Source organism: Ambystoma mexicanum, chromosome 1q (assembly GCF_040938575.1).
Source record: "Ambystoma mexicanum isolate Mex_15411 chromosome 1q, UKY_AmexF1_1, whole genome shotgun sequence".
Lineage (NCBI taxonomy): Eukaryota > Metazoa > Chordata > Amphibia > Caudata > Ambystomatidae > Ambystoma > Ambystoma mexicanum.
In genome coordinates this window covers 980,099,074-980,171,162 of record NC_090922.1, presented here as the reverse complement: position 1 = coordinate 980,171,162, position 72,089 = coordinate 980,099,074, and positions in this window count along the sequence as shown.

Genomic DNA, 72,089 nt, shown 5'->3' with positions numbered 1-72,089 from the left:
GTGCAACATTGTTTTGTACTGAGTAAAGTTTATATCGGCGATAGTGCTTTTATTTGCTTTGAAAGCGTCTTCATAGGAGTCATAGTTTTCTAGTATCTCTTCTTCTTTTCTCCATGGTTTAGAAAGTTGTAGCAGGGACATTTATTATAGTTCTTTATGTTGAGGAGTTTTTAATGACAATTTAATATGATTAATTAAGCTTTGTTTGGTAAGTTTCACTAAGCTCCCTTCACAATCTGTCACTCTATATCTACCTTTTTATTTTTCCTCAGGTTTTATATTATTATTGTATGTGAAGTTTTGGGCTATGTGGTATAGACACATGGTTTCCAAAGTGGTACTCCTGTTTGGGTAGTATGTGTCTAGTAAATTGTTTTTCAAAATGTCTTGGCTGTTGGGATCATTTTTGGCTATTGTTTCTATCTCGTCATATGATTTGAAAACTCTTTTTCTTGATTTAGCAGGACCAAGACTTAGCCATACTATATTTTCAGATTTTTCATACAAAGCAGTACCGGTTAAACGATCTGCAGCTTCATAGGACCCATATGCTCTATGAGAGAGCATTTTTATGCCTAAGCTGTACAATTTCTGAGATAGTGTTTTGTCCGATGATAGGTCATTCCAGAGGTCTTGAAGCTCTGTTTTTTCTGCTTTTGTTAAGTAGGCTGTAACATATTGTGCAACTGCAGTGGAATTGTCTGCAATGTACTGCACATCTATGTTCGCATTTCATAAGCGAGCAATGTTTGCATTGTAATCATTGACATATTTTGCTTCTAATGTTCTTTTTATGTAATACGTGTTCTTAGGTGATTTACGTTTAACACTATGTCTAACTGAAGATATGAAGTTGTCCACTTCACCTGTTTCTGTAACTGGTCTAGGGAAACCAAAGCGGCATTTGGTGTAGTATTTCCCTTTGTTTTTGTATTTGCAACAACAACATTTGCCACATCTGTTACTTTAAAATTGTACAATTTGTGCATGAAGATCACTATTTATTGTTTCCGATAGAATTTCACAAGTGACATATTTTTCGATAAACTTTAAAACAGTGGCATCACTGTCTTGACCAAATTTAGGAGCATCTTTAATCCATAAAAGCATGTGGATATGTGGTGCTCCTCTGGCTTGGTATTTATTTCTCCAAAAGAAGTGTTGCACTTCTCTGAGGGGAGGAACAGTTTTATTACAAATAAAGTGTAGCATAGCAATGGAACGATGATGGAAATATCTTGAAACATTAACAGGATCTAGAGAGCAAAGTTGTCCAGGTGTTAGTAAATCTATGTTTGTTTTGTTTTTGTTTGATATGCGTAGGAAATCATGTAAATCTTCTCATGCATATTCTGTTCAACTTAATGTAACAAACTAAGTGGGTGGGCCAAGGTTTCTTATCATACAACGTACATCTCTGTGACGTCGGACCCAGTACTCTTTCGTACCACACATGTTTGCTAACAGATTTGTAATGCTTGATTGTAAAACCTCATCTTTTTCTTGCACTTTTTGTATTAATTGCGTAGCTGACACATTTTGAAAGTGGTTTCCTGATTTTAATGTGTGTGCAACTCCGTTACATAGAGTTGCTACTTCACTTTCAAAGAGTAGGTGGAATATGTATTCCACATTTTGTCTAAATTTGGGATCTTCCGAATACATTCGTAACGAGCGGTATTCTGATGCTGTTATCTGAGTGGGTCTATCATCGTACCTTCCTCCTTTGCCAGTAGGAAAGAGTAGAGGAAAAGTACATACTTCTATACTTTTTTCCCATATGCTGATTGGTGATCCTTAGGTTTGTCGCATTTGGTATGTTTCTAGTGCATCATCTATGGTGTCATTAGAGTGTAATGGATGAATTGTATAATGGTCTAAAATATTGGATACTGTAGCAGGATCTAGAAGTTCAAATTGACCAGTTTCTGGTGACTCTTGAATTATTTCAGTTGTTTCCCTTAAGTTTTCTTCAATATTTATTTCTTTGTAGTATTTATTATTATCTTTTAGATATTGCAAGGCTTGTCTAACTTTAAGTAAGTCTACGAGTTGATGCCAATTTTGTTTGTCTTTTGTAGGTACACCATTTACTGAGACAATTAAAGATTGCTCTATTGGACGTTGCACTCCCAGAGTGTGCACATTTTCTTTCAGATCTAAAGGTAAATAAACTACTTTGCCACAAATCCCTTTCACCAATTCAGAGGGAGGTAATTTTTCTGCTTTTGGTTGAAGGTTTATTATTGCTTGAAATGGGTGCACTGTTTGAATTATGATGCTCACATATAAATTGAGTTGTTGCAGGGATTTTGGTAGTGGGAATAATTCCAAGTTATTTGTGATAGCACGTGAAGGAGTTTGGTTGTTGTCAAGTTTTGTAGTGCAGTAACTGGAAAGTATTAAGGGGTCAGTTATTTCGTATTTGTTTTCTGCTATAAGGTAGAGAGCTCAGTCAAACCATTTGGAATCTTCATTGTCTTCTATTTTGTATGTTACTTCTACGGTTTTTGTGTTACTTTTATAAAAAGTTCTGTGGCCAACACACACACACATGGTTTGTTACTTCAGCTGATGTACTTTTAAATTTTATTATTTCTTTTTTGTATGTGTGTAGTAGAAGGTTGCCATGCGTAGAATTGTTGCTAGTCTGTTGTAAAGCTATTGCATTTTGTAAGTGGCTTTCACTTCCAAAATATTTTCTCTGGATATCGTGGATTTCTTCGAGTAGGTCTTTGGGGGTACCAAGTAGAAGATTGATATTTAAATTGGCGAGTGCTAATGCGGGACTTTTAGCATAGTACAGTTTATAGACCAGATTTCTTATAGTTGATTGATGTGTTGATATCATTTTGATATGATGGAAGGTGCTTTTGCAAATAGGTCCTGAAATGCAGGCTAATGAATGTCCTTGTAGTCCTGTGTATTTGCACACTGGACAGGTATCCATATTTTGCAGCACTTTCATTTTGATTTTGTCTTTGCCTTTCACATACTGATTGAGGAACTGGCGTAAAGATTTGAAAGATTTTTTGGGAATGTTACACATGGACGTGCATGGCCATTTGTATATTGGACGTTCTGGTTCAGTCGAATGGAGAGGTAATTCTGAGCTTTCTGGGGATGTTTTTGTAAGCAGTATTTCTTGTTCCATTATGGTATTATTATTGTTTTCATAACCTTGTCCACTGATAAATATGGCTATTGTGTTTGTTTGGTTTTGTTTGTATGCTCCTTCATTAAAATATGGTTCTGTGCTCGTGGTGTGACTCCATTCACCTCCACAGATATTTAAGAAGTTATTTTTGTTGGCATTCCGTTTAGTGAGAAGTTTTTTTTGGAATTTAGTAGTTAGTTTTGTTAGTGCTTTCAATCTGCTTAACACTAAAATTAATAACTTTCTTTTGAGAAGGATTGCACTGTCTATCAAAGCTTCTAAGATTAATTTTCTACGGTAGGTTTGATGGGTTGTGCATGATTTGTCTCCTGTTTTTATAAGATTCTGAAGGACTCTGTGACGGAACATTTTTGCTAAAATACTTTTTTTGGTATGGTTACTTGCTAGTATATCAAGATTTATAGGAGCAGTTTTATCAGTAGTGGTAGCCAAATTAATTCTTGTAAATCATTTTCTGTTTCGTTTTACATTTTGATAGAGGCAAAGTTTCTGTACTGGAAGCTTGTTTTGTTTCGCTAAATGACTGTATTAGCTGTTTTGTTTTAACATTTTTTACAAACTTTGGTAGAGATGGATGCTTATTTTGGACACTTTTATTTTCATTTGCTCTATTTCTGTGTTGCCTTCTACGGACTTGCTTTTTGCTAGGCATTCCTTGGGGTCTGTTGAAAAAAAAAAGTTATGGTTTGGGCCGTTCTGCAATGTATGTGTGCTGTGTGCATGAGTGTCTGAGTATGATGGGAAAGATGTATGTGGTGGTGTGTGATTGTGCATTGGGCAGCTACAATTAGTTGGGAAGGCTATTCTTCTATGTGTGTGTTACTAAACTGTGGTTCAGATAAGAGTAGAAAGTGAGCTAGTGCTGAGGAGAAGCATTAATAGTAAACCTAATGGTATAACATTAAAACAGTTTTGTTTTGTAATACTAACATTCTAGGGGTTGAGTATGTTATTTCTGTTACAAACAAAATGGGGATTTATGTGCCATTCTGCCTGCTAATCCCTGTTTAATAAATGGGGATTTGTGGGTAGAATGGTTCAGAAATCTCTGGGTTTTTTGGTGCGCAAATTACATGAATGAACCACACAGTGTGTTTGAGGAACAGTACGAATATTGTACTTACTCTTTTTGTGTGGAATGAGCAGGTTTCTTCGGATATGTTGTTTGTAGTTCAGATGCTGTTGCTTTTCTGGAGAGTGGTCTTCACTGCAATTGTAAAAAAAAGAACTTAGTAATTTTGTGTGTTTATAGAACTGATGTTAATTTAGACATTGATTTTTATGTTTGTGTAGTAGTATTCTTATTTGATATCTGAACATAGTGTGTGCATGCATTTCATTTGACTATGTGCAGCCTTTATATTTTATTTACAATATGTTAGTTCAACATGCTTTGCAAACGAGTAGAATTTTAAGTGTATGAAATTCACTTGTTTATTTAAAGCTGCGTTGTGGATAGCAGACAGGTGTGGAATTGACAGTTGACTATAGTAGATGGGAAACATTTCAATAAGTTCATTTTATAGGCAGACATGCCAAAAATCGGGAGCCCCTGAGAGGGAGATTTCACCACAGCAATCAAGAACATTTATTTTTCCAATAGGATTGCATTGTGATTAGCATTAATTTAGTCGGGAGACAGTAAAACATAGTGTGATTTTTCAATGAAAAATCGCGAGTCTTGCACCTAAATCGGGAGGGTTGGCATGTATGTATAAGTTATGCAGATTTAGTGGCATTACTCTGTTTATATGAATTCATAAGAGTTGTACATGTACTGTGAATAAAATATGCATACCTGTAGTTTGTTTTCATGCATGTGGATATGCATGCAGCTGTAAATAGAAATCTTGGAGATTTGTAGAGTAGTTTTTGTAGTAGGTGCTTTCCAATGATTTGAGACTGGTACTCAGAGTGATCAACAGCACATTTGAAGTGCGGAACTCTGATGATGGAGTTAGATGTAGCGGTCTTGGATGTGATTGGTGGATGGTTATGTGACTGCTTAGCTGTATCCAACGAGGGAATGGCACCGAGAGTGATGTGGAAAGGGTAGAAGGGCCGGCTAAGAGTTACGCACTGTGCGGGCACTGCGGCTGTCCACGGATAGAGCGTGCCACATCTGGGGTTTTCCAGCAAATCCAGCATGGAAAGGGGACTGTAGGGATCAGCCAATCAGATGTTGATGTTGTGGATTTGTGTAGAAAGAGATGTGTGTAGTGAAAATGACAGAGGTGGAGAAAGTCAGGGTGTTGGTGCTCGGAGATATGTTTGTGCATGCTTTACAGCAGTATGCTCAATGCAGGCATGTGGCAAACAATTTCGATGTTAAAGGAGTGGAGGTGGTGTGGAGCGTTGTGCCTGATTGCAATGTACAGCGAATTCTACAAGTTTGTGAAGATATTGGCAGGATTAACAGTCCCCATCTGGGAGTTTTGCACTATGGTGCTTTCCATGTTGGCTACGTCAGTGCCCCTACTTAGTAATGAACATCCTTCCAAATGCGAAAGTAATGTTTTCTGGATTACTACCTAGGGCAATAGGGGACAATAGTTCTGTTTTTCTGTCCTCAGCAAAACATTGCTAGGGGTGCAATCAACCGAAGCATGTGTTCTTTCATGCTTAGAGCTGGTATGTTTTTCTATAATAATTAGAATTTTGATTCAAGTAATGCTGTTTATTTTGGAGAAAATGGCATTTCCTTATCTTTTTTGGGAAATGCCAGGCTGTTTTGGAATGTAAGGGGTGCTTTGGAGAAGGTTATGTGAAGATTTTAGTAGTAAAGTAAGAAGAAAAACCCCGCCAAAAAATACAAAAAACAGGTGTTTGTCAGGCATCTGCAAAAACCCCCCCCCAAAAAACAGCTCTTTTCAGACCCAACCTCAAAGGGGAAATGGGGCACACTATTTAAATTTACAATCACCACGCTCAGGTTTCGATATGTCCGCGGACATGGCAGTAGTCCGCACATATTACATACAGGGATTCTGGGGTGGAGAGACATGCAAATGAGAATGAGCAGAGTTAGGGATTGGTTAGTAAAGTTTACTGGGTGTGTTGTGTAAGGAGAGATTTTGTCAGATCGTCTTTTTCCTGAGAGAAGAACAGATAGCTATGGCTGTGTGTTTCCGAAAACTGATTATCTGGATTTTGGGAGACTCATGGATACATTGGTTGCATTTGTGATGTCATCTTTGATGTCCTGAGTGTTAGTCTTAGCAGTGCACGGTGGTGGCGCGAGTTATGGTTGCTTAGCTTACCATAACTGCCGAATTTCAGGGGTTTTTCAGTTTTACTTGGAACCATAACGTCCCTTTAACAAAGTTTTTTTTCTGAATATATATTTATATATACATGTAGCGTGCTGACAAACACAGAGACCAACATACCAGCTAAACAAAAGATGATGTCATGTATTTATGCTTTGCCGCATGCAGGCAACTCATCACACCATTTCATCAGGTATGATGCTACAAATGCCAAACAGCAGAGAAGAATTGGCAAGAAGCAGCAAGCTACAATGGCAAAACACATTAGTTGGAGACACCACACATGCCACACATGGCAGTGACATCAGTGCAGACCCAGCTACCACTGATAAACCACACTAATGGCACAGTGAGCTTTGGTAGCAGTACCGGTAACACTCAACCAACCTAAGCAGCCCGACCCAGATTGCATTTACCATGTCACAGGTGGGGTCAGGGGGAAGAAGTGCCAACAGAAGACCTTGTAGACTAGGAGCCTATGCATGAGGGAGAGGTGAAAACATACATATAGAAATGCAATCCTTTTCAGAAGGCCAGGCAAACGATTGGTCCACCACTCCATCACAGACGTCAACCCCCAGCACACACTGACTGCACATGAAGATGTTGAGATACAGGATCAGGATCAGACAACCCATCTAGCAGTTGGCCAATGTGACCTTGGCAACGAAGCCAGATGGCAGTTTAATGCATCAAAACAATAGCTACACATACAGGACAGGATCCTCCAAAATCTCAAGGCCAAATGAAATCTGGTCATACCTGAAGGAATCCTAAACAAGCACGCATCAGCTATCTTGAGCCCTCATGAAAATGCAATGGTGGCACAATTGCAGTCCATTAAAAGCAGGAGGAACCTGCAGAAAAGCAATATCGGACTAGCAAAAATCAAACAGTGGATTTTAACCCATGCTGTATAAAATGTCTGGATCTTGCATTGTTGCATGTATCTGACCACCAACAGGTGCAGCAGTGTCTGGCATGTGTGGTCGGCCGGCCAGTCACTGCAATAGTCCCTTCACAAGCTTCAGCAGGCACAGTTATCCATGTCTCATGTGTCCAGTATGATAGCCAATGCAGTAGATCCACCCTCAAAGAAATGTTGCAAAAAGTGAACTGACCAAGGGGAATTTCATTAGGGTTCCCCGGTGTGTACTTTATAGACACATTCCTATTGTACACATGTGAGGGAACGTGTGTGCTCCATGAACCCGGAGCCCCAGTTTGGCCAAATTAACACCAGGCCATTATGCTGCATGTGAGGGAATGTGTGTGGTCCATGGACCCATAGTTCCAGTTGGGCCTTAATGACACCAGATCAGGATACTGTGAGGGAATGTGTATGCTCCATGAACCCATGGCCCTAATTAGGACACATTGACAGCAGGTGAGGATGCTACACGTAAGAGAATTTGTGTAGGGTGCTGTCAACCTCACGCTATTGGATATGATTAAATGTGATTCCTGGAGTAGAAAATGCGACTTCAAGAGGTATGTTTTCATACTTTGGACCATAATCCACTAACCTTCTGATTTCTCACATGCACAGCTAACAATAGGTGCATCTATGTACACATTACTACCTACTGGGCAGGGATGTGTGGCAGTTTGTCCCCCGCTCGTGTGCTAACATATTCCTTATGCAGATATTCATGAATGTGATTTGTTGGATGGAGAAGCCCCTGGTATGTGCTACATTCTGTGTTGCTTCATGCACCCCTAGAAGTAATCATGGAACAATGCCTGTCATCTGGATGTGTAGTTTACCCTCCTCTGAAGGGTCCTCTTTGTTGTCTCCTTCATCTTCACTGTTAGTGTCTAAGTCCTCTGATAATGGCACACCCTTCACATTGAAATATTGGGTAGTATGCAGCACAGCAAATGATGCTGCACATCTGCCCTATCAGAGGCATAGAGTGGGCATCCTTTACAGTGCAGGTAGCCCAATTGGTTCTTTAGCACTGCAAATGCCTGTTCAATCACATTGCATGTGCTCATGAGTGATACATTTGAGCATTGGTCAGCCACTGTTTTTGTTAATTGTGCACAGGTGTCAGGATCAATGGTCTGCATGGATAGGCAGAATCAACTGTTGGAAAAGAGTGCCACACATTTGCATGGTCATGTGGCATGCACACAAACAATACAATAAAAAATGTTGTGCTTATGTCTTTCAACTATTACCATCAGCCATGTTCTCCTGTTAGTTATACTACATACCAACGGTGTGCAGACAACTGTTCTGCATTGCCACAGTGTCATGTGTGGATCCCAGGAACTTTGCACATATATGAGTTAATATCATGTTTGCATTGTGCAAAGCCTGCATGTTGATGCAATGGAACCCTGTATGATGCAGATGCATGTGTCCATGTGTCTCAAAATGTCGTTGGCCAGGCACACTGCAGAATTCAGTCCTACTGGTCTTCATGTTGGGGACATTTGTTGGGAATATGAGGTACTCCCCCACACGTGCGATTATAATGTCCAGCACCTGTATGAGAAGGCAACTGAATGCGGACTCTGAGATGCCAGCTACGCGTTCCACAGAGCTTGGGAAATACATACTTGCACAGAAATACAAGGTACCTATCAGCTTCAGGCTTAGAGGAATGGCTGTGACAGTCTTGATCTGTGCTTCTAGGTCTGCAGCTATTCTATCTGACAGGTCCATAAAGGTCCTTTGGCTGAGCCTGTAGATGTTGAGTGTGTGCTCTGCTGGCATTTCCTGGAGACGTGCACTTGACAGACAGATATGTGGTCTTCACCGCCATCTGTGATGCCCTTTAGGATGCACAATTTTGAATGTTAATATACAGTGTGCGTATTTCAGTGCATTTCATAGTCTTCATGAACATCCCATTTTTAAAGGGTACACACACATGTCATATTCGCCCTTGGAACAGAGCAGATTCGTTGGTGGAGCACATGGATGAGTGTATTTTTGTAAGACTGTTTCCATGTCCTTTCTGACAAATTGGCCCCCACATTTCCTTTGCTCCACTCACCAGGCATGTTGTGCTGGAGCGCCATCTCATTCTGCTCTATCTTCAGATGTGCTGGCATTCCCACTGCTCGGGTGGATAGGCAGGCATTTGTAGGACATTTAGCCATATCTGTTGTGGTGGTTGTTTCCGGCATTAAACACAATGATTTCATAGTGTCCTGGCCACTCCTTATTAGTGGGTTCATGTACGCTGATGAAGTGCTCTTCCGTAAGTGGTCTGCCACTGTTCCGTCGGTGCTGTGGCTGTGGGAATGGTGTCAGTTAGATCGATGTATGGTTCACCGACTTCAACAAATTCATGATCAGCAGTAACATGGCGGTTTCGCTTCCGCCTTTTTACTGAATTAAATGTGGTGGATAAATGGCATCATTTCCTTTTATGCCACACTCTAAATGAGCACCCATATGTGCTGTACTTGTCAAGAGTTATATTGCGACATTGGTGTTTTGGTCCCTGTGTGTAGTTCTGAACTGCTCTATTTGCAGCCACTAAGTAAGAGGTATTTGCATTCCAATCATCTGGCAGACATCAATCAGCAGCTCTTCCATTGCTGGCAACTTTCCAGTAGCCACCCCACACCTGCTATTATGTTAATGAGATAGTCAATATGTTCAATAGTTCTGCATGCATTTCTGCGCAAGTGCCCTCTGACGATGTACAGGATGGCACATCCTTGGGAACTGTGCAGTTATTCAACAAGACATTTTTTGTTGTGTATATTTTTTTGAAAGCGAGAACCTCTGGTGCTTTTAACAGCTAAAATAAATCTAATTATATCTTTGATTTTGTTGTTCTTCAGATGCATTACTTGGCTTATTGGTAACAGTATGTTTCATATGAAAATAATTGTAATCGCATTTGCAGCACGGTTGCATAGGCACACGGGCTATCCTCTAGGAGAATGCAATATTAGGTTTGAAATTGGAAAGTTGTAAAGTAAGATTCTATTGTGCTCATTTCTGAGCATGCTAACTTTTCTGGAGTGGGGAAGCAAATACGACTTTGGGTGTCAAAGAAGATCAAGCAGCGTGAATTCTCAACATAGAAAATAAGCAGGGAAAATAAAACTATTACTTGTCAACATTATGTGTAGTGTGAACATTTGACGGTTTCATCCTCGGTTAATTGTGGATTGCAAGGCAGTCAGCATAGTGTGTCGAAATAAAAATGGAAAAGAAAAGTACATCATAAGTTATATTCATCTTAAGGATACAATTGGCAGTGTTCAAGCTGCAGTTCTTGGTCCTGTCATGCAGTGATGGTCTTTGCACCATCTGCACAGCAGCGCTTTTTTAAGGCAACCAATGATTGTAGACAGCAGAGTCAGGTTACTATTTGTTCCTGGCACACGAAGGCAGGACTTTGTCAAAAACTGTAAATAAAATATGTTGTACAATATGGAATGTGGCCATGCTCTTTAATTTACATAGAATACGCTTTTCTGCCACGATATAGGGATACAATAGGCCGGCCGTTCCTTTTCTATTGATCTTTAATATAATAATGGAATATGATTGAATCAACACCCTTTTCATTGTATATATTAGTAATAATGATTTGCCCCATTTCTGATTGCTCTTCAGAAAAGTATGTTTATGAAATAAGTGAAGTATTACCAAATAAAAACTGAGCAAGGGGATTTGATAGATGTAGATAACAAAACAAATGTCGTGTAACACTTAAAGGTTGTAATTGGAAAAAACACATTTAATATTGAGAAATGTATTAATACCATTTCATTAATTTACATCTGTTGTAGGCAAATTCATGATCTAATTTTATTACAGACTAGCAAAAAAAGGACTTGTTATCCTAACAGGTTCTGTAAATATACATGATAACACTCTCATCAATTGTTGAAAATCAATGATCCTGTCGGTCGCTGTTCTGATTCGCTTAACACTTGATGTGCTTTGCACCCTGAAGTAAACTGCACTTAGAATGAGCGTGTGTATATGGCTGACATACCCGAGAGCAGGCGTTGGGCGGAGCCTAGAGTTGTTGTGCTGCTGCATACTGGGACATTCTGTGCTCTCAACCCAACTGTCGCCTCAACCTGGCATGGTGGAGTTCATTGTGGTGCATTGTGGTGCAAATAACTCATAAACCATGCATCCTAAGGTCCTGAAACGTGGTTTTAGAAGTCCCACAGGGACCTCGAGTTTTGTTCCTCATGTGGAGACCAGTCCTTCTATGATCACAGTGATGTTTTGCAGATGTGTGAAGCTGCTGAAATCCTGGGAAAGGGGTGGGCTGTCCAAATGTCATGTAACCAGTAATGTCCGGAGGGTTCTATTAGGGAATTAAGCCAAGTTTGGTGCAGATTGGTGAAAAGGTGTGGAACTGTATAAGGAACAAGTTAAACAAGTTGTGCCACTATCCATTGCACTTATCTCAATTGATACAATTCCAATATTTTTCCTGGACAGTGAAGACATTTTCAATTTTTAATTGTTGAAGGTATGAACCAAACAAAAAATTGGTCATCAGTGATGTCATCAATCATATTTCTGATGTCATCTTTGATGTCATGGGTGTTATTCTTATCAGTACACAGTGGTGGCACGAGTTATGGTTGCTTAGCTTACCATAACTGGGGAATTTCAGGGGTTTTTCGGTTTTACTTGTAACCATAACGTCCCTTTAACAAAGTTTTTTCACTGAATTTGATAGGTTTTTAGTAGCGCAACTTAACCATAAAGTCCCCTTAACAAAGTTTTTTCATTGAATTTCAGAGGTTTTTATTAGTGCAAATTAACCATAATGTACCCTTAACAAAGTTTTTTCATTGAATTTCAAAGGTTTTTATTAGTGCAACTTAACCATAATGTTCCCTTAACAAAGTGTTTTCATTGCATTTCATAGGTTTTTATTAGTGCAACTTAACCATAACGTCTATGAACATCTGACTTCATTGCGGACCTTCCGGACAGTGCCACATGACCATATGCTGGCGCGCGCCATGATGTCTGAGAACCCGTCCACACTTCACGAGGAGATCCGTGCTTCGTAGACAGTTCGGAACTGCATTTTCTACTGATCTAGGAACTGTCAACTTCAAAATTTCCCTTGCACAGCTCCAACACCTATTCCTACTCATCCAATAACTATCTCATACACAGTACATACTTCTAGCAAAACTGCTATTTATCTTAAAATGGAATCAGCTAATGCCATCCCTCCTCCCCAAGAGACACCACCACTGCTGTAAACAAAGCGCATGAGAAACACTGCCCCCTACCTTAGAAATATAACACGCGCAACATTTTCCCCTGTCCACCTGAACCTCCATATTAGTGTTTGGTGCCTCTTCCGTAATTTCCCTCCCCACGTTTCGTTCTAAGCTCTCCTGGCAAACAAAAAAAAAATCATCCAAAAACAATAAAAGAAATGTTCCTTTAGGAACCACCTTTCACAGTTAAAAAATAGAACTAAAAAAAAAAAGTATAGACTCCATCTACTTTATATTTCTCAGTAAGGTACATAGACTCAATAAGATTATCCAACATTTACACTTGCATTTTGTGCTATGCTAATGGCAATATTATGGTGTTTATCCTCCGTTCTAGGGATGGAATGGTGGATACAGGCCTGGCAGCCCAAGTTATCAGGCCAAGCTAAGCGAGGGTGGATAACAAGTTCTCTGGACCATTATCCCCCCATTCCAGCCCCTGTGATGGGGGATGAAGGCTATTAGCACCGTACGTTCCCAAAGCGGTCCTTTTCCAAGATGGCCACCATGGAAAGGGAAGGCAGGGGTCAAGAGCTGTGCAAGGGAAATTATGAAGTTGAAAGTTCCTAGATCAGTAGAAAATGCAGTTCCAAATAGTCCGCAAAGCATGTGTCTTATTGTGAAGTGCAAACGGGTTCTCGGACGCATCATCATGCCACATGTCAGCATATGGTCATTTGGCACTGTCTGGAAGGTCTGCAATGAAGTCAGATGTTCGTAGACACTATGGTTAAGTTGCACTAATAAAAACCTATGACATTCAATGAAAATACTTTGTTAAGGGGACGTTATGGTTAAGTTGCACTAATAAAAACCTATGAAAATCAATGAAAAATCTTTGTTAAGGGAACGTTAGGGTTAAGTTGCACTAATACAAACCTATGACATTCAGTGGAAAAACTTTGGTAAAGGGACGTTATGGTTAAGTTGCGCTACTAAAAACCTATCAAATTCAGTGAAAAAACGTTGTTAAAGGGACGTTATGGTTACAAGTAAAACCAAAAAACCCCAGAAATTCACCAGTTATGGTAAGCTAAGCAATCATAACTTGCGCCACCATGGTACTGGATTTTAAAAAGAATTCTATTCATATGTGAGTTTATGTTTGTTTGAAGTGTGCTGTACTGATGGGGAAATGTTTAAAAGTGCACAGATAAGTGTATTTGTTGTTACAGGCAGTGTTGCAGTAAGAAGAATTGTGATGCTGTACTTGAACTGAAGTGTAATGAAGGTATTTTTGAAGTAGTTAGATACCTTTTGGCGTATTCTAACTATTTTTCTATTGAAAAGTAGTATTGTAGAATTATGGATGTAGTAAGATATCAGTTGGCGTATTCTGACTGTTGATAGTTTACAGGTTATTGACTAAATTTAGGTTTAAGGAATATTAAGTAAGTGTTTAGGGGTGCCAAACTCCTGCACACCCCCTCAGACTGAGTACAGATAACATGATATGGAGATCAATGGTTCCAGTACTGCAGAAATCAGAATTATAGTGCTTTTGAAGATAAAAGTGCATGTGGAGCGGCACATATTTTGGGTCAGAATGACCCAAGAAGTGAAGGGTGCCTGAAGTATGACACACGTATCATGAATATGTGAAAATATATTCTGAAAAAAGGATAGAAAATGAGAAATGCTTAAAAGTAAATAATGACTCACCATATGGTAGCACAATTGTAGATTGCGATACATTTTGAAATGGATGCCAAACGCAAAATGGTGTCTTAAGGGCTGGTGTGGAAAATACCTGACTCATGCTGATACAGTAGAAGGTCTTTGGCAGCATCTCGCTGTAAGATAAGCACGCCTGGGAAGTTATATTTGTGAGACTCTGACTAACAATTGGCAGAAACTCAGAGAGTAGATAAGAACTGACTTTTGGCAGGAGTTGAAGGATGTCTAATTGTTTTCAGCTGGGTCTAAAATATGCTTATCAGTCTATGTGTCAATCAGCAAGTGTTTGCCTAGAGTGAGCTAATGTGGGCCTGGTGAGCGGCATATACGCCACCCAATCAGAAGTTAGGGGGGCTTTTCTCTGGCTAAAAGGCCCTATCAGAGAGGTGCTCTGACAAGGGAGATTTATTCATGAGAGTATTGCATCATTCAAAAAAGACCTATGTAAGGAGGGGAAGACAGAATGACTGTTTGTGCTTTCCAGTGTGTCCTATAACCTCAAAATAAAGATGGTTGTGAAAACCCACCTGGGAGTCCATTCATTTGTTCCTGTCTCAGAGTCAGAATTCACAGATGCCAGAAAGCTTGATGAGATGTAAGAGAAGCACCCCCTGTTCATAAGAGTATTTTTGAAGTAGTTTGATACCTGTGGGCCTATTCTAACTATGTTGCTTTTCAAAAGTACCATTGTACTATTTTTCTTAAAGGTATTTTTGAAGTGCTTAGATACCTGTTGGCATTGAACTGGAGAACTTCCTACCTTTTAAGATGGGTCAGCAGTACATTTGAGAGGAATGGGGATGCAGAGGTTACTCAAACATCAATAAACAAAACTACCCAGGAAGTTGGCGAAAAGATAAATGTTTTAATATCAATTATCTAAAACAGGCAGTACAATGAACGTCATCAGACATATCATACAGAGTCTCAATGAACTTTATAAAGAGTGCACTTTTATATTAAAATCTCATCATAGGTGACATACAACCTGCGTACTACTAACGCCATCCTACATGGCAAACTACAAAAACCTACTAAAGCGAGTGATTGGGTCTAAGGGAACATCTAAGTATACAATCCATACTCTTCTAATGGGAGTAAGAAAGGTGATAGGTTTCTTAAGATCAGGTGGGACAACTAAGCTCTTCCCTCGAAACAGGTCACTAAGAACGTCACTAATTACATGACATCCTATTGGCTACGAAATTATAGTACCCCTTAACATGCGATCATCTATCATTGGTTGGCTTCTAACCTCTGTCAGCATCATTCAGCCCACACTAGCCGTATGCAGGCCAAGCGTCCAGGTGTTGGTGAGTTAGTCTTAAACATCAGCTTCCCACCAATTAGAACATCATCCATCATCACCTCAGTGGTCTGTTGTCAATTAAGGCATTTGAACTTGTCCTTGGGAGTGTTCTTTTGCTCTGTACGATACAGGGCAGATGATGCACGCTCTGCCCTTATGCATAGGTGTGACCATCCAGCTCGTCCAAATCTTTCTCCCACATAACTGAAGACCACGAAATTGAGCTTTCAGTGTATTAAAAATACTATTTTCCTAATAGACCTCTGACATCTTTTTTGTTCTCTCCAAGCTTCTGAATAGGAGGTTCATTCTTCCACAAGATTGTAACTAATTTCTGTTCTTCTCAGCCGAATGCATCCTTGACATCTTGGCTCATTGAACCATGCCTTTATCAAATCTGCTTGTAATTCAATTATTTTCTTACTGTGCCATGCTATAAAAATGTGGCCTTTCTCCTTTAGCCCAGCTCTGCTTTTAGTTCATACTGTGACCATCCATTCTTTACTCATTCCTATGTATCAATACATTGATGTTTGCCGCAATCTATTCAGTATAAAGCTTGTGTCATGAAAAATTCTGTCCACCTGCTTTACTTTGCATTTGTACACGTGTGAACAGGCTTAATATCTTCATCATTTCTGTAGCATAAGCCTCTTCATTTAGAGCCCAAGATGTTGCTTATGTTTGATACTTTCTTGATATCCGCATTCTCTTGTCTCATTCAGGCATCCAACTTCTTCAGGGATTTTATTTAACCAGCCATCATACTGTCTTGAATGCAGGTTCGGTTTTCTCAATGGGAAACTTGCTTCCAGGATTTCCTTTGGCATCTGTCATTTCAATTTGTTCTACATATGTCACATACTCTGGTTTCCAACATGTAGGGATTCTGGGTCAAGTGGTTCGGGGGGAACTTGGCTCCTACTCTACACCCCCCCCCTCTGGGCGATTCATCGACCACTCCTCCCTTCTCCTTCATATCCAAACATCCTCATCTGAAGAAATGCTTTTTGGGGACCCATATCTTCATGACCCCCTCATGCATCCAGCTGTCTTGACATGCTCATCCTTGTTCCAGGTCATAAGCATGCACTGTCCACTTGGACTGCCCTAGATCCATATTCCCACATACTTCTTATGGTCCTCTGGATACAGGAATTCCATTCCCTCAGGTGCATGAATACTGACCTTCACAAAGTCTCTGATTTCTTCATCTTTGAAGTCCTTGAATTTCCATCTGGATTCAACATCGATCATGATCTTCATCCCTATGGCTTTTTTTGCCGTCTTCCTGCATTGTGAGATTAATATCTTGATCACACAGAATCCTAGCAACACTAATAAGATCAGTGCTCAAAGAAACTTGAACAGATCTGCCATCCATTGTGGAATCCTAGAAAAGAGTGCTCCAAACCAGCTATCATGAGCAATATCTCCGATTTACTCTATCATCTGGCCATGCAGTTTTGTCAGCATATCTGTGGTCTCTGTAAAGGTGCCATTCTTGTCATCATGAGAAGGTATGCATGTGCAACATGATTCTCCAATTTTTGCACAAATACATCCATCCATAGCTGTAATCATATCCAGGATGTATCTGTTCTGAAAAGTCATCAGTCTTACAGCTCTAAACTCTTCCTTGGCCGAATTACAGGGGTCCGAATTGACCTACTGCAGAATTGACTGTATGTTCATTTTTATATATATTGGGTAATAATATAAGGGGATTGGGTGAGGGGTTGGGGTGGCTTGTTGAATTGGGTTGGGGCTGCAGGGGGTTTCCCCCGCATATATATCCTAAATGACCGTTTAAATTTGGTCAATTGTGCAGAACGTCAATTGTCATTCAGACAATTGTCATTCGAACAATTTGTATACAACCCAGTAGTTTTGCAAGTCTTGGCCATAATGGCTTACATCCATATTGCACAATGTCAATGACTGGTTTGTAACTACCAATGATTACCCAGGCTCTGCAAATAACCACTCCTTCTTTCCATCCATCTGGAGATAGTACTGATCCCAAAATCTGCATCTGCACTCTGTTCTTCCATCTACAAAGTTCTTCTGCAGATTTCCCTGACACCTCAAGATTCCTGTTTGCTTCTCGTCTGATTTCTGCTCCTTTCATTCCAGGTTTTTTGTATCTGATCACAAGGTTCTTTGTCTGCACCTGATTTCTTGTCTTTGTGTCTTGCACACAGTCATCTTCATCTGGATATGTCCACTCAGTTGCCCATTTGAGATAGGCTTCTCGGCCCATGAACAAGCGTCTTGTTCTGCAGAACGCTATGTGTGATGGATAATGAGCTGTCTGAACCTCTATTTCAATAGCTAAGAAGATCTTGGGCTTCCCAATACTATAGGGCAGGAGTGCACATACAAAGCATTCCCCCTTTGATGTTCTTTCTTCATACTTCCTTCATATGTTGATACCAAATGTTATTCCCCAAATGTGCTGCACTATCCTGGTAGTCATTCAGCTCATAATCATCCTTCTTAGCATTTCTTTTTGGTCTTGCTTTTTTCATATGGGCCTCTATTATTAAATCATGAAGTATTTCTGCATAACTCTTTCTTCGTGGACCAATCAATGGAGCATTTCTAAGTGAAGCGGGTGCATTCACAAGTGCTATTAGTGTAGGAGAATGCAAAATGCCTCTCCCTATCCTGCTGCTTTCGTCTGGCAGCAGCAAATGATGGCCACAAAACATCTGCAAAAACCTCTGTTTGTGTTCTTTCTACACTGGTAATTTAGGTTCAATTATCACAGGATCAGGCGCTCTCGTGGGTACCTTTAGAGTGGGAACAATCACATTAGGTTTCTGCTGCCTAGTAGTTGCTGCATTTGTATCCTCTCTTTCTATTACATGAGGATACACCGAAGTTTTTACCTCATTTGTCTCAACATAATATGCCATACGTACCACAAGTGACAGCAGTACCACTATGAATAAAACACATGTGTACATGAAACACATGTATGACAAATGACAACAACTTTTCACACATTGTGGACATCTCTCATGATCCTCCATGATAGATATGCTTCTAATGCTGCCCATTTTGCTCTACTAAGTAAGAAAAACACTTCTACTGGGGCAACATCATGCAACACGAACAAGACTCTACTGAATTGGCTCATAAAGTTCCTCAATCAGCTTCAGCTGGCTGAATTATTTCAAAAACGTACACTAGTTCCCAATGAACACCTCAAAACTCTCTAATATCAGACAACATGAAGATCTCTTTCAGCATGAAACAAAGTTCCATGATTAACAGACTATCAGCTCTTTTCCCGCGACAGGTTTCATTCAATACTCCTTGGTATCTCAGAATACACATTCACTTTGGTTATGATGTCTCTCAAGAATTGAAACAGTACTGTGTTGTTTCTCGAGTCTCTCAAGAATGTTCTGACATTGGCCCGTCTTCCAACAGCATATGCAAATTCCTCAATTATAAAGTGAAATAATTGAATTGTCAGTATAAGCGCTTTATCCGGCGGCAGGGGCATTTGTGTATTCTCACTAACTCAGGATGCCCCAGAATCTGTTCAGTTATTGCTGCAGCTATTTCAGATTTTCAACCATTTTCAGGACTCTGCAGAAATGTTTCAATTGCCAAAGTTCTTCTCTTTTTTAGTGAAAAGATGAGCGCACAAATCAAACAGAGACCCTTGCTCGAATGCTCCCTACAATGTTTTTATTGGGCACCACTATAGGCACTTCCAAAGAGAACTTCAGTGAAAAACGAATCAGGATACTGCTCCCGTTTCCAATTATCAAAACAGGAACTCCAAATCCTGCCTCCTTACCTTCGAGATCGAGACATAGGCATGTCTCAGTCCAATGTCAACAAGGTTCTGTGGCTCAAGATCCTACAACTTCCCTTTATTCTCTTATTTTACAGTGACTAACAGAGTGTCTCGAAACAAGCCGCCTTCCAATTAACTCTTTGCTTTTACTTGACTGTTTCTGCGTCCTTCTTCCTCATCTAGTCTACACGTGCAGAGGTTCTTCCCCGATGCTTGCTTCCGATCGTTTCTTTTGCTGGGGGAGGAGGGGTAGGGGATTCTTCAATGGATATATTTACGTCTTTACTGATGACTAGCCGTAATGTCCTATTATTTTGGTTGCTGTAGCATCTCCTTCTGTGTTCTGCGCTGTCCCACAACCCTATCGCTGGAGCTCATCTGAAATGACAAATATACTTGAAATTATACACATAAGGAACACATGTAGCTCCTTTCCTAACAATTCTATTGCTGCTTGGGCAACACTTCGAAGTCTAGATGGAGGAGCGAGAGAAGTCCTCATCCGCCTCCCTGTCACTTTCTCCTTGTGGAATAGGATGGAGGTCCATACCTGGCCAATTCCTTATCTCATAAAATGCCAGTGATAGACAATGCAACCCATCCTTTCTTTCATAGTCAATTCCTCTTTTGCTATTCTTTCCTTAAGCAGGCTGTCAAGTCTCTTTCAAACTCTGTCTGTCTGCTTGGGACATGCCAATGAAACCTTGCTTTATACTGAACAACAAGCTTATTCATCCAAAGGCTTTATTTAATGAAAACCAAGGGCCATTATCTTGCTTCATTACTTTACATTATTCTCATCTATAAATACAGTTCAAACCTCTAATTTCACTACACAGGTGGCGTCAGGCTTTGCATACATGATCCATCTTGAATCCACCCAGAAAAGGACATACTTCTATTAACCACATACCCAGGTTTATCTAGCACTTTTGCAATATCGATATAGATACTAAAAAAGGTTCCCTATCATTTCAAAAATAATTCTCCTATAAGTGTGCGACGTGTGCCCAGCAGTAAAGCTTCTTAACATACGGTGCACTTTACTATACAAAATTCAACGTTCTACTTTATTCAAACTGAAGCATTCCACGCACTCATTGTGGCGTGGTTCTTTTCTATTGACGTGCACAAGGCAGTATAGCTATCCTATCACCACCCTTAATAAGGCTACAGGCATCACCGGTTTACCAGTGCTGTCTGGTTGCCACAATGCTTCAGAAAGGCTTAAAAACACCCTTTCTGCGTTCACCAAACCCTTTCATCTTGACACATTTCCTTTTAAATTTCTTATTACTAAATCTTCATATATTTTAACATAATAGTTGTTTAACTACATTAATTTATTATTACCACTCTTTCATTCATATCCATCCTGCCCACATAATCATAACAAAGCTCCCTAGTCATAAAACTTTCTTTGCTTCCTTATTTTTATTTCATAATACTAAACAAAAAATAAAATCTGCTCCTTTAAACATGAGCTATGCATTTCATCCTACTACAATGGCTACTGGGAGTCGTAGTGCTCGCTTCTATGGGTCTATTCCATAATGTTGTGTGCTGCACTGAAGTGCAGCCCTCTCAGAGGTCACCCCTCCTTTTTCAACATGCTCGTTCTGTGTACACTAGCAACCTCCCATAGGCGGAGTCACTATACACAGTTACTTCCTGGTCTGCACGATGTCTCTAGCGTGACAATCAGTGCCACTAATTCAGCAACCTGTGCCAAAAAGTGAGACAGTAGTCATACACTTGTCAATACGTCAACCCTCTCCATTTATCATGTGCTTTGCCCCAACGGCACCTGTATTTTACCCTGATCGATTCTCGAAGAACCGTCAATAAAGAGAATCACCCTTGTTGCCAATATCTGTTCCTTTACCTTACCCTCTGATGGTTCATCATAAAAATCTCTCAAAACACAAACAACCTTGAGCCTACTCAGTCTCTGCCAGTGTTTTCCGCTGCACCCATGTCAGAATTCTCTCTTCTATGTCTAAGTGTGTAATCGCCAGTTTTAACACAACCCCCCTCATATGCAATAGCCCTATGGAGACAGCATCATACCCTAAGATCTTCCTACATAGAAAAACCACTACATATTCAATACATTATGGCACAAAATCATCCTATCATCATACTGTCAGCCCTCATAATGGCATACTCAACAACTGTCATTTTTAGTTGGGTGCAAATCCCCCTGTGATGCGCGCAAGGCCCACCTTACTATGAGTCTCTACATGTGCACATTTTTATCATATCTACGCCATTGGCATATGGCAAAAAGACATCCCTCAGTATGGTTTAAGCATCCTTTTCATGACCTTTTAAACAATTCTTTATTAAAAAAACCTCAGATAATATGTCACCCTCCCCAATGTCAATCATCACACCCCATTGACTGTCATTTTTGTCAACTTCTACTGTACATGACTAATCCCTTTTATACTATACCCACATGCAACATTAAAAGGAAAACAGGCTTTGCCTTCTTTCTTAATCATAAATACCTTTTATTGTATTACAAAACTATCAGGTATTTTCACAACCTCACCCATTAAGACTTATCAATCATGCAAAAAAAAATATGCACTTCATAGTGAAAAAAATTCCAGTTTCTTATAAACCTCCCTTGTGTGCCCACTCATCCCATAAATGCCATAATTATTTAATGTATTAATAATATGCTTACAACATAAACGTTTTGCATATCAATCATATAAAATCACCAATCCATCACTAGTAAAATACATTTTTGTTTTAAAACATAAATTCCATTTGATAGCTCAGTTAAAATATCTAATATTATCACATAAAATGTCATCATATAAAATATCAAATTCATATCATGTCCATCAAGTAGTCTTTGCCACATCTCTAAACTATTGCATTTATACATATTATTATTATATTTCCTAAGGTAAGAAATGTGTAAACAAGTCAGACTTTTACATTCACATAATATATGATAAGCAGTTTCTAGTGTGTTTATCCCACATAGTCTACAGTATCTGAGTTCTTTAGGGATACCAATCGTTGCTCTGAGTATAGTTAATACATTACATATATCAAATTTAAACTTCAGATACCACCTAATGGTATTACAATCTGGGTATGCACATTGATATGAAGGTTTACTATCTCTTATTACTAAATGATCAAGAAAGAACCCACTGTTTGCTTGGGTCGCCAGATTGATAACCCTTTGGGCATAATCTAGTTCATATATCTATTTTCTTTTTACTTGGGCAATACTCAAGAGTAACCAGCTGAATATATCATTCCCTATCCATTTGTTATAGACCGTTCTCCATATGTATAATGTTTGAAAGGCAACATTGTTCTCTCCACATTTAAATTGTTCCATTAGCTTTACTGCAAATGTATCGTTATTAAGTCTAGTCAATTTGACATATTGGATTCGACTGTATACACAATTCACATTGCATTCTAATAATATGTATTCATATGGCAAATTTTTGGGCATTCTCAGTAAAATCTTTAATATCTTTGCTTCAAATTATCTAGTTCATTTTTTGAATAGCATCCCCATATTTCAACACCAAACATGATACAATTCTTGCAGAATAGAGTTTCAGCACAGTACATATGGAAATATTCCCTTGGCCTCCAATAAATTTACTAGCAATAGTAGTAACATCTAGCACCATGGTAGCAATCATGCACTTTCTTTTGGTTTCGTTCCAATGCTTTTTCCATTTAAGTTTATTATCAATAATGGTACTCAAATATTTATATTCATTTACGACTTCAATCTGTCTCCTGTCTATTGACCATGTTGGATTTTTGTTTTTCATCTCCGTCTTACAGTCAAACTTCATAATTTTTGTTTTATCAATGTTAATGGCTAAATCATTCGCATTGGCAAACCTTTCAAGTTCATTCAGTTTTGCTTGAAGTCCTTTTGGAGTGTAGTCTAATAGAAAGAGGTTGTAGGCCTACCCCAGCCATCCCAGCCTCGCTACGCCCAATTTAATATCATTCATCTGGGTTTGTCTTACCTCTCTTAGAAAATCTGCCAGATATAAACTAAACAGCCTCGCCGCTAAGGTGCAGCCTTGTTTGACACTGCGTATTGTGGGGTATATCTTCTGACAGTTTTCCTTCTAAATCTAGACACACTCTAACAGATGTGTCTTGATATAATAGTTGCATCATGTAAAGCAAAGCATGTGGAATTCCCCATTTTTTCAGTTTGGCCCATAGTTTCATACGTGAGACCGTATCAAAAGCCACAGAAAAATCTATATAAGCAACATAGACAGGTAATCTACGAGTCTTCCAAGAATATTCCACTGCACTAACTAAAATAGTTATATGTTGAGATGTAGATGACGTAGCTCTAAATCCAGATTGATTGTCAGGAAGGATCGCGCAGCTGGATATCCATTGATTGGGCTTAGTTAGCAATATATTTGCAAACATTTTAGCAGGAATATCAAGCATAGCTAACATTCTATAGTTTACTGGTTCTTTACATAAGCCTTTTTTTATATATTGGCAATATGATGCTCTTCTTCCATGAATGAGGGACTTTTCCAAATGTTCCAATCCACTGAAACAGTGTATATAGCACCTTGGCCCAACATTCAGGGATTGCTTCAAAAGGGCATTGCATGTACTATCTGGTCCCGCAGCTTTCGAATTAGGCAGTGACTTTATTAATACTATCAAGGAAGCAACAGTGTATTATCCATTCCAGATCATTACATCTTTTTTGTAGCTTGGTACTTCGCATGTCATACTCCCCAAGGTATTTTTAACATGGACGATCCAGCTACTCTCCGGGATACAGTTAACCGGAAGAGTTTTATCCTTTTTGTTATTTATAATCTCCAACATAGCTTGATAATTTTTATTTTTTGCTGCATTAGCCAGGGTAAGCCATGTCTCATCTTTTTTCTTTTTCAGATGAGATTTTTTCCCTCTCTTATACTGACTTTTGAGGTTACGTATCCTCTCAATTCCACATATTTCATTCTCGTTTATACATTCACAAATATTTGACCTTGGAAGTTTCTTTTTAAGTGGATGTCATTGTTGAATTTCTTAAGGTGTGTCAAATTCCATTTTTCATTTATTGATCTGTATTTGCGCTTTACCATAACTGTTGCCTTAATCTTATCTGTTACAGCTTTAAATTCATCAAGGATTTCACTCCCTAATTTCATAGGAGTACATTTGTGATTCTCAATAAAAGTATCTAGCAGTTGAATAGTCCTTGCATTGCCCTTTTGGATATTCGTTGGATTCCATTTAATACGGTTACCTGCAGTATTTATACCAACCTCGCCATTCAGTTGATATATACTGCTAATTTTTGCTTTCTCTTTTAGCAGGAGATATAAGGGCAGATGGTCCCTTTCTTCTCTACATCCAACAGCCATATTGCATACTATCTCCTGGGCATTTCTATTTACAATCATATAGTCAAGAGTGCTCATACTCTTTCCACATATCCAAGTCACATTTTTCATGCGATCTCCAGGAGTATTACCATTGAGCACAGTCAGATGGCATTTATTGAATATATATATCCATGCCTTACTTTCTCTAGAGTTATTTTGTATAGCAAGGGTTCAGGGTTATGTTGTTCTAGTGGCACTTCGGACTCACAGTTAAGTTTTATATTTAAATCACCTACTATTATAAGTGGGGTCTTATTGCTAAATTCTTCAAGGATTTTAGCAATTGTTAATATATTCTCGTTGTTATGTTTTCCTTCAGGTGGATTGTATATGTTGACTAAGACAAATTTTTCAATAGTTGAAGAAGTACAAGATATTATAACTATTAATACCATGATAGTGGAGTCTATGTGTTTAATTCCACTCCATGGTTGTTTAATTGAGATCATGAGACCTCTCTTCGGTCGACCTCTAGGTCCTTGAGAGGCATTACATGTAAGAGTACTACGTCCATCGAGTTCACATTCATTTACAATCCAGGTTTCTTGTAACGCGATGACTCTAAACATATTTATGTTATCTAAAAGTCCATCATCACCTGTATAATGTGCATTTTCTCGAGTATTCGAAGATAATATAATTTCATTTTCATCAGGGACATGCTTCATAATGAGATTTGAAGGCTACAGGGAGCCATTGCCAGTAACCATCAGGAATTGTTTTATCGATCAGTCTAGTGACTGTTTCTCCGCATATCGTCTTCTGGTTTATAGTATTTACATTATTTACTTTACCCTCTTGGTTATTCATTTTAAATTTCCGTTTACAAGTTTCTTCTTCATATTTTACTTTTGGCATATAACTTTCTACACAAGTAAATCCTAATTTCTCAAACAGTTTACCCTGACTCAGAATAAACTCATGAATTGACCATTTGTTACACCATACATTAGTCACAATTCTAGTAGTGCTCACCAGCTGATCTATTGTCTTGAAATCATCTGAGGCAATCATTCGCAAGGGGACAATGGAAGAACATAGTGCCAAGATTTGCCGTCTATTAAGGACAACATTCTCAGCTATATCAAGTTTTTCAATTTGTAATACCCAACTCCTCTCACTGGACTCATCACATTCTTGTGTATTTGTTTTATCCATCTTTTCAATAGTTTTTTTTTGGTTGTTGAGGTTTATCATTATTTATCACCCCATTCTTATCTAGTCTTATCTTTTGCGTTCTTCCATCTTCCCCTTGCAGACATGTAGTATTCTCATATAGCTTATATACATCTGTGATTAGTTCGTCAATAGTGTTTACATTTTTCTGCTTTTTGATTTTCTTCATTCACACCTTTTTTGGTGGACCTACTAGCTCTACTTCAACTTTATTCTGTTGTTTCCTAGGAAGATTGGTGAAACATTCCCTAATATTAGTGTCATTAGCCTTTTTTATTTTTTTGTTTTTGCCTTTGATGCTAGATTTCCCAAGATTTTTATGTATAACGACTTTATGGTCCCCGATAAAATTGGCTTCTTTATGTATTGATAATGATTTTGGTTCAATCTTTTTGGACTTCTGTTTGTTCACAGATTCATCTATTTCATATTCATTTATTGTGCCCCTTTCGTCAGCCTCAACTATAAACCGATTATTATCCTCTATGGATTTAGTAATACTATGCATGGCTGCTTGTCCATAGCTTCTTTCTTATTGTTATTTTTCAGTTTTACTTGTCTTTTGGAACTTTGATATTCGCTTCTCACTTTATTTCCTCTTCCTTTCTTTTTTAGTGCGCAGTATTCTACTACATTATACTCATTATTGTACTCATGTAACATATTAGGTTTGGTCAAATCATGAGTACCAGTCATTGCTTGCACTATTTCTTCTTTACTTTCAGAAACAGTATTCATGCTTTGGTCGCAAACTTTGTGTCGATTTTGTGTGCTAATATCATATAATAACGATCACATTTTTTGACTAGTGTCACTAGAACATTCTCAAGTGCTTGAAATAACTCTTCTGAGTTCATGCTAATAAAACTTGTCTCATCTAAAATCTCTATTTTGCTAACATTAATTTTCTTTTCGTGAGGGATTTCGAGTTGTTTCTCTAGTGTTTTATTGTTAATAGCCAAACGTGCTTGACCAGTAACAATTAGCCCGGAGCTTGGGTCAATTTCAGACCGTTCACCAGGCTTTAAAAATTCAATGTTTTCCCTATCAGAACTTCAATTGTGAACTCAGCTTGAGTTTCAGTATTAATATTCTCAGATATTCTTAGCTTAGCTGGGGAAGTACTATTCATTTCTAAATTAGAAGAAGTGTGATTTATCACTTGCGCCAGTAGTTTGCTGCTAATACATGGAAAGGCCCTGGTTAGTTCGCGCATGATTTCTAATGTGCTTCATTCAACTTCTTCAGAAGTCATCAATGGTATTGCTGCTTGTGTCACTTTAGCACTGGCTGCTCAATTTTACTAAAGAAAGTTGTCATTTTAGCAAGTTTGCAATCAGTCAGGAGCCCAGGTTGCGAGATGATCTTGCGTTTACATGCACGATTAATTCGGGGTTCATTCAAATTATTTAGGTTGCCAGGATTAGCTTGCTTTGTTTTATGGTATACTGGATCAGACCATTTCTCATGCAAATATTTTGTGGAACTTAGTTCCATTACTGTGCTTGTACTCTAAAATTTAACTATACACAACGTGGACAATATATGTGTTCACTTAAAAGTTAAAAGGCTATCTATCATAAAAATAATTAATATAAATAAGATTTTTTTCTGGCTACCACTCCCCGTGCACAGTGAACAGTCAACGGTATACTTCAGGTACTTCCAGGTGTGCGCGCAGGTGCGCAGCACTCTGGGTATTTCTAGCTGCCTTGAAGGGATATGGGGGTGAGACCTTAGCCACCAAACCAATCGCTATGTTTCTAAAAAGAAAAAGGAAAGGAAGAATGTCAGCACTTCTTCAAAACAACAGGGAAGTAGAATGACTTGAGTCAGGCAACATCCGTGTTGCAGCGTGGGACGTCCCCTCCTTTGCAGTGCTTCGCAGCAGTGGGTGAATCCTGTGTTTTACAAAAAAACAGTCCTCAACACGACTCAAGTGTTCCGAGCAGCGTTCTGGCCAGTCAACAGTATACTTCAGGTACTTCCAGGTGCGCATAATAAACTCACTCATGCTCAAACAATATATTCCTAATATGAAACAAAATCATTATTTTCAATGTTTCTGTTACTAAATCTCAATCTATAATAAGTATCTATTTTGACTATGCCTGCGGCACAAACATGCCACACTTTCCTATAGAGACTGGCAATTTTTCAATAAATGAAACTCTTATGAGTCCAATGAGTTTAATAACGAAGTAGCCTGACACATGTTTCGAGTCATCACCGACTCTTCATCTGAGGCTGAAAGTTTCAAGAGCTAGCCTAACCAATTAAGGTGGTAATTCATAGAATCCAGCGGACAAGTGGCGCACGTGGCTGGCGCACAGTGTGCACGTGCGACTTTCTGCGCCAGCCGCGTGCGCTAAAATGCATTTCCGCGCACAGCATATTCATGGATTTTAACATCCAAAACCAGCCGTGGCGCAAAGTGGCGCAGCGACCCTGCAGCAGCGCCAGTTACGCTCCCAACCCCTCCCCGTGCGCCATGTACAGCGCACAAATCCTGTACATGGCGCACAGGCTCACAACCACGAAAACACCTGTAAAACTCCCTGTGCACCCCTCCGAATACATGTACCTGCTGCGTGGGTACTCTTACACGCGATTGGGCCTGTGCGAGCGGGGTACGTGGATTACTGGGGTGCCCAGGAAGTTTCACACGTGATTGGGCCTGTGCGAGTGGGGAACGTGGATTACTGGGGTGCGTGGGAGGTTTTGCACGCGTTTGGGGGGTGCGCGGGAAGTTTCACACGCGGCAGGCCCTGTGCATGCGGGGTATGTGGATTACCGGGGTGCGTGGGAAGTTTCACACGCGATTGGAGGGTGCGTGGGAAGTTTAACACGCGGCAGGCCCTGTGCGTGCGGGCTATGTGGATTACTGGGGTGCGCAGGAAGTTTCACACGTGATTGGCCCTGTGCGTGCGGGCTACGTGGTTTTGGGGGGTGCATGGGAAGTTCCACATGCGATTGGGGCTGTGCGAGCAGGGTACGTGTATAACGCGGTACGGGGAAGTCCACACATGCTTTTGCTGTCAGAGCGGGGTACGTGTATCCAGGGGGGTGCGCAGGGAGTCCCACACATCAATTGGCAGTGTGGGTTCTCACAGGTGTGCCCTCTACCCCCTCCACAGACCCTGCAGGCAAACCACACCACAGGGAACTACCCAGCACCCCTGGTCATGTCCCGCAGGCAGTCCATCCACCATGGGCATGCCACCAGCCAGGCCACATGTCACCTTGCACTAGTGATCACCAACTCATGTACCCTGCACCCCCACCCCCAGCAGTGAGGGGCACCTGCCAGCAGGCCCCCACTCATGTCCCACTCATGTCCCCCAGCACCCACACCCCCCAGCAGTGATGGGCACCTGACAGCAGGCCCCCACTCATGTCCCACTCATGTCCCCCAGCACCCACACCCCCCAGCAGTGATGGGCACCTGCCAGCAGGCCTCCACTCATGCCCCACTCATGGCCCCCAGCACCCCCACCCCCCAGCAGTGAGTGGTACCTGCCAGCAGGCCCCCACTCATGTCCCACTCATGTCCCCCTGTACCCCCACCCCCCAGCAGTGATGGGCACCTGCCACCAGGCCCCCACTCATGTCCCCTTGCACCCCCACCCCCCAGCAGTGAGGGACACCTGCCAGCAGGCACCCACTCATGTCCCCCAGCACCCCCACCCCCAGCAGTGATGGGCACCTGCCAGCAGGCCCCCACTCATGTCCCACTCATGTCCGCCAGCACCCCCTCCCCCAGCAGTGAGGGGCACCTGCCAGCAGGCCCCCACTCATGTCTCACTCATGTTCCCCTGTACCCCCACCACCCAGCAGTGATGGGCACCTGCCAGCAGGCCCCCACTCATGTCCCCCTGCACCCCCACCCCACAGCAGTGAGGGGCACCTGCCAGCAGGCACCCACTCATGTCCCCCAGCACCCCCACCCCCCAGCAGTGATGGGCACCTGCCAGCAGGCCCCCACTCATGTCCCCCAGCACCCCCACCCCCAGCAGTGATGGGCACCTGCCAGCAGGCCCCCACTCATGTCCCACTCATGTCCCCCAGCACCCCCACCCCCCAGCAGTGAAGGGCACCTGCCAGCAGGCCCCCACTCATGTTCCCCCGCACCCCCACCCCCCAGCAGTGAAGGGCACCTGCCAGCAGGCCCCCACTCATGTCCCCCAGCACCCCCACCCCCCAGCAGTGAGGTTCACCTGCCAGCTGGCCCCCACTCCTGTCCCCCAGCACCCCCACCCCCCAGCAGTGATGGGCACATGCCAGCAGGCCCACACTCATGTCCCACTCATGTCCCCCAGCACCCCCACCCCCAGCAGTGATGGGCACCTGCCAGCAGGCCCCCACTCATGTCCCACTCATGTCCCCCAGCACCCCCACCCCCCAGCAGTGATGGGCACCTGCCAGCAGGCCCCCACTCATGTCCCACTCATGTCCCCCAGCGCCCCCACCCCCCAGCAGGGATGGGCACCTGCCAGCAAGCCCCCACTCATGTCCCACTCATGGCCCCCAGCACCCCCACCCCCGGCAGGGAGGGACACCTGCCAGCAGGCCCCCACTCATTTCCCACTCATGTCCCCCAGCACCCCCACCCCCCAGCAGTGACGGGCACCTGCCAGAAGGCCCCCACTCATGTCCCCCCACCCACTCACCCACCCAGCAGTGACATGCCAATCTCATGACACAAACCAAAAGTCAACTATGTACATGAACACATGTCCGTCACACACACACATACACACAGGTTGCCATTGATTGAGTAAACCCACATGTCAACATGCATGAACCCAATGAGTGAATACCACACATTGAAGTAAAAGGTCAAAATTATAAACATGAAAACCAATTGAAAGTACTTAAAGCATAAAATAATGGCAAACATGAAATGAAATGCATGTCCAAATAAAAAAAATTCAATTCCTCAAAAAAACCCAAGTAATCCAAAAGAAAAAAAGCCAAAACTCTCTGTCCACCAAACCAAATCCAAATGAAACGCAAAAAGGTAAATCCATTGATCCATGGTGAAATGAAATTAAAATGTCCAAATAAATCCAACGTCCAACTATGTACAATCCAATTTTCAAGAGTCCATGAGCCCAACGAAACAAATGAAACCTATCTAATAACCTACCTAACAAAAAATCTATATACAAAAGTGTGGGGCATAGTCCAAAAGCCCCAAAATAAAAAAAAAGGAAACCTAACACTATAAACTATTTACAATGGCGACGGGCAAGTCCTGCGGTTCACTCAGTGATGTTTTTGGCCAGGGCATCATGGAAATCCATGTCTATTTGCTAGAGGCGGGCCTCTGTCCTGGCCCCGAGGTCTCGCAGGGAGGCCCTCATGGCCTGTTCCAACTCCCTGCGAGTCTCCTCGAGGCACTCTGCCCGCCTCAACGCCCGACGCATGGAGAACTCCGCCCTGACCATGATGAGCCACGCCTCTTCCGCCCACCGCCGCTCCGCACCTATACGCTGGCCCAACCGCAGCCACACGGAAGACACATCCATTCCAGGATCCTCCTGCCCTCTGGCCGATGCCTGCCCCCCTGATGTTGATGGCCCGAGCCATCATTGCTCCCACCTAGAGCCTGCTCCTGCTGCTGCTGCTGCTGCTGTCCATGTGCCCTGTCCGATGATGCCTACACATCCTCCATCAGCTGGTCTCCAGTTGTGGTGTCCACCCCTGCTGGACCGCCGACTGCCGACTGTGGCAGGGATGGGATCTCCACTAAGCTGGCTGTGTTGGTCAGGCCAGGTCCACAGGGGGCCCTGGTGGAATCTTGGCCGGAAGACGGCAGGGAGAACGACTGGCGCATAGTCTCCACAGAGGAGGAGAGGTCCGCCAGAGTGCCTGACACATGTAGGAACCCACCGACCAGGGCCCCTCCCAACAGTGCCACGTTGCGACACTGCTGTTCGTGATGACGTGCGTTCTCCGCCCAGGAAGAACGCACGACATCACAAATGTGATGCGTGCGCAGCGCAACACCAATCAGGACGGAGCCCATACGGTCATGGGACTCCTCGTCCACAGGTAGTGGTGAGGCAGATGACATGGCACTCTCCCCTACCTGCGGATGGGCCTGGGACGGGGCATCCCTGCTGGTGTATGGTGGTGCAGTCACAGGGTCAAGGACAGGGACATGCACAGGCCCCTCCGCAGTGACCTGTGCTGCCTCCTGACCCTGGCCCTAGACTACACCACTTGCACCAGTGGTACTACCCCCACTAGGCCCCATGTGCGGCTCAGTAGCGGGCTCCTCCTCCTCTGTGGAGACCACCAACCTGGATGTCTCTGTACCGTCTTCCGCCATTGCAAGCCCCTGTGGGGGCTGACCCAGCCCTTCCGCCACAGCCGTAGTGGCAGACGCGGCACCAGCCCCCTCGCTCCCAGATGATGGCAAGTCCTGGGAGGGTGGCTGGGCCTTGCGTTGCCGCACGGTGGAGGCATCCCCGCCGCTTGGCTCCACAGCCCATCTCCGCCCTCTTCTTCACTTGACGCTGTGTAGAGGGAGACATAGAACACAAGCATCTGGGTACAGTACAATATTCCCCTAGACAGGAAGCAATAACACATGAGTGGCAGTGTCTAATGTCACGTCCATCCTGTCCATCCACAATACATGGGTGAATGCACGCAACACACATGCATAAACAGGCACGGCGCCTGCAATCAACATCAGCATCCATGTACAAGGGCCCCTATTAATCAAAATGTTGCTTTCAAACTCACATGCATCATGGCTCACACTGATCCCATGCACACACATCACCGGAGGGTCATGCATCATGGCTTGTACACCACAGACACAGTGGATAGACACAGTGCATACAACTTTGACCACACTGCATGAGTGAATGTACACATCATCACGGACATGTGTCATGAATCCATGGCGTATTGAAGTCACAGACGCACTTCTCAGACACACACACATGTGCACCATACATGTACTTGACAGCAGCACCCATCCCTCACACCCCCACCATGTGCAAGAACAGACACTGCCATGATTTCATGTGTGCATTTGCCCTACAGCTCCCCATGTTGCATTGGAACTCATGCACCAACCATGTGGTTCACACATTACTGGTCTCACATGCATGACCATGATGTCCCTGCACATACACATCCATACATGGCCCATGTCACACATATAGGCAAGTTTCAGACTACCAGCACACTGCACCATCCCTGCCTCACACACCAATGCTTGACGACTTACCATTCAACTCCAGACGGGTCTTCCTCCAAAGGATCTGGGCATGGAGCGCTGGGCATACGTGTTCCAGGACCCTCATCTGGATGTCACTCATGCTGACCTGGCCCCCCTCCGTGAGGCGCTGGGCCTTGTGGAGGGTCCTGGACCTCAAGTCCTCCCAGCGCTTCTTGACGTGCTTGATGTCGCGGGTTGCCACCCCCTCCGCGTTGATGGCAACCACTACGTTGTCCCAGATCATCTCCCGTCCTTCCTTGTTGGCGCGTGATGTTCCGAAGAGGGCATCAAAATGCCCCAGGACATGCTCCACCAGGACACCAACTTCCTTCACACTGAAGCTGGTGACACTCTGCCTCTCTGGCTGGGGGTCGCTAGTGGTCTCAGATGGTGTTTGCCCCGACATGGCAAGCCCCGCGGCAGGCGTGGGTGGGCAACTGGGTCCTGGGGCTGGGCTGTGGAGCGATGGTATCCCATTCGGGAGTCTTATGTTCCAGAAAGGGTGGACACAGCAACTGGAACCCTGGCTGACCTGCAGGCACCAAATAGCAGGGCACGTGGGCAGCAGGCAGGCAGCAGTAGATGGCAGGTGGGAGTGTGCTTGGGGCTCTGAGGGGCAGTAATTCGGCCTTCTGGGCAGGAGCATGGTCTTCCGTGTGTTTTCGCGTGGCCAGCTTGATACAGAGTGATTTGGCACGTGAAAAAATTGCACATCAGCGAGTAATTCGAGGAAAGGCCCTTAGGGCGTAAGCGCGTCAGCACACGTACGGGGTTTCATTGGACCAAAGGCCCTTAGCACGTAAGCGCGTCTGTGACGTGACACGTGCAGGCGTTTCCCTCGTGACGTAGGCATAGTGGTTCAGGGCGCGTGAAAAACTGCACATCCGCGTGTCAATGCGTGTAATCCGAGGAAAGGGCCTACGCATCGGTGACGTGACGCGCAAGGGCATTTCCCTCAACACAGGTGCATGTTCATCGTACACGTGCAAAAACTGCACGTCCGAGTGTCAGCTCGTGTAATTGGAGGAAAGGGCCTTAGCGCGTACACGCATATGTGACGTTGTACGTGTGGGCCGGTTTTAAAGGTACGTGTAGGAGGCCATTTCCTTGTACATGCTTTTCGTGGAGAGCGAGTGGGTGAATTCTGTACTTCTTGTCGGTTCACACGCAATTACTTCACAGCGTTTTAAGTTCGTACTCCCTGTTACCTCTGGCAGCGTTCATTTTTTTTTATTGGGCCTGTCTCTTCAGAGAGCGTACAAATCTTCTTTTGCCGGGGGTGTTGCCAACGTGCACAATCGCGTCTTTTTCACGTTCATTTTTCCAGGCAGACGGTGATTCGTGCACGTATTTACCAACTGTGCTTGCTCGTGTGTCGCATACCCCGTCAGAGTTCATTGTAGGCTGCGTGTAACACGCGTACGCTTATTTTTGTGTTTCTGGGTGCCACAGAGTAGTGCGGGTTCATTTTTCCACGCACGTGGTCTACGAGGGCTTGCGTGCATCTTATTTTTTGTTTTCGAGGTGCCTGTGCGTTGCGTGACCCATCATCTTCCCCCAGGGGTCACAGACAGCCTTGCTAGAGCACTAGGGTATGAATTCCATCTAGTACCCTACCCCTTTCATCCCCAATTGCCCAGGACAATCGTTTACTGCTACTCCCATATGCACAACAACATCAGTGCCATGGTTGGGAGGCGACCAAGCGGTAAGAGAGGCAAAGGTGGCCGACCTCCAAAAGGTGGGCATGGTGGGCACGGTAGGGGGCGTGGCCAGGATTTGCAGGGTGCCCCTAGAACCCCATGTGTGGAGGACCAATCAGGGACACCCATGCCCCCCCATGGTTCTGGAAAACGTAGCTGACACCATCCCAGCTCAGCCCTTGTTAGACCAGCCCATTGTGGCTCCTGACCCGGCACAGGATGACTCCCAGGCTGACTTGTCTAAGCCACGTGTGGTGGTGCAAGTTGGTGTCACCAGGCCACGTGGATCTGGGGCAGCGATGTCATCTGCTGCCCCAAGTAGGGAGGGTGGGGAGGCTGCAGGGGCAGCTGCAGCTCTATCCACCCCAGCTCTGAGTCTCCCAGCCGGGACAGTGTCGGTCCAGGTCCATCAAACCGACGTTGCCCCTGCCAACATCACATTTCAGCCAATGCCTGCACCAAGACCTATGGTCATTGTGCATTTGCACACTCCTAGTACCCAGTCCACCAGCGCTTCTGCCCCTACTGACCAGAGTGGCGTAAGCCACTCAGGCTCCGCTCCACCTTTGAAAAAGAGGAAGTAGGGTGCTCTGGCACTACAGGCTGAGACCCCATACACGGTTACACACTCCGGCACATCAAGGAAGCCTAGCTTTAATGACGCCGAACTTGATGCACTTGTGGCCTATGTGTCGGCACATAGCCGCAAAATGGTGGTGACTGCAGGGTGCAAGACCACACCTGGTCAACATAGGGCACACTGGCAGACCATCGCGGACTGCATAAGTGCCCTTGGATTTGTGAGGCGCACAGCTGATGATTGCTACAAGCGATGGAATGACCTGAAACGCGGAGCAAAGAACAAGCTGGCCTCAAATCATGCCGCTACTCTGGTGACTGGCGGTGGGTCTCCACCAGAGGACAACAAACTCACTGAACATGAGTCTGTTGCTGTGATCTTCGTCACAGAGGTACTGCAGACCATACTGTCGAGGGGTGTCTGTGGGTTCAGCTCCCCAGACCTCTATTCAGGTGCTGAGTCGGATGATGAGACTTATGTGCCGTCGCAGGTCAGTGCTTCTGGCAGGGATTCTGTTCTGTCCAACCCACCTGCACCAGGGGTAGAACCCTCTATGGGGATGTCAGTGTTGGTAGGTCCACCTTTGGCGGTTACGGATGCAGGGTCACTCTCCACAGCATCTGATCCTGTTCCTGCACCAGCAGATCAGAGGGGGGATGCAGTCCTGCAGCCTCAGGCAGTGCCAGCACAGCAAGGTGCAGATCGCCTTGCCCCGAACAGGTGTGGTGCCCACCGACGTGGTGGCCGTGCGCCACCAGGCAATACTGTATGGGAAAACTCCATGTACGCTATGGCAAACCAACAGGCAGCATCAGTATAAATGATGGCTCAGGCAATGGAGAGGGTGGCCACTTCCATTATCCCCCCTGAAAGGCAGATGGAGCAACAACAGCAGGCAACAGACTCCATTTGCCAATCACACAGGGAAGACCTGTTGGCATCCAAAAGGGACCGACGGGTGGCACTGGAGACTCTGCGCGAATCCATATCAATAGTCACATAGCCACAGGGAAGCCCTGAGGGTAGAACTCAATAACCTCAGGCAGAGTCTGCTTGAACTTGAGGCTTCCCGAAATGTTAGGGCAGAACAGCAGCTGGAGCAGCTCACACGTCCGCTCTCAGCTGAGATGCAGGCAACACGTGAGGAGATCCGGGCATCACGCGAGGCCATGCATGCAGAAGTGCAGGAAACCCATGAGGTGCTGCTTAGGGATCTCCACACTTTAATCCTCCAGAATCAGACCTTCCAGACCAGCATGCTTGCTGCCATGGAGAACCATACCAGGGCTTTGCGTGGGCTGCCTCCCATAGTGCCACCACCTCCTGATGCAGCAGCAGAGGGTGAAGAGAGCAACAGCAGTTCTCCCACAATGGCATAGCCGTGCAGGCCATGAGCCCACGGAGGTATTTTTTTTCCGCAACATCCACGCAGGTGGGTGTTGGTGTGCACCCTGTCCTCGAACCTCCTGGGTGGCCTCCCCATGGCCATTTTTGATATATTTTTTTTTTACAGTGTGTTGCCTTGTGTGGCTCCCGTGGGCATCCACTGTATTCCAGCTGCGCACATGCAGGCTTGTCCTGAGTTTGGGTTAGATGCTTGGGTTCGTGAGACACACACCCCTCCTGCTTCCTGTTTCCATGGGCTTGCAAAGGGTGTGACCAAGTGACAGTAACTTACACAGTGGCATTGGGCTCCCATGAGCTGTGTGGTCAGTCTGTAGGCAATACTGTGTGGACATCCCTAATGGGTATTGTTGTATTGTACACTGCATGGTGTATTGATATGTTCTTGTGCATCCATGTCTTCCTCCTAATTTGCAGGTTCCTTCCTCATGTCTTCACAAGGCTGTCTCCTTTGCAGATGGAGTTCATGTTGTATGCAGTACACTGACTCATTTGCATGGCAGCAACACTCTACAGTTGGAAGGGGTCAATGTGCTGGCTTATTCAGGTTGTAAGACTACCACTACTTTGACTTAGTACTGTCATGTTTTTGCAATGTTTAATGGTGTGTTGCTGCATTGTGTCGGTGGTAAGTATTAGTCATGTGTGCTGTTTGTTATTGATTATTGGGAACATATTGTCTGTGGGCAGTTTCCATTTGGGACAGTGCACTTTGTGACACTTGTGTCAGGTCTTGTGCATTGCTTTGTTTGCTTTCACATTGCATGACATGCCATGGTGTGTTGGGTGGTGGAGCTGGGGAGGGGTTCGGTGACATGGCGCTGTTTTCATGTTGCATTTTGCAAGGGGGTAATCAATTCAGCAGCATAGATGTATGTCTTTTAATGACACAGCATTGGTGGTGTTTCGGTAGGTAGGGATGCACACAATGTAACACTTCCAGGTGACCAATCTCAGGGGTGTATGGTTTTGACAGTTGACTGTCCCTTATGTCATCATCATTGATTGTCAGCTGGTATGTGCCAGGGCTGTGTGCACTCCACAGGGGTGTGATTTTAGGTGAAGTAATTAGCCACCAGCTGGATATGGGCTGCCTCACCACGTGCCCTTTCCCCTCCCATGCGCAGCGGCCGTGCATGTGGTTGGGGATGTGGGGGCACCACCATGTCCACCCGCAGGCCCCGGCGTGTTGCAACGTTGTGCAGGACGCATGCTGCCACTATGATCCTGCACACTACTGGGGGAGCGTATAGCAGCTGCCCACCAGAGCGGTCAATGGAGCGAAATCGTGACTTGAGCACTCTGAATGTGCGCTCCATTATGCCCCGGGTCGCAATATGGGCTGTGTTGTATTTTACCTCGGGTGGTGTGGTGGGGTTCCAAATTGGTGTCATCATGTGGGTGCTCAGAGGGTAGGCACTGTCCCCTGGGGAGGTGGTGATGGGTATCATTAGTGGGGTTGTGACATTACTCAGTATCTGACATGCATGCATGTGCAGTGGCATTTATACTCACCAAGCAGCCATGTATCGCCATGCCGCCCAGCTTCTAGGTCCCAGTTTAGGGTTGACATTCTGTAAATGAAACTGTCATGGGTGGACCCTGGATAGTTGGCTTATACTAAGGTGATGATTCCCTTGGCATCACATTCTACCTGCACGTTGATGGAATGCCAGTGCTTGCGGTTTCTATAGATGTGCTCCATTGCCCTGGGGGGACGTAGAGCCACAGGGGGGCAATCAATGGCACCTAGCAGTTTAGGGATTGTGCCACCCTGTAGAAATCCTGGATGGCAGCCTGCCTTTCTGCAGGTGTTCTGGGCAGGTATATGTGCCTGCGGACTGATTGGCGTGCAGTCATGATGGCCAACACCTGGTGTAGGCAGCGTGACTGTGTGGCCTGTGACACCCCCCCACTATAGCACTTGTGTGCTGAAATGATCCAGTGGCCAAGAAGTGCAGTACATTAAGCACCTTTTCCAGGGGGCTCAGTGCTTGGGAGCACAGGGTGGGTGATGTGAGGTCATCCTCCCACTCACTCACCAGTTCGAGTATTATGTGAGGTGGAAACCTGTACCTGCCATTCATCAGGCATCCCAAAAAGGCTGGTTCTGGGGGCAAAAATTCTGGGCCTGACTATCCTCCTCCTCCTGCGTTATCCCACGACCACTGCTGCAAGGAACGGTATATTCATCTTAGCATCTGAGCTTGTTTGTTGTTTACGCGCACTTTTATGCTGCGCGGGTCCACGTACGCAGCATCCTGCTAGCGTACGTGTTTCCGGATTAGCGCGTCTTTTTTGGCGCACACATTAGCCCTGTTCTATTCCATGAATACGTGTTGTAAGCGCGCGTGTGGGCATTTCGCCCCTTTGCCTCCTGTACTTCCCCGTGACGTCCACATATTCACGCGTTGTTCCCCATTCCACATGTTACGCCCTGTATTATGCCTACTTTTGTTGTGTGCGCTGCGCTATGTGCGCTTTCGCTGTGCACGTAGCGCACGCTGTTTGAAGACGTGTGCACCAGCGTGCGCCATGCAGGATTTACACGCGCACGGACTTCCATGAATCGCTGTGCACGGGTTTCACTGCGATTTTCACACTTGCGCTGCGATTCGCACGCTTTTACACGCTTGCGCTGGAATTTTCAGCGCACATTAATTCCATGAATCGGCCTGTAAATATATTGTGGCCAGTGCCAGATGCACTCTCTCACTGCTTCGCAATTGCGGAACTCTGTGCAATGCTGCTGAACTGATTGAAAAGCCCTGGGCTTACTTCCATTTCATTCAGTTTCCCTCCTTATCATGTCTCTCCTTGTCCCTGGGAGATTACACCTTTTCCATGAACTTTGTCTGCTCTCTCATCGCCGCTTTACGCAGGCGACTCAAGCGCCAGGTTACTCATACCTTATGCCTTCTCAATGGGCACAGCCCTTCTTCTCTCTTACTATCTACGTCAGGCGTGACGGGTGGAGCAGAAGGCTCTTCACCCCCCTCTTTGCATACGTTAAGTATCCTATCCATAGGAGGCGGCTCTTCTCTCTCTTATTTATTTTCCTCAGAACTCTAAGCTCGCTAGTCACTTATCTAACGTTGTCCCAAATATGCAGCATGCAACCATGTCGTCATGTGCTCCAAAAAATATAAAAACTTTTCGATCCCTCTTATGATCACAACATGATCAGTCTGTCTGTGGTCTGTTTTACCCTTTCTGCACTACACTATTCAAACTCAAGTGTATGTTTACAGCAATCAATATATAAATGGAGCAATGCACGTCATTGTTGATTTGTCATTCTTGACAGTGAGTATTCACCTGCAATGTTCCCTCTAATATTTTTGGGCTGTGTGCACCAAAGTATACTTGTGTGCCGGCTGTTTTTCAATCATGTGCGCAACCGAGTGTTGCAGTGGCCGTCAGTGGCAACACTGTCGTGCGTAACCCTCACCTCACTGCATCCCCACATCAAAACACTGCATTAGACCACACATTAGTTTCAATGCTAGTGTGTAAAATGGTAAATGCATTGTGGGTTAGTCCAGCCCTTCACCCGTCTGGTTAACAGTACATCCCCTTATTATTACATTGGGCTGCTGCCATTGCAGCCCAGTTCGAGTGAGGCTTTTCTGCTACTGAATATCTATCACCCTCTTAAAAATCTCTTTTCTGGAACATACACACTATTTAATAAACATTCAATAATTAAAAGGGCAGACGTCTCAGGTCAAATGCCAAGTGTGAGGTGCTATTGTCAATTTTTTTTCTTTCTGCATTCTGATATGTGCCATTTCATTTTCAACATAAATGCACAAGTACAAGAACCAGAATGCATAGAATGCATTAGAATAAAGGGTGCCAATCACAACAGTGGAAACTAAGTGCCCTACTGAATAACGTAAAAGCCTTTTCTTAATTCCTGCACGTGAAGAGTGATGCCCTTCAACTGTTGGATTAATACAATCTATGGAAACAAGGAATTGAAAGCCTCCTCCCATACCCCGGGTCTATGATCAATTCTGGCACCACGCGCACAGGGCCCAGGGGGTGCAGTTCATCACAAACAGTGACAGCCTTCAGATCAAATACAAAGCTACGCTCCCTTTCACCTTCTTGCACACCCCTGGCCTCGATCCATGACACTTTCAACAACACCAGAGGACGAGGCGAACATCACATTTTCAACCTCTTCGAATAAGTTTTTAATTAACTTGATACCAATAGCTTACATTTAGCTAGCCATGTTATTTACAGATAATAAAGTGCCATTATGTTAAACCCCCATGCAATATAGAAGAGTACGTTTATGCATGCACTGTTGTGATTGCGCCACGTTATTTCTAAAGATGTGATGGTTTTTAGATTTTAATTATGCATTGTATTTAATTCAATATTACTAACATCGATCTTCCCACCTTATTGCCGAGGCTCCAGAGAAGGACGCCTCATTTTACTGGCGGCTGCACTTAATGAGCATTTAGGTCAAACTATAATTTGGCAATTCTATCAATTAAGCGACCCCATATTAGGGAGAGAATCCTGTGACCCCGCAGTGCTATTCCGTACAACCTTAGACCTCAGCAAATACCCCGAGCTGCGATGAGACTCAGGGCTGTCTCCTGCTGCCAAATGCCTCATAATCACTTCCTTATTAGTTTACAAAAGACAGGGTCTGTGGGTTTTGCCTCTCGGCCTGGTGCAATTGGCAGGCTATAACAAGCGGAATAGGCAATAGCAGTGACATGTCATGCAGCTTGTTGTCCTCTGCTGGTGTCTAACGATGCCATTTCTTCAATGGTGAAGAACATCTGCTAGCATTCTTTTTGCCAGTGGCGAGCTGCCAGCCACAAGCTCAACGATCGGAGGAAGTGCCTGCCTTATCTAAAATGGGCAAAATTGGCGACATGTTGTATGGGGCTAGTTATTTTTACCACTAGTATGCCCCCAATCACACGCACACAGTCAGAGCTCACAAGTTACCCATTTCATGCTTGATAAATACAGCCAGTCTTGTTTTTTTTGTTTACATTTTGGGACTTTCAGTCTTAAATGCAAAACGGGAACGGCAAAACTACTAGTCCCAGCATTCATAGAAACATTTCTGCTCACACATTGAATAGGGAAACTTGAGAGCTTTGATATATTCATTGCGCCTGCTGGAAGTAGTAAAGAGGCTGCCCAGCTACCCACAAAGGGAGGGGGGAGGGTAGCTTAGGGCAAATGGGAAGCATGTGTGAAAAGCCAGTACAAGAATGAAGACAGAGTTTCAGAGGCCACAACTAGCAAGAGAAGGTGGGAGCACATGGCCCATGAGCAGTGTAAGAAGCCGAGGGCAAAAGGAAAAATCCTTCAGCCTCCAACTTTCAAGGACATTGCGTCCATGTAAATGTTGGAGCTGTGTGGGCGAACGTGGAATCGTTGATTCTGATGCCAGATTCCCACATTAAAATACCGGATTATAGCAAGTCTGGCTTCCTCCCTGTACCCCAATCTGTAAAGAAGTGTCAGTATGTCTGTACAGGGTGCCAGTCACGTGATCATGCCACCAAGCCTCCCGTGTCCCAGCCAGTACGTCATCAACATTTCTACACCTATTATTTTCTGTACAGCTGCAGCACCTCATTGAAGAAATGCTTTGGTTGCAGAGCAAATACTCTGAAAAGCGCTTGCTTCTCCCTGGACCTTGCAACGTTATATGAGACACCTAAACTAAAGCGTCCAAACTCAGAGACCTGGCTGGCCTCACACAGGGCAGCTGGTCACAATACCAGGCGAAGCCAGCCGCCCCTACACACTTCTGAGTTGAACAATGCTAACTTAGGCCCCTGTACATACCTTTTAACAATCAGGCCATTGAGGGTCACACTGCCTCTGGGCTTCAAGTACAGGGCCTGCCCGCTCAGTACCGACAACACAACGCCTGCAATGTAGGCCGCGTATGGGCCTGAAATCAGGCTGGGGCACAAAGCACAAGCGATCACAGCCTGCCATATACCATTCACACCAAACTGGAGAGCTCCAAGGTGCCACGCCTTACACGATGTCAGAGGGAGGAAGCACCTGTTTTTGATTGGCTGTAGCAGTGCAGCCAATCATATCAAACATGGTGTTTGCACAGCTCCTGTGTGACCTCCTGATTGGATGAGTATATTGTATATCACACTTATGATGAAGGGAGGGCAGGGCAGGCAATTTAATGTGCGCAGTGATTCAAAGAATATGCCCGGCTTCAGAATCAAAGGTGCACGGCTGCACAGCCGCGCACCTTACAGGGAACATTGCTCACCTGTACACTTTGCAATTTCAAAAAAATAATGTGTTTTTACAAACATAGCATAACTACGTCACCTATAATAGGGCTCTAGGGAACAGATCCTGCTGACGTTCTTTAAAACTCAGGAAACTAGGCGTATCCCACTATGACGCTCCTCATCTCACAGGGTTCTTTGCTTTGACGCTCATCATTTCAAGTCAACCTTCTTTAAATTGCTCGACGCTCTTATCGCCTCGAGTCAATTATCCCCATTAAACTCGAGGTTCTATGGTCTTGAGTTGACCATCCCTTTCCAACCCACTGTTACTTATTTTTCTCCTCATCACTCTCCTTTTCTACTGCCCATTCATACTTTTTTGCCATCTTGCTCAGTTTGTACTTACCATTCATACATCTGGCTTCCGACCCTCAGGATCACAATGCCTCCTTCTGTGGCCTTTTCAACCTTCTGTCTGTTCAGCTTCCTGTAGATGCCGGGAGGGGTTATTGTTGAAACCAGGGAACCCATCGCACCCGTGCTTCCACAAGCCTTAACCTTATTCTAACCGCTATACACAGGGAGCTTCACGTCCTTCCAGCCAAATGGCAGAGGTTGTTAGATATTGCCGGGTACCCCAAAGCTTACTTATCTCGATGGAAATCAAACCATCCTCTCTCTGCTACCAGGTGACCGGTCACATATATCAGTCTATATTTCAAGACTCATTCCCTTTATACCCCCCAAAAAAAATACTCTTTTGAGTGTGATCTTTCTTCTTTAAACAGTTCTTTAAAATAGTTTGTTTTCTACGTCACCCGTAAAAGGGCTCTAGGGAACAGATCCTGCTGCCTTTCTTCAAACTCAGGAAACTGGGCGTATCCCACTGTGATGCTCCTCGTCTCACAGGGTTCGTTGCTTGACGCTCATCATTTCAAGTCAACCTTCTTTAAATTGCTCAACGCTCTTATCGTCTCGAGTCAATTATCCCCATTAAACTCAACATTCTATCGTCTCGAGTTGACCATCCCTTTCCAACCATTCATACGTTTTTGCCATCTTGCTCAGTTTGTACTCACCATTCATACATCCGACTTCCGATCCTCAGGATCGCAACGTCTCCTCTGCGGCCTTTCCAACCTTCTGTTCGTTCAGCTTCCTGTAGATGCCGGGAGAGGTTATTGTTAAAACCGGGGAACCCATTGCACCCGTGCTTCCACAAGCCTTGACCTTATTCTAACCGCTATGCACAGGGAGCTTCACGTCCTTCCAGCCGAATGGCAGAGGTTGTTCGATATTGCTGGGTACCGCAAAGCTTACTTATCTTGATGGAAATCAAACCATCCTCTCTTTGCTACCCCATGAACTGGAGAACATCCAGCCCTTTAAGATGGGTCAAAAAAATGACTATTTTAATGTCAATTATCTAAAACAGGGAGTACAGCGAACGTCATCGGACGTATCATAGCAGAGTCTCAAAGAACTGTATAAAAAAGTGCACTTTCATACTAAAATCTCATCATCGGTGACGTACAACCTGCGTATTACTAACGTCATCCTACATGGCAAACTACAAAAACCTACTAAAGAGAGTGATTGGGTCATATCCAGGCCAAGTGTCCAGGTGCTGGTGAGCTAGTCTTAAAGATCCGCTTCCCACCAATTAGAACATCATCCATCATCACCTCAGTGGTCGGTTGTCAATTAAGACCTTTGAACCTGTCCTTTGGAGTGTTCTTTTGCTCTGGAAGATACAGGGTAGTAGAGCTGCGCACTGCCCTCATGCGTAGGTGTGACCATCCTGCTTGTCCAACTCCATCTCCCCATGTGACTGAAGACCACAAAATCGAGGTTTCAGAGTATTAAAAAGACTATTTTCCTAATAGACCTCTGACATCTTTTTTCTCTCCAAGCTTCTGAACAGGAGGTTCATTCCTCCACAAGATTGTACCTAATTTCTGTTCTTCTCAGCTGAATATGACCTTGGCATCTTGGCTCATTCAAACTTGCCTTTCTGAAATTGGCTTGTAATTCAATAATTTTCTTACTGCTCCATGCTAAAAAAGTGACCTTTCTCCTTTATCCCAGCTCTGCTTGTGGTTCAAACTGGGACCACCCATACTTTACTCATTCCTACGTATCCATACATTGGTGCTTGCCACAATATCTTCACTATAAAGCTAGCCTCATGAAAACGTTGTCTGCTTGCATTACTTTGCATTTGAACATGTGTGAACTGACTTAATATCTTCATCATTTCTGTAGCATAAGCCTCTTCATCTTGAGTCCAATATGTTGTTGATCTTTGATACTTTCTTGATGCCTTGTAGAATATCCGCATTCTCTCATCTCTGCATCTGTTCTATGTATGTCAGCTCGACTCATGCATGATGTCAATCTGCTTCCTCATTCAGGCATCCTGCTTCTTCTGGGATTTTGTTTAAAGAGCCATCATATTGTCTTGAATGCAGGGACGGTTTTCTCAATGGGAACCTTGCTGCCAGGATTTCCTTTGGCATCTGTCGTTTCAATTGTTCTACAAATGTCACATACTCTGGTTTCCAACATATAGGCATTCTGGGCATAGGGGACGAGGGGGGGGAGGTGTTCTTGGCTCCTTCTTTACAGCGTATTGAAACTGTTTTGCATCGTAGAGGTAGTTAGATATCAGTTGGTGTAAGTGTAAGTATCTTAGTAGTTAGATACCAGTTGGAATGTTCTAACTGTTGATAGTTTTACAGGGCAGTGACACAATTTAGGTTTAAGGAATATTAAGTAGGCATTTCTTAGATTTGCTGGTAATCTCTGTTTTAGAATAACAAAAACGTTGCATTCACACCAATCACTTCTTTTTTTAATGTATGCAGTATAGTTACCTGCATTGGTTGTGACACCAGTATGGTAGATTATGCCTACTGTTGTGGAGGTTTTCTTGCCAAGAGATACTTGCCCATGTGTGAAACTAGTAAGCTTGCAGTTGTTTTTGCTACCATCTGTGTTGTACCTTAAAAGCATTAGTTTCAGGTATTGGTTATGTAAGTTTATGTGCAAGGTGGAACGATTGTCTGAATTGCAAAAAGTGAACAATATGGCATGATTTGCATTTTGAACCAGCTGATGAAATGGAATGCATTCACAATTTGATATAGATACACAAATCGTTCATTAGCGATATGTTCTTGTGGTTGCCGAGACGGCATGTATGATTCCATGTGCATGAAATCTGGAAGATTTCATTCATAGGTATGTTTTTGGTTTCCAATACTTTCAGTAAGTACATTAGAAATACTTGTGGATCTTCCTGTGTGTTTATGGTGAATTTTACAATTCCTGCAAAGGATTTGTGCCTTATTCCTGAGACACTGTAAGTGTTGTCAGGATTATTTGTGGCATTTCTATGAAGGACGAGCATTTGCAAACACAACTGGTCTGAGACGTTCAAGTAAATGTTTTTAACAATTTGTGGCAATTGGAAGAGGAGATTTATTGCTACGTTTGCATAGCAATTCACACTAGTTGTGTTGGAAACGTTTAATGGACCAGAGAGTTTGTCTCTGTGTCATTTGCTGGACCTCCACTTGTTTTCTTATAAGAAATATTTCTCTTTTTATCTTCTGATGGATATGCAGTTCTGTTTGCTCTAGACAGTTTTTTGGTTGAACTGGTGGATGGAGTAGCAGTTGTTTTTTGTTTCTTTGGTAGTATTGTTGGGAGATCTTTTAAAAGTTCTGTTTGCATTAATTTCGTTTTAAAACTTTAGCTTTCTGAGGAACAGGGTATATATCTAGATAGGGTGTGTAGAGCGTACGTAGTCAGTTCTACTCTGGTATGCTGTGAATGTCAGCCTTGACTTAATTTGGATCAAAATTGACTAGGAATAGTCCTTCGAATATACGTAGATGTGAAAGTGATACATAACTCGTATCTTCGTTAAAGACTGTGCTGCCAATGTCAATCAATGCCTGATCTAGGGTTAGACCATTCGATTTGTGAATAGTGACAGCATATGCAAGATACAGAGAGAATTGTTCTCTGCGTACATACATGTCTTTGAATTGTGCTGTTGAGGGCCCTATTTGTATTTGTATTTATTTCATTTATATTGCGCACCTTGCCCCGGGGCTTCTGGGTGCATGTTTTGCGGACAGTTACAATTTACATTGATATATACATTATACATTTTAAAAGTTACATTATACAGTTTCAGAATATACATTTTTACACATATTTACAGGATGTTAAGAGTATTATTAGGAGTAACAGCTGTAAAGTTAAAGTGAGGAAGTGGCTTGGATATCCCTTTCATGTAGCCACTGTTTGGTTTTGTGTTTGAAGGAGTGGAGGTGTGGTACATTCCTGAGCATATTAGGTAAGGAGTTTCAGAGCTTAGCCGCAAGGACTGGGAAGCTCGAGCCTCCTGCAGTCTGTAGCTTGAAGCTGGGAATAGTCAGTGTGTGGGCCTGAGCAGATCTCAAGGGTCTGGATGCTGTGTGTTGTGTAAAGCACGTGGATAAGTAGGCAGGTGCTGCATTATTCTGGGCCTTCTGAGTAAGAACAAGAGCTTTGAGGGATATGCAATGCGCGATGCGAAGCCACTGCAGGTTGCATCTGGTGTTGGAGATGTAAGATCGTCTGAGTATGTTGAGAGCTGCCCTTATGGCATTGTTCTGTGTGACCTGGAGTTTATCGAGGTTTCTTTGACTTGTCCCTAGGTAGAGGGCGTTTCAATAATCGATTTTGGACATGATAAGGGCTCTGGCGAGGATCAGGCAGTTGCCCGTTGTCAGAAAGCAACGGCATGCTGTGATCAGTTTGCATGAATAAGATGATGCTGAGACTACTGAGTTGGTTTGTCTATTGAGGGACAGGGTAGAGTCTTGGTAGATTCCAAGTGTTTTAGTGACGTTAGAGACTTTGATATCATTTCCGTCGATGATAAAGGATTTGTATTTGGGGGCAAGTTTGGCGAGTTTGGAGTGAGAGCTAGAATGAGTAACTCCGTTTTTACGTCATTGAGGCAAAGCCCATGATGTGCCATCCAGGCCTGGATGACAGTGTAGACTGCCTTGAGTGCTTTGGCATCGGTTACATAGTCACCAGTGATAGCGATGAGTATCTGGGTGTCATCCGCATAATTAGTGTAGGAGAAACCCAGATAGTCAAGTATATCAAAGAGCGGTTTAGTAAACACGTTGTAGAGAGTGGGAAATACACAAGAGTATTGTGAGACTCCACACGGGACATGTGCAGGGTCAGCTGCGGCTAAGGAAGAGAAGACCCGCATGGTTCTGTTTGCCAAAAATGGCAATGCCAAGAATGATATTCTTTTAACTTCTGCAAGTTTGTCAAAGTGGATGTTGACAAACTGAATGTTGCTGTCATTTGGATATGTCTGGAAGCCAACAACTGTACCAATTGCTCCATTGAATAAACCTTGTTCTACGTCAAGGTTACGTTTCAGAATTACACTGCTGTTTGGACACAAAGGTAAAAAGAAATCCAAACCAGCTGTGTTGGAGATAGATTTTTCTAAGCTATTTAGCCGTGCTGTTGGTTGTTGACACATAGGAAATGTCATGCTGTGTACTTCCAGTTTGTCTGTGGAGTTAATATGCAGTATGGGTTGCATTTCTTTTTTTTAAATTGTTTTGTTGAATTGATTTCAGCTTGCTTGTCATGATTGTCCGTGTCCCTCCCTTCTGGACTACATGATCCATCAAACACAGCAAAACACTTTCTAGTATACTTCCAACATGGCTGATGCCGTTACAAAGTTTCCTGTCTAGTGTTTCAACTGACCTGCCACTTCCTAGAAAGCAGGTGCGCCCCAGCGGCTCTGCGCATCTCAATGCTACCTTTCCGAAGTTACGGCAAGTGTGTGTCTAACTTTCCTCTACTCCTGTGCTCCCCCTAGTTAGCGGTTCCCATTAATTCCTGCTACTTTCAGTCCTTTCCCCGCTTACCGCTTGTGGAATTTTATTTCCGCCTTCTCTGCAGGCATTGCCCGGGTCCGCACTGCACTTGTATTCTGCCTTCGGCATGGTGCGAGCTTCCCGATTCCTTCCTGGTTCCAAAACCCTTCCAGGACTCAGATCTATACTCACCTGATCCCCCTTCGAATACTGAATGCCTGCATCTCTACGAGACTGGTACCCAACCTGCACACTGGCGACAGAGGACACAGACCCGTATCTGTACAAGTCCCGGACCACCAGAAAGAAGGAAAGACCTCCGAACAACAAGACTTCAAAGGATAAAGATTCGAGGTGAAGTGTGACATTGCTAGGGATGGCATTAAGCACCTGCATTTTATATTTTGGTGAGTTAATTGTTCCATGACATCAGGAGCAGATTTGTTATGCCCATATAGCTCATGTATTAGTCTACTATTTAAGATTGAGTTTCAATCTTAAGTAAGCATACCAGTTCTAATGTCTTTTAACCCTTAAGTACCAAGGACGGGATTTCTTGTCTACAGCACTTAGTTTGCAGTGGCAAGGATGCGATAGCTTGTCATTTTTGGTACTTCAGTTTGTGCGATCTCTGCAAAGCAGAGATCGAACAAATCTGAAATACAACCCCAGGGGTATGTGAGGAGGAGGTTCTTCCTCACAGCCCGGGGGTTGGATTTTCTTCAGTTTCACGTCAGAGTGTGTAATGCCTGCTGACGTGAAACTGAAAGTACATTTCTCCACTGCAACCAATTTCTGCTGCAGCGGTGAAAGAGAAAGTAGATTTCCACCGTTCTTTCATTCAATCTCAAGCATTATTGTGCTGTTTAGATCAAAGGAGTTGTCTTTGGAAAGGTGATACTTTCTCCTTTCCATTGACACCTTCCTTGAAGCATTGCTGGGCGTGGATCACTCAATCTGCACCAAGCAATGCTACTAGACTACAGGGATCTGTCCCCCCTGGCCCGCAAAGCATGGGGCAGTACATTTTGCCTACCCTGGCCCCCCAAGCCCCTCTGGGCAGAGGCCAGGGCTCCCTGGGAGAATCGCTGTGCTTGGGAATGGTCAACACCCATGAGAGAGGCGGCCCCATCATGGGGCCATCACCCCGACCATCCTGGAGCTCTGGCTGGGTTGCGTTACAGCTTCTCCCTCTGGGAAACGATAGGGACCCTGCTGAAGCTCCCTGGAGCCGCTGCTGGGCTTGTGGATGGTCAACCCACATGAGGAGCTCGGCTCTGGCTGGGCTGCATTACAGATTTTCCCTCCAGGAAGGGATGGTGACCCTTCCAGTGCTCCCGGTGACTGCCGCTACACTTGGGGATGGTCAACCTACATGGGAGACAGCCGCTCAAGGCTGGGGACATAACCCCCAGACTATCCTGGAGCTCTGGCCTGTGGTGCATCTTCTCCCTCTGGGAAATGATGGGGACCCTGCCGGGGTTAATATGTTTACACAGAACGGTTTTTATTGTCTACCTATTGGTATTGATATTGATATTTTATTTGTATAGCGCTCATACACAAGTGTTTCAGAACGCGATGAGGCAAGGGAGGGGAACAAGGGAGAACAAAAACAACGATCTTACTAGGCCCAGTGACATTGAGAACGCACAAGTGCATGGGAAAGGGAGAGGGATAAGTGCAAGGGAGGGGGTAGAGGTGGAAAGAGCTGAGCAAACATAAAAATATGTACATAATACATGAATAAATAAATAAATAACAAAGGCAACAAACAGCGGCAGAGCAGCCAGCAAGTGGCAAGTGCTAGAAGTAAGGCAACAGACAGGGTATGTCTGAATATGTTCAGAAAAAGAAAAAGGGGGGACTATAGGGTTACAGATACAGACCCCAGTGCAAGGGATTGCCCAGAGGCAGTGCAGGTGGGTGGCAGGGTGAGCAGATACCTGGTCCCTAAAGACAGAGGGATACCAGGTGCACAATGCCAATACAGAACAGATCAACAGGGGAGAGGAGGAGAGAAGCCAGAAGCAAAGATGAAGGTCTTGAGGTGCTTTCCGGAAACTGAGGTGGTTGTCCTCAAGTTTTAGTGTGGCAGGGAGGGAGTTAGAGGTAGAGGAGCGAAGGACTCGAAAGAGAAGGTATTTATGGAGGGACAGCTGAAGGTATTTTGGACCCAGGCCCCATAAAGCCTTGTGGATGATACCGAGGGTTTTGAATTGAATCCTTGAAACCACTGGGAGCCAGTGAAGAGATTTCAGAGATAGAGAGACTTGATCCCAGGGCTTCAGGCCAATAACAAGTCTCACAGTCCTGTTATGGATTAGTTGCAGATGGCGGAGAGTAGAGGCAGGTAGATTTAGAAAGAGGCTGTTGCAATAGTCCAACCTTGAGAGAACCAGGGCTCAAGAGACAGTGAACTTCTGGGGGAAGGAGAGGAAAGCCAAAATACATTTGACTTTTTTGAGACATCAGAGATGTGGGCAGAGAAGGAAAGCGTGGAGGAAAAGATTACCCCAAGGTACTTGGCCTCGCAGGTGGGGGTAGGAGGAGGGCCAAGGGAGGCTGGCCAGTGAGTGACAGGAAAGAAGGGTGAAGGTGTGAAGATGAGGAGGATGTCATACTTGCTGGCATTCAGGCAGAGATCTTAAGCAGCACACCAATCCTGAATGGCAGGTAGGCAGTCAGAGATGAAAGAAGGAGAAGAGGTGGCCGAGGGAAGGTTGAAGATGTGTTGAGTGTTGTCAGCATAGCACTGGAAATTTGAGCAGAAAAAGGCAATGTGGTGGGTGAGTGTTGACAGGTATTGTTAAAGAGCCAAGGTGAGAGGTTGGACCGCTGAGGAACACCGCAAGTAGAGAGAGATAGAGGAAAGGAAGGACCCAAGTTGGCCCTGGGTGGGTTGATCAGAGAGGAAAGAGGTCAACCAGGCCAGAGCCTGATCGGTGATGCCCAGGTTGTCACAGAGACGGTTGAGCAGAATGGTATGGTTGACGGTGTCGAAGGCAGAAGAGAGATCGAGTAGGATGAGGACAGCGGGAATGTTAGAGTCAAAGTTGGAGAGCAGATCTTCACGGATGTTCACCAGTGCAGTTTCCATGCTTCTTGCAGATCTAAAGCCAGAATGATGGTCGTGGAGACAGCCAACAGAATCAGAGTGCAAGTCAAGCTAAGAGATGGACAGCTTTTTCAGGAGTTTTCCCAGAAAAGAAGTTATGGAAATGGGGCGATAGTTAGCCATGCAAGAAGAATCAGTTTGAATTTTTTGAGAAGAGGATGTACAAGAGAGTGCTCCAGAGGGATGGGGAAGTCTCCTGAGGCAAAGGAGAGGTTGCAGAAATCAGCCAGGGCAGGAGCGAGGGTATCAATGTGGTCCTTCTTTGTTTTAGAAGAACAGGGATGTACCTGTTTTGATAAGACTTTCATAGATCGGACTTGTCTAGCAACCTTGTAGGGGAGAAAAGAGGAAAGGAGGAGAAAGAGGATGGGGGTGGCTGAAGAAGAGTCAGAGTTCACAGAAGCAGGGAGGAGAGGAGGAGGAAGGGAGCAGAGGGTGAACAAGATGTCCTGGGTTTTTGAGAAGAAGTGAGAGGCAAGGGCCGTGCAAAGGGCCTGGGAGGCAACAGGAGGGGTAGAGACTGAAGCAGGATTGGCCAGTTCCTAGCAGATTTTAAAGAGTTTGGCCGAATTGTTAGATGCTGCAGAGACACTGGCTTTGAAGTGGGCTCCCTCCTTAGTGTGGACAGAGAGTCGATATTGCCTTTGGAGTAGGCGACATGCCAGTTTGTGAGAGGATGAACAAGAAGCCCTCCATTTCCTCTCAGGTGCCCTACATTTATGTTTAAGTGTAGCTAGGTCAGAGTAAATCCAATAACTGCACTTGGCTTTAGGTAGGTGGTAGTGTTGGGGTAGACTTGGCTTGGGGGGCAGAGAAGAGAGATGAGAGGAGAGAGTGATCACTACAGGAGAAAGGAGTGATCAGAGGAATGGCGAGCTGGAGGTCACAGGAGATCAAGTCATCAAGTGTGTGCCCTGCAGAGTGTGTCGGGACAGAGGGGAGGAGAGAAAGGGAGAGGGAGTCACAGAGGTCACGGAAGAGTACAGAGGAGGAGCAAGGAGTGTCAAGATGGATATTGAGGTCACCAAGAAGGAGGAGTTGAGAGGTTGAGGCCAGGAGGGAGGAGGAGAAGTCCGGCCACTCAGAGAGAAAAGAGGAGATCTGACCAGGTGGCTGGTACATAGTAGCCACGGTAAGAGAGTGGCTAGGAGAGAGTGAGAGCATGCAGACAAGGCATTCGAAAGAGGAGTATGTCTGTGTGGGAATTATAGAGGCAGGGTCCACTCAGGAAAGATCATGGCTACACGCCCTCCGGACCGGGTGGATTATTTGAAATATATGTATGATTATACTTTAAAAAGATGAATACTCAAAATAAAGTTACAGTGTTGGCATGTCTTCATTTAATTATTTGTAAAGCTGAAGACATAGTTAGGTTACATGTCTTGATTTCCTGGTGAAGGCTGCATAAAGTAATGTGTACATTTGTCATCATGCAGTATAAAGTCATTTTTGTAAAGTATTGTAACTACTGTGCAATTTAGTGGAATTATTTTATCACTGTACGAACTATGGATGCTGTGGCCAATTCTTTTTCAAATTTGCTGATGCAAAAACTAGTTCGTAATGACCTAAATGTTAAATATTTAAAATAACACAAGAGAAGTTTTTTTCTCAGACGAGAAGTTTTTTTCCTCTATAGCATGATTAATGAAAACAACATGTCAATTGTTGTGAAATTGGAATTCAGTCAATATTCTTTTAGTATTGAACTGGACGACTCCAGCCCTTTAAGACAATGTTGCAATACCCTTGAGCGGGAAGTTACTGAAACATCAATAATCGAAAAGATTCAGGTAGCTGGCGAAAGGATAACTGTTTTAATATCAATTATCTAAAACAGGAAGCACAACGGACATCGACAGACATCTCAGCACATAATTCCTCAATGCATCTTAAAAAAAAGCATTCTTTTATAACACAAAATCATCATTGATGACGTCAACCTGCATATTTACTAACGTCATCCTACGTGCCACACTACAAAAATCCATTGGAGAAAGTGATTGGGTCAAAGGGAACATCTAAGTATACTTTCCATACTAGTCTAAGGCAGTGAAAGAAAGTCATAGGCTTCTTAATATCAGGTGGGGCAATTAAGCCCTCCACTGAAACAGGTCACTATGAACGTCACTAAATACACAACGTCCCAATGGTTACACAATCTATAGGACCCTTAATCATGCAGTCCCCTACAATTGGTTGGCACTCTATCCTCTGTCTGTACTTTTCCACCTACGTTAGCAGCACACAGACTGGGCTTCCAGGTGCTGGAGAGCTAGTCTTTAACAATAGCTTCCCCCCAGTTAGCATATCATTTATCATCACCTCAGTGGTCTGCTGTCAATTAGGACTTTAAACTTGTCCTTGGGAGTGTTCTTTGCTCTGGAGAATTCAGGGGAGTGAAGTAACGCTTTGCCTTCATGCGTAGGTGTGATCGTCATGTTCGTCCAGCTTCATCCTTCCACGTAACTGAAGACCACAAAATCGAGCTCTAGTGCATTTAAAATACTATTTTCTAATAGACCTCTGACGTCTTTCTTGTTTTTGTCCATGCCTCCTGAAGAGGAGTTCTGTTCTTTCACACGATTTGTATCCAATGTCTGCTCACCCCAGCCTGATATGACCTTGGCTTCTTGGTGCTCATCCAGTCTCGCCTTTCTGAGACTAACTCTTGTTAATTCAATTGCTTTTTAGCTGCGACTCACTGAAAAAGAGGCCTTGCTCTTTTAGTCCAGTTCTGCTATAATACATAGTGGAAACATCCATCCTTTATCCACTCCTATACATATGTATACATTGGCGCATGCCACAATCTATTCACTATAAAGCTAGCCTCAAGAATACTTTTTCTGTTTGCGTTTCCTTTGTAAAATGACTTGATATCTTCATCAGTTCTCTAGCATACGTTTCTTCATCTTGATCCCAAGATGTCACTTATCTTTGAAACTTTCTTGATGCCTTTTAGAATATCTGCATTCTCTTGTCTCTGCATCTCTTCTATGCATCTCTTCTATGCATCTCGTCTATGTACGGGAATGTGATGAAAGAATGAGTATGCCTGAACTGGAATTGGAATGAATGTAGTGTGTGATTAAGTTTATTTTGGTTACACTTGCACAACACTACCCCGGAGTGACCCCAATTTTGATTAACTTCTGGTTTACACACAATGTGGTATTATTTGATACATTTTGTGATTATTTGTGTCTTTTTTGTTTACTCTGCTGGTTTACCTCCTAATTTGTAGGGGTACATGTTATTTGCATTTGCACTTTATTCCAGATGTCTGGGTAATGAAGTTTTTAACATTTGTTGACTTTGTGAACAAAGTTTTAGTTTTATTGATCATATAATTAATAAATGACATATATTTTTTCAAATCCCTTTGGAATCTGATTTGGAAGTGTTGATTGATGCTCTAGGCATCGGGACACATACTGAGAAGGGAAAATAATAAGCCCCTTGGCACTGTTTTGTAAGCTGCTCTAGGCTTCGCCTAAAAATATTGAGGATGTGCTAAGAAGAGGGCTAATAATCCTCTTACCTCTCCTAAGGTGTTTTTTGTATCTCTTCTATGTACGTCAGTCTTGCTTCATGTGACATCACCATTCTTCTCTTCCATTCAGCTGTCCTGTTTCTTCTGGGATTTCATTCAAATGGCCATCATACTGTTTCGTATGCAAGCATGGTTTTCTCAATGGGAACCTTGCTTCAAGGTTTCTCCTTGGTATCTGTATTTTCAATGGTTCTGTACGTGTCTCAATATTGGTTCCCAACATATAGGCAATATGGGCAAAGTGACTGATGTGGGGGTACTTGGCTCCTTCTCTAAAGTATAATTATGAAAAAAACTAATATAATTGTGTATTCAGTTTGTTATGATGAACACCAGAGGACCACTCTGGCGGTGAAAGTGCACGGTATAAATGACCTTTAACATTAATGTTAAGTACATGTTATTTTCTTTAAGAGTTGGTAATTTGGAAGAAAGAGGCAAACACGTATTTAGGTATTTGGTAAGATTTTTGAGAAATATATATGTGTAATGCATATATGTACATACAAACAGTTGTATATATTTTTTCTAATATTATTTCTTGCCGCGTCTACAGTATTAACCAATGAATCACAGGATTTTTTGTGCGCAGCTCAAGTGAGCAACTACTTGAGTACCTTTATTCACAGCTAACAGTTTCCCCTGCTAACCACAGTGACAGACAACAATGGGGAATTTTGATTACTGAAACTGCATAAAATAAATTACAACAGATATTGTAAAATATGTTTTAAGTCTGTGTTCAATTGTATCTATTCTTGTAACGTACAAGGTGTCCCTTAAAAGGACTGCTTTAAGGGATGGAAAGAGGGGGTGGAATAGGAGAGGAAAACACATAAGGATGAAACATATAACAAAGGGACAAAGTAAACAAAAGCAATGGCTGCGGACTCTCAAAGTGGGCAAAAACACAGAACAGGTTAACATGCCATGTTCTTTCTAGAGAGGGGAGCCTGCTACCTTTTTTGTATTTTTGCAAGGAACTTGGAGTCGGTCAACCTAAGTTATCTGGAGGAACCCAGGCGTGGACCTCCTGCTTACTGTGCTCAGAGAGGCACGGACCCACCTCACTGCCTAGGCCCTAAAAAGGCTGAAACACATGTCTGGGATTGCTGTTGGTACTCTTGTTCAAAGGAGTTTTGCCTGGCATTTCGGTGCTAGACTGGCCTTGTGGGCGGGACAAAGACTGATGATATGCAAATAGGTATTCCTCCTTTGTGAAAAGTACAGTGAGCAAGAAACGATGGCTGCAGACTCTCAAAGTGGGGAAAAAAAAACAGAACTGGTTATGATGCCATGTTATTTCTAGAGAGAGGCCCCTGCTACCTCTTTTGCATTTTTGCAAGGAACTTGGGTTTGGTCACCCTAAGTTGCCTGGGGGAACCCAGACGTTGACCCCTTGCTCACTGTGCTCAGGTAGGCGCAGCTCGATTTCACTGATGAGGCCCAACAAGGCTGAAACACATGTCTGGGGTTGCTGTTGGTATTCTTGTTCAAAGGAGGTTTGCCTGGCATTTCGGTGTTGGACTGCCCTTGTGAGTGGGACAAATACTGATATGCATATGGATATTCCTCCTTTGTGAAAAGTACAGTGAGCAAAAAGTAATGGCTGCAGACTCTCAAAGTGGAAAAAAACACGGACCAGGTTATCATGCAATGTTCTTTCTAGAGAGGGATTCCAGCTACCTTTTTTGTATTTTTGCAAGGAACTTTGGATTGGTCAACCTAAGTTACATGGGGGAATCCAGACGTGGACCCATTGCTCACTGTGCTCAGAGAGGCACAGCTCCAACAAGGCTGAAACACATATCTGAGGTTGCTGTTGGTACTCTTGTATAAAGGAGGTTTGCCTGGTATTTCAGTATTGGACTGCCCTTGTGGGCAGGACAAAGACTGATATGCAAATGGATATTCCTCTTTTGTGAAAAGTACATTGAGCAAAAAGCGATGGCTGCAGACTTTCAAAGTGGGAGAAAAAACACAGAACAGGTCATCATGCCATGTTCTTCCTAGAGACTGGCACCTGATACCTTTTTTATATAACAAAGGGAATTAAAATAAAAATGAACATATATTTTTGAGTAGTTTATTTGTATTTTGTTTTTGAAATAAAGGGGGGGGAAATGTCCCCAAAAAAGAAAGAAAGATAGCAAGTAATCTAGTGTTGTGCAATTAACTTCTGCCATATGTTAAATTTGGAATTTTCCATGACTACCCATTTGCAACATTTTTTCCACTTGACTTTCATCAAAGTGACATCCGATGTCGGTAAGAGAGGAGTTTGTGTAGTGGATGCCCTTGCTGATGTAGAGGCATCATTTCCAGTTTGAGTTCTTGATGCACTGGTGGATGGAGGTTCTATGCAAGGAATGGGCCCAATACATTTTCCTTTTGTGATGTTCGTGTGCTTTTTGATATTCAATATTCATCACCCACCTCATCCCAATGGACTCTCACTTGATGGTTGATGAACCTAGGCTTTGAAATGGAAAATCAGAAGGCCCACGGCATAGAGTCTTGTTACAGAAGGTGCAGAGCACTTTATCCACCTCTATTCTGTAGCAATGTTCCTTCACTTTGAAGAAGCACCTACTGTCAGCTGTTTCTTTTCATTTCTGTGTTCTTCTTCCTTGGTGGTGATGGATTGTCGACCCAAATGATGACATCATCACTGCTCATGCTCTCATGTTGGAATGTCTTAGTAAGAAGAAAAAAGTAAAACCTTCAAAAAGACAAGACAAAAAAGATGCTGCAAAAAATAAAATAAAAATTGAAATAAAGGTAAAACAAAAATACACAAACGGAACATATCACAGTACAAAGGGAAATGGGATTAAGGGAAAGGGGGGTAAAAAGATCAAGAATTTAAGGGGTAAAGCACCAAAGTGCTTGCAGTTACTGAGAGGCCGTTTCACTAGCAGGTACAGAAATCAATGTTCAATATGGACTTATTTTGTGTGGGTATAGTGAGTATTTGCGGCTATGGACTGCTACGCCATCTGATTGGAAAGTCTCGTACGACCAGATGCCATCAAATGGCATGGGCGTAGTCGCGTCAATATATAGCAACATTTGATTGGGTCGTTCATTGGTTGGTGGATCATTCGCGAAGAATGGTAGCTGCGTTAAAGGAGTTAGACGTTCTATTGGCTCATTTTGCATGCACACATTACGTCAGACGGCATGAAAACCAAATGTAGGTGCGGTGCCGCAGTGCGTGAAATCATTGGCTGGCGTATTAGGCGCGAAGATAACTAGCCACATTGAAGGATGTCGACATCTATTGGTTCATTTTGCACACACGGTTACCCCCAAAGTTGTTGCTGCATGTAGCTGCACATGCATCCTTAGTAGATGCAGCTATAAAACCTTTTTTTTAAATATATATATCTACATATATATATGGGCAGTTTTAAAATATAGTGAGTGTAGTCTTTCTACACAGTTACTGTAACACTTTGATAACTATTAATGAACAGTACATATACATGTAAATACTTTAAAATGTTAAGTACATATGAAAAACATTTTTTGTAACAACAAGTTTATTTGGGCGGAATGTGGTTGCACAATTGCTTATTTTACGTTCTAGACATAATACATTGTTTTGTTTAGCCAAATTGTCTGTATTATTAATGTTAAATATCTATGGAATAACAAAACCCTTGAAATTCAAGGAAAATATGTTAGTTGCAAGGACGTTAAGGTGAGCAATACAGTTTAACGAAGCCCTTGAAATTCAAGGAAAAAGCTTTAGTTGCATGGGCGTTAAGGTGAGAACGTGCTACAAGATTCTGGAAATTCGGCTAAAGCCACCTTAAGTTTGCGACCCCTAATGCGCAGCCTATGACCACAGTGATGACATCACAGATCACTTCACTGATGATCACTAATTACATTACAACAGTAACTGGCATTAAGCATGGCCTTGCAACTGAAGAAGTTTTCCTTGAATTTCAAGGGTTTTGTTACAATGTTAACTTCCCTGAAACTAAAGTGTTTTCCTTGAAAATATGTATTCACAGATTTTTTTTGTTGTTAAAGTTAAGTGGGCCAGATTTAATGCAAGAAAACCTTTGAAATTCAGCGGATGTAGGAAGACATGACCATGTTAACTCGGCACACTCCCATTGATGTGACCCATAATGCCATGTCCCCCATAATTCCATTTTGTATGTCATTGTGAATCCCTTCTCATACAATATTTATGCGCTTAAGGGCTTTGCAACACGAATACGCCAAGTTAAGCTGGTCAAGACTTTCCACATCAGCTGAATTTGAAGGGTTTTGTTGCGTTAAATCTAATCAACTGTACTGCACTTTAACTAAGACAAATTCAGTGAATTGCAATGATTTTGTTATACCATCGTTTTTTTACAGGCCACTAGTTATGGTGTCTACTGTATATATCACCCCAATTAACTTTATTTTACACCCGGTAGGTGGCCACGACCTTTGGCCATGGCCACTATACATCTCTTTTGGGCCCCCTAGCCAGGGCCTCCGGCCATGTCCACTGTATATTTTAAACACTACCGGGCCACTAACTAGGGCCTTTGGCCATGGTCAGTGGCTACTGTCTACGGCCGTGTTCACTATACATGTTCCTCCAATATGTTTCTTTTGAACCCATTAGGTGGTGACGGCCATTGGCTATGGCAACTATACATGCTGTGGCCATTATAACAATTCAAAGCATCCTTAATAACTTTTTGATATTTTGTCAACGTGTTTCCAAAATTTCCAGTTTGGGGGTCGGGGGTCGGAGTCCTTGACAATGCCTTGTTTTAGAAAATGTCATCCAAATCCATCTGACAAATAAAGGGCCTCATCACGAGTTGGGCGGTTATGCTGGTGCTATTGGCGGAAAGAGTTAGTGCCCATTCCCCGTTAGGCCCTTTCGGGAATTCCTAATTCCCCATTGGGCCCAATGGGGAAAATTTGCGCTATTAGTGCCGGCGGATTTCCCGGCGGCGGTAATGGCACTGAAAATCGGCAAATTTGCCACGGATTTCCCCCCAGCTCAGAGCTGGGGGGAAATCCTCCAAGGCCATGATCTGGCGGACCCTTAAATGCGGCTGTAATAGCGCTACCGCCGCATATAAGGGTTACCGCCAGACTCGTGATGAGGCCCAAAATGTTATTAGTCTCTCTGATTCTCTCTGGTGCAGAGAACCAATACCGATAAAAATGTTTATAGTCGAATATTTTAAAAACTGCTGGATGGATTTACCTCAAACTAGTCAAGGAAATTAAGTCAATGCTTTGTGCCCAAATTGTTTGATTTGGTCCAAATCGGCCAAGCGGTTTTCACGCTACCACTTTTAAAAAACTGCACCCTTTCTCCATGGGAACATGAATGTGAGTAGGCTGATAACAGCATTTTTACGTTTTTTTAATATTGTTTTAATTTTCTTGGAAAATTGCATCCAAATTCATCCAGCAAGTCAAACATTATTAGCCTCACTCAGCCTCGCTGCTTAAAAAGCATCAAGGATTAAATACATGTTTTATAGAGCAGGGTATACCCCTTTCTCTGTCAAATATTTAAAAAAATACTGGATGGATTTACCCCAAATCAGTCAAGAAATAAAAGTTAATATTTTGTGCCCATGTTGTTTCTTATTTGATTTGAATCTGCCCAGTGGTTTTCCCACTATAGCTGCATGTAATCTCAAATCATTTGTTCATTCATTTTGTCATTGCCTTTCACCGTAATTATGGTCCCAACACGCTGTTGATTGAATACCCTCAGGGGAACCTCAGTCCAAATTTGGGAGAATTGAGAAGTGCTATTAAGCAAGTGTGTGTGTGCATTTTAGCCATTAAAGTTATGTCAGGGTGGCCAAGACCCTGCTAGTCACCCATGTATGAATAGAGTGTGGATGGCGACAATGGAGGTAAAATATGAACTAAACAGGGGTGGATTGTGCATAAGGAAATAGAGAATTATGTTTGAAGCTACCATTAACAGTATTGTCTTTAAAGGTAGCTTCATTGCTATGGCAGCGGTATTGTGCAGTAGTGATTGAGTTATATGTGAGTGCAGGGTGTGTGGAATGAGCCCATGCCTTCCGCTAAATTACACAGGTGCATTGTGCTGGGCAGAAAGTGGCTTAGCTGTACAAACAACAATGTCTATATCCTGGATTTAATCTGTGTAAAAAGAGCAGTGCTACGTTCAACAGGAAATCTAAGTGCTGAATTAATACATAATACTCACCCTCTTATAGTGATAAATTGCCATCCCTAGTTCCTTCTAGTGCTTACAAGACCCCCTTTCATGATTTCTTATGGCAGCATGGTCGGCCCTCATTTGCTTTAGAGTTGCATACAGTGCCTGACTATGTAACAGGGGTCTGAAGTGCCCGATTCTCCTCCTGCAGGGAGATCTGAGTGCTTTTCTAAGATGCATTTTAGGTGTGATGCTTTGCCCATCCTCCGAGCGCATAACAATGCCGTACTCGACCCAGAGTCAGGATTCTTAACATGTGCAAGTTATGAAAAAATCTCCTTGAATCCACTGTGTGAGAAGGAGGTACCCATAGACGGGTTTAAAGGTGGCTGTGCACAGAGGATGAAGAACATTAACAGGCTGAAATCAGTGAAACTGTGTTTTTGTTGGTTTTCTTAATAACATTTTAATTGTATAACCTATTCTTCCCAAATTGTGCATTTGCTAGCATGGGAGAATCTTAACAAAGCGTATTAGTTATTAGAAATCGAACTTTTGGGGTAAAATGGCTGCTTTTTCGTTTCTGAAAATCCTGTCAGACTCTTGACTGCAATGCACCATGGGAGATATCGTTTTGGGAGAAGGCGGTACCCCAAGCTGAAGCAATTAGCCCCTAAAATGGCCACCATGACGAAGGCCGCTTTTTGTTGATTTCCTGTTGCCTAGCAACCTTAATAGAGAGTGCCTATAAGCCTAGAGGGCAGCCGGTAGGTTGAAGCCGGCCCCCTATGCCTATGGGCCCCAAGCACAAGGCGCCTATGTCTGTGCCTGTCCGGGCCTTCAGGCCCATTGGGGCACGTACCGCTGCCACTCTCCCCTTTCAACTTCATATCCTGAAAGTTACAGTCTTCTGCTGCCCACTCAACTATACTTTCTCAAGGTCCAAGAGAACCCCTCTTTTCTCTTTGATCAGCCCCGCACGTTCCTCCTCCAGTCCGAGGCAAACCCTACCAACATGAGGCTTTCGCTAACAAAGTAACCTCTGCCTGTGGTAAGCTGTCAATCATCACTCCTTCTTGTCAATATGTTGCTCAGTATCACACCATAATCTAATGACATTAACTGTTGTTGCCCTCAGGTTAAGGCATTTCTGCATCTTGCCATTCCTATGCGCCAGTTACCTTTGCTGCATTTATGGTATGTTAACTTTGTATCTTGCCATCCCTATGTGCCAGTTACCTTTGCTTCATTTATGATATGGTAACGTTATATCTTGCCATCCCTATGTGCCAGTTACCTGTGTTGCATTTATGATATGCTATCTTTGTATCTTGCTATACCTATGTGCCAGTTACCTCTGCTGCATTTATGATATGCTATCTTTGTATCTTGCCATCCCTATGCGCCAGTTACCTTTGCTGCATTGATGATATGTTATCTTTGTATCTTGCCATTCCGATGCACCAGTTACTTCTGCTGCATTTATGATATACTATCATTGTATTTGGCCATCTTTACTGCAGCAGCCATATATTATGCTATAGCCACATATGCCAATCTCACTTGCCAGCTTTTTTTACTGCCCTGGGAAACACTAAATTGCATTCTGCATCATTCATTTTCCAACTAATGCCACGGCTCCTAATGAAGCATTAAATCTATTATAGTCTCCTTGTCTTCATCAGACCGTGGGCTATTTGGACCTTTAACCCAACCTCCTACTTCCATATATAGCACACCTGAACTACAAATCATGCACCTCCTCACTATAATTATTCTAGGCATACTGCAACCAACCAGCTTCATTAGCAGACTAAACCTATCTCCACATATCACTGACTCTATGGCCAACGCCCAGACACATAGCTCTTGGGTCACAGCCAGTGCTACTATAGTCTCACGCTATAAACGCCAGCTTTCCCTGTCCATGACTGTATCACTACCTCAGTCAAAACTTATAAAACCATTCACATTCCTGCCACCTCTACAACGTATCTGTGGTAATCCAAGCCCTATCAGGAAAACAACTACTAGCCCCACCTGCCCACTTGCTATGTCTCAATGGATACAATGCTATGTCACTAGGCCAACACTTAATCAACCTTGTTCTAACAACTTTAGACATTATATGCTTGGATCCAGACTAAATAAGGACTATCAAACTTCAGCTAACAAACTGAAAACCCAAACCTCTTCCAAGAAGAGTGTTAAATACAATTTCAACCAAGTTTCCTATAACTTAACAGGACCAAAAACATTACTCAATTCTCCCAACCCACCTGTCAATTACTCACCTCAAATGAAAGGTGCGCTAAACCATTCCAGATATATGGTTGCTCATGCATTAGATATTGGAGAACTTATTGTCACTAACTAATTAGATTTTCTAGCTATAATGGAGACCTGGTTTCATGCAGCAGCAGGACCAACTCTCTCACTCGCCATACCAGAAAATGATGGTACCACAAATCTCCCACCCCCCTCTGGAGAACTCCTGACCATCAAATTGCCACTTGCAGCATCATGGACTATAACTATGCACCTCATATATAGACCTCCTGGCCCTATTTCAACATTTGAGGAAGATATCACCTCACTACTTACCACAAACACAAAACCCAGATCTCAAATTATACTACTAGGAGAATTTAATCTTGGACTATGACTTGAACGATCTCAATGCCTCGGCACTAGCTAATACTATCACTGAACTAGGCTTCACTCATAGAATTAACATGCCTACACACTCTAAAGGAAGAACTGTAGACTAGATTGCCAACCTCAGCTGTGAGACTGCTATAACTTCCAATGTACCATGTGCCTGGACCGATCATCAACTTATCTCCTTCATGCTACAAGACAGCTCACAACCTAATCTGACAAACCTTCAGGCTCTTCCATCACTCACTAGAAATAATCAGAAAATATAACAACTGAGAACTTACTACCACTACACCATCCTATCACCAATCCCATAGCCATCAGCTCAGACCCTGCAGCTCTAATTGATTTATACAACAGAACTCTCATACAAGCCATTGGCAAAATAGCACCCTTAAAAATGTGCAAAGGTAAACCACAAGCGCACCTCAACTCCTGGTTCTCCCCGAACCTTAAAGCCGTAAGGAATAAAAATAGATGTGTGGAATCAATATAGAAAAACAACCCCACAACCTTGAACAAGGATAAACTTAACAAAATTGCCTTAAAATATAAATCTGAGATCATCCTAACTAAATGGGACACTTACATAAAGCCAATTCAATTACAAGAGAACTGTTTGTCATTCTAAGAGAACTAGAGTCCCCCATTCCGTCCAACTGATACTTGCATCAAGGACAAGACATGGTGTACAAATATTCAAACTGCGCTCTCTGACAAAATCTCTCTGCTACAAAAAAGAATTGAAGCTAAAAAACAAAATATCTCTAGAGACCTACCGTTGAAGGAGGGGCAGACAATGCCCACTAAACCATTTAATCCGTTTTAATGTGCCCTTTTGTCTACCCAGGAAGTAGAGGACATAATAGCCTCTCTTAAACCATTTAGATGTCAGGGGGACACGTGCCCGGCAACACTAATTAAAGAGGCAGCCAGGGATCAGGCCCCATTCGTCACCACTTTAATCAACATGTCCTTTGACTCTTGTACCACCCCGACCAATCTAAAGGATGCATGGATCCTCCCTCTCTTAAAAAAAAAATCTTGACCCCAACATTACAACAAACTACAGACCGATTATGACCGTCCCTTTTCTACTGAAAATCCTAGATAAGGCGGCCTACCTAGCGATACAGGTCTGCCTTGAGGCAAACAATCTTCTAGGGCTCCGTCAGTCAGGCTTTTTACCTAAACATGGCACAGAATCTGCTTTAATTGACCTAAAAAATCAAATGGACGAGATAAAGGATAATGGGAAATTGGCCCTCTTACTCCTACTGGACCTCTCCGCCGCATTTGATTTAGTTAACCATAATGTGATTTGCAGTCATTTTACGTCAACTGCCCACTTTTCTACAGAAGCCACTGCCTGGATACAATCCTTCCTGGACAATCGCTCCATGAGAATCTTTTCACCTATTGCATCAGCCAACCCTGCACCGATCACCTGTGGAGTACCACACGAGTCGTGTGTCTCTCCTACGATGTATAACAAATTCACCAAGCCTCTTTTCGATGACCTTGACAATTTGGGTGTCACCTACAGTAATTATGCAGATGTCACTCAGATTCTCATTCCCATCACGGGTGACTATGACATCGACTCAGCTTGTTGAACCAAATGTATCTTATTGTTCAAAGTTGGATGGCCACTCACGGCCTCTGTCTTGATGACGAAAAGACAGAGCTCCTTCTCATTGTATCCTCAGTAAGACTGAACAAATTAAGCATCCAGTTTAAATCATTCAATATTGATGGTATAAATATCAAAGTCTCCAAGGAGGCAAAAACCTTGGGTTTTCACTTTGACTCAGTTTTGACCCTGAACAGACAAGTTAATGCTACGGCCTCGGCTGCATCTTACACCTGTAAATTAATTAACGCCTGTAAACCGTTTCTTTCTACAGCAAGTTGTACTACCCTAGCAAGAGCTCTAATTCTCTTCAAATTAGACGACTGTAATGCGTTATACCCAGGCTCTAGTAATTACAATGGGAAGAAACTGTAAATCTTGCAAAATAAGGCTCCAAGAACTGCACTGAGTATTCAAAGAATGCAGCACATCTCTGAGGCCAGACGCAACTCTAAATGGCTATCAGTCGAGGATAGAATCAAATTAAAATCATTAATCCTCATCCACAAATGTCTATCCAGGGACAAATTCTTCAAAAATACATTGGTTCGTCATACAAGAACCGTACACTCACATTGCCTCAAGGTCTGCAGATATAAGCTTCAGAAAGCGGGTGGAAGTAGCTTCCCTGTAATGGCAGCTGAACTATCAAACTCCCTGCCGGCAGTCCTTAGATCTAAAGCATCCTACCACAGCTTTAGAAAAAAAACTAAAATATGGCTATTTTCTGCTTATGTATATACAGGTATGTACTTTGCTATGCCTGTACATACCTGTATTACTCTGCTTTCATGTGTATTTATGTAAAGGAACTTTGTAAATACTCTGTCAATATTGTGCGTAATGTAAAATATATAATGTACTGCGAATAAACCCATGTATGTAATCTATCTTGTAACATTGCCTAAGATTTTCTGTAACTTGTAATGCTCCCAGATATCCCAGTTTTCGGTGCACTATGTAAATAAATAAATAAACAAACACATTTTTTATAAACTATTGGACATAATAATCATAGACTGTCCTGGAAATCGAGTCAAAGCTTTGTCTCCAAGTTGTTTCATACCTGGTCCAGTTCCATCCAGAGGTTTTGGTGGTGCGCTTGAGCAAAAATCTGACTTTTTCCTCTATGGGAAAATTAATGGGTACTAGGCCCGAAATAGTGTTTTTAACTTTCTTAATAACTGTTTTCCTTTTTAAAGGATCTTTCCCAAAATGTCCATTCTGGGGTGGGCGGGCGGTGTTTGCAACATTTCTTCGAAATCTTTCATATGAGTTAAAGGTTATTAGCAATTCTTTTTTTGGGTTTCATGTGGAACTCAATACTCAACTATAGTGCGGCAAGTGCAGCAGTTAGAACCTCAATTGGATATTCCCTTTCTTTTGGGCTGTGTTACTGTGTTGTATGGGTCACTACTGGATCGCATTTGCACCCCTCTTAAGAGCATAGCCTTCCCTATGCCCTCATTACCACAAGAGGTGAAGGAGGTATATCTCTTAAATGTCACTGTTTTACCTTTTGGGTTTGTGGAAGTGTGAGGGCTAAGTGGACCATTTTACCCCTCCCATTCTTGTACGTTTGCAGAGCACAATCCAATTCGTCACAACATATGTGGCTTTTAATGTAAAAAATGAGGCATACACACAAGGCGTAAGCATCACCTTGTGTTACACATCACACGTATGCCTCATACTTCCATCTCAAACTTTCACGTCATGTTTACACTTCATCCAGTAATGGATCAGGCCTACACACAATAATGCACCCAAGATTATTCCTTCACATTGCACCTGCTCAAGAGCAGGTTCCAAAGACGAACTGTAGAATGGTGCTGTGTTTCCATTCCCTGTATGAAAAGCATTAGATTACAATGGATGTGTCCAAAACTGTGAGACACTAGGGGAACAATTGACAACGAGCCTTGAATGTGGGGCATTCCACAGCATAGTACCATGCTTACTCATGTTAGCTATATTTGGATTTGAGCAAGGGGCCGCTCTGTAAAGTTCACTGACTGTACTGTACGCCCTGTCCAATAGGAGATACAGGATACCCCTTCCGACCATGGCTCATCATGCACCTGCAGAAATGACTCAATTGACATGTATGATGCCTGGCAGTGTGGTTCTGTGGAGTCAGAGGACATGGTGGAAGGCCCAAGTCATGTCAGTCATTGTAATAAAACCCTGTAATGTTCTCAAGGATATTGGCTTGATAGAGGTAATGGTGCCATGGTACTTGTGGGGAATACCTTCAGACTTGCTGAGGTTTGGACAATGGTGAGAAGCTACTTGCAGATATTTAATTTGGCATCCCTATCACAGAGTGAGTATGTATTAGTTGGGTAAGTGTTGGAATGTTAACCATCCCATTCACATTGCAAGTGTATGTTTCGGCTCACAAGGCATGTGGGCATCAGATCAGGCAATTGATGGGTATGGCACAGGGTCTGCTACAATCACATCATTGCATGAACACAGGGACTTCATATGTCTAAGTGCAATGGTAAATGGACATTTGATGTCTTGTGTGTCTACTGTGTATGTGACTATTGTATTGCATGCTTGTTTGTATGTAATTCATCATCTGTGTGGTAATTCTACTTCTGATGCAACATGTGCCTGTTTTAGAAACAGCCAAATAGGCATGTTGAGGGTGCAATGATGTGTTGCGATGCTCTGCATCGGCCATGGTTACCAGGTACTCGACATCAGGGTACATAGGCATTCGTTGAAGTCTGGTCCGGAAATTACTATGTATGATGGATGGATGGATGGATGGAAAGACTTGTACTGCCAACTTTGACTTGTGTGACCCATTCTTTAGCTATGGTGTCAGCAACTCATTTTGTGTCTTGACAGGAGGTTATGACACGTGATACAGTACTCCACTGGCCCTCTTCACATAATGTCACTTCTGGTGCAAGGGGCTTTTTGTGACTTAATGTGTGTATTGCAAGAGTGTTTAGGCATGCCTGTGTGCTTGCATATGAGGGGTGGGCTGTTATTGAGATTGTGTACATGCACCAAAGTTGACATGCTGTCCCATTTGCAGTAGTCATTTGTGATATATCATGTTCTGATTCATTCTTGCACATGTAAATCATGAAAAGAGAGTGTTGCTGTGCCAGGGGTTTGTAAAGCAAACGGGTTCGTACAATTTAGTAATCTCTTCTTGCTACCCCTCTATTTTGCAGAAAATAAATGAATGCACATCACATCTATTTCTTTGACAAAGGAGAAAGAAACACCAGGGAAACTAAAAAAATACTAAATTGATTCAGTATTTGGTTGTACAAACGCGTCGAACAACTACAAATGGTGATACTCAAACAAGACATACAATAAAATAAAGACAACCGACATATGGATAGTGTAAATAAATGCAAAACACCAAATGAGTAATATTTGCGAATGCTTTGGGAATCAAAGCAAAAACAAATAAAAATGTGTGTTCAATAATCACGAGGATCAAGGTATTAACCAAAGTACTGGCAAAGAAAAGAAGCAGAAATAAACAGAAAGAACATGGAAAAAATAGCAAAGATGTGGAAAGACACAGTGATAGTAGGCTAGAACAAAGAGGGACAGGATCATTCCTGTCCTAACATTATGTTAAAGACACATCATTGCACTGAACATTACTTGTGCAGCTCATGTTTTTAAATCATCACTTTGTTAAACCCAATTCGAATCTGGAGATAAATTCAAAAGATGCAAACAGTGAAATGATAGTACATCTCGGGAATAAATTCTTTTTCCGGAATCAGATTTGCCATGTTCATATGTGTGTTTAGTGAAACTGCATAGCAGAATCAGAGAGACATGAAGGCCTGCCATTACTATGGATGTCCTACGCTTCTTGGAAGTTTGATGGGACGAACACACATGTGCTTTAACTTGTTCATTGACCTGCCCCATTGATGAAGGCATGGTCCAGGTGGGACACTACGGAGTGTATTTCACATATCCTTTTATGTTGTATGCAGGGGACCACACATTTTCTGAAGAATGCTAGTTGAATGCATAGGGCCACCAATGCTTGCACATATGTGTTGCTGGTATCCTGCATGGAATGTTAAGCACTCCCACAGAAGAGTATACAATAAAGAGTCAATGAAGGTGAAATCACCTTTACTCTTCATTTTTAGTCTCCACTTTGGCAGAAATAATGAACTACCTGCAAACAATCTTTGCAGATGATTATAATTATAATTTATACCAATGGAATATGTCTAGCCATTGGCAGGTGCTAATGAGAGGCATGTGCGTTGGAATCCATTTTCTTTGCTACTGCATGAAAAGGGGTCAATATCTTGGAGTCTCAGAATCTAGTAACTAGACCCTCAAAAACAAATATTTAAAATAAAAAAATAAAAATTATCTTCTGGGATTTTTAAAGTATTATCTCCATATTTGGTCCCATCAGGGGCTAAAATGGTTGTTAAGTTTGCAAATTCAAAGAAATATATAAACTAGTGTCAACATACTAGAATGGTGACCAAACAACACATTGATTTCCAATTCCTTCTAAATGCCATCTGGAGTAACTAGATGGCCAGAAGAAAGTCAGAGGATGGAGGTGTCTGAACTGTACATTTTAATGGTGCTGTGGCACAACCAGTTAGTCTGCCTCGACAAACAAGTTCCACTTAAGGAATATCTTAAACCAAGTATTAAAGTAATCTTTCAGCTATACTAAATTAGTATTACAGAACATAGACTGTCAAAATTGGTTTGTGGTAATGTGACATATCCCACATCCACTTCTATATGTAGTCATTAGATGAAAGATGATTACCATTAAAATGCCTAGCTAGTTTGCATCTCAGCAGGGATACAAATGACCCCATGATAAAACACATTATAAACAAATACAAATAGACTGCGAAACAGTCATAGCATTTTCAGTGGAGATAGCTGCCCCAGTAGCTCCCCCAGAACTACATCCAAATTTGGAAAGAGGGTGTCAGGAGATACTATCCCTCAGAGACCGGTCCCTGCATATACCCTGGGGTGGACATATACTATGCACCCCCTCCACCCTTAAAGGAAAGGGGAGGTGTGTTTACCACAAAATAACATCCAGGCTAGTGAAGGAAAGCACAGAAAATCATGTTTAGAGTAAACACAAAGAACCTGTAGGATGTTTTAATCAGTTGATAACTAGTTCAGGGGAACTTTCCACCCACCGTAATTTAGGCACACACACTTTTTATTTATTAAAGACAATTCTTTTTATGAACCTGTGATATGTCAATTTAACAGTAAGGATTGCATACAGCCTCCCTCCACATTTTGGACAAGAAATTCACAGGTGTGTACAGAAGGCCGATTTAGTAAAAAAAAGAAATTATTAAACCAATTTAAAATATAAACAAATTCTTCAACTTTTCCATTGTCTAAGTAATCTTGATGATGATGGTTACTATAATGACAAATGATCATTTGTTAGTTAATTGAATAGACACAGTTGCATTTTACCTGAATGTAGACGTTTTACAGCACACAAACACATCACTGTATTTAAAATTGGTTTACTCTGAGTGCACATTCACCATGAATTGAAAAGTGAATGAGGATTCAGGATGAATATTTCATTTTAAAGAAAACAAAATTAAATCAGAGCATCTCTAAATCTCTCTACTTCTCATTCATTGAAAATGCACACCTCTCTCTTACTCAATAGATATGCCATTATTTCAAACAACATTTGAGAAAACAGTCAATCTACCTAACATTCCTGCATGTAAAT